This window comes from Myotis nattereri (genome assembly GCF_964212035.1).
Source record: "Myotis nattereri genome assembly, chromosome: 13".
NCBI lineage: Eukaryota > Metazoa > Chordata > Mammalia > Chiroptera > Vespertilionidae > Myotis > Myotis nattereri.
This window is the reverse complement of record NC_138088.1, coordinates 35145814-35217257: the sequence shown is the minus strand read 5'-3', so window position 1 is coordinate 35217257 and position 71444 is coordinate 35145814. Positions and strand designations below refer to the sequence as shown.

General features: G+C 44.0%; 3 protein-coding genes across 5 annotated transcripts in view; 2 read left to right on the top strand and 1 right to left on the bottom strand.

Annotated features, from left to right (window-relative positions):
* Positions 1–459, bottom strand: part of LOC308528609 (interferon-induced protein with tetratricopeptide repeats 2-like) — a 9263-nt gene extending 8804 nt beyond the window's left edge. The window contains exon 1 of the mRNA XM_081104304.1: positions 303–459. Within this exon, the coding sequence (XP_080960430.1) occupies positions 303–307 (5 nt within the window). The 5' untranslated portion in view covers positions 308–459. The remainder of the gene's footprint in view (positions 1–302) is intronic.
* Positions 460–14431: 13972 nt separating this feature from the next.
* On the top strand, positions 14432–45119 carry LIPA (lipase A, lysosomal acid type). 3 transcript variants are annotated; one of them, XM_081104923.1, is made up of 10 exons: positions 14432–14630; positions 17662–17773; positions 19394–19511; positions 27758–27956; positions 29083–29192; positions 30998–31134; positions 35639–35785; positions 36331–36402; positions 42010–42081; positions 43600–45119. In XM_081104923.1, exons 2-10 carry the CDS (start codon positions 17663–17665, stop codon positions 43831–43833), a joined length of 1200 nt encoding a protein of 399 aa, XP_080961049.1. In that variant the 5' UTR covers positions 14432–14630; position 17662; the 3' UTR covers positions 43834–45119. The 3 variants fall into 3 exon arrangements, with proteins under 3 accessions (XP_080961049.1, XP_080961051.1, XP_080961050.1); XM_081104925.1 differs by lacking the exon at positions 35639–35785 and having other exon boundaries at positions 14456–14630; XM_081104924.1 differs by lacking the exon at positions 42010–42081 and having other exon boundaries at positions 14456–14630.
* A 7609-nt stretch (positions 45120–52728) lies between these two features.
* CH25H (cholesterol 25-hydroxylase) lies at positions 52729–54096 on the top strand (the record flags this gene model as incomplete). The annotated part of the gene is made up of 1 exon (XM_081104775.1): positions 52729–54096. One exon carries the CDS (start codon positions 52729–52731, stop codon positions 53542–53544), a length of 816 nt encoding a protein of 271 aa, XP_080960901.1. The 3' UTR covers positions 53545–54096.
* Between the last annotated feature and the right edge of the window lie 17348 nt (positions 54097–71444).

The following is a 71444-nucleotide window of genomic DNA, read 5'->3' as shown; positions in this document are numbered from 1 at the left end:
AAAAAGGAGTCTCCAGGATGGCACCCCCTCCCCCTGTCCTCCCCCTCCGCCTCCCTCGCTCCCTTAGGAACTCAGCTCTCGGCTTCTCCAGGGCCAGTCGCCCCGAGGAAGCGGGACGGTGTGAGGCAGAAGACGGACTCGGCAGTAAACAGGCCCGCAGCCTAGAGACAGGAGCCTGGGGAAGGCTGCGAGCAAACTCGCAGGCAAAGCTTGTGGGGCGCCTGCCCGCTGGGAGCGCCGCTGAGGGTCTGCGTCCACAACAGGACTGGTCAGACTTTTCCAGCGCCGCAGGGAATGCCTACCTCATGGCCGCCGCGTCCTTCTCCGCTGTGCTGTGCTGCGGGGAGGCTGCTGTTAGGGCTGCTGTGCTTGCTCCCCAGCCACCTTCCTCCTCTGTCTGCGGTCAGGGCTGAAGACACCTATATATGGAGGCACCCCCGTTCCTTCGCCTTGTCTTTCGGCAAAAGGCTTTGGGAAAGAGAAACTGCAACTGCAAAGTGAAACAGGCAGGGCTCCAAGGGAACGGAAGCTTCAGTCAGAGCCACGGGGGCTGGGGGGTGGGGTGGGCGGTGAGTCAGAGGGAACTGCCCTTGGTGAATTGTGTTGATGTCCTGCATCAGCTGACATCCAGGGCGTCCAGCGGGGAGGATACAGTTTCCCGGCACCCTGCCTCCTTATTGCAGTGGTCAGTGGTCACCCACCCTCACCCAGCCCACCCTGATCGCCAATAGGACTGGCCGGCCGCTGCCAGGAGCCCTTAGGTAACCTCCAATGGGAAGGCGGTCTTTGGTCAGTTTCATTCACTGCTGAACCTCCAGATCTTTTCTTTTTTTTAAAATATATTTTATTGATTTTTTACAGAGAGGAAGGGAGAGGGATAGAGAGTTGGAAACATCGATGAGAGAGAAACATCGATCAGCTGCTTCCTGCACTCTCCCCACCCGGATGTGCCTGCAACCAAGGTACATGCCCTTGACTGGAATCGAACCTGGGACCCTTCAGCCCACAGGCCGACGCTCTATCCACTGAGCCAAACCGGTCAGGGCATGAACCTCCAGTTCTTACAATAATACATGGCACACAGCAGGCATTCAAAAGTAGTTTTTTTAAAAAAATACATACATATTTTTACTGATTTCAGAGAGGAAGAGAGAGGGAGAGAGAGAGAGAAACATCACTGATGAGAGAGAATCATTGATCGGCTGCCTCCTTCATGCTCCCCACTGGGGATCAAGCCCACAACCTGGGCATATGCCCTGACAGGGAATTGAACCGGGACCTCCTGGTTCATAGGTTGATGCTCAACCACTGAGCCACCCTGGCTGGGCAGTAGTTGTTGAATGAATGAATGCAGGATAGAACGGTGGACTCTGATGTCAGCTCCTCCAGATTAGAAACTAGGCTGCTTTTTTTTTTTTTTTAAATATATTTTATTGATTTTTTACAGAGAAGAAGGAAGAGGGATAGAGAGTTAGAAACATCGATGAGAGAGATCGATCAGCTGCCTCCTGCACGCCCCCCACTGGGGATGTGCCCACAACCAGGGTACATGCCCTTGACCGGAATCGAACCCGGGACCCTTGAGTCCGCAGGCCGACGCTCTATCCACTGAGCCAAACCGGTTCGGCACTAGGCTGCTTTTGAATGCTGGGCCACTAGCAATGATTGAATGGCTCCATGCTTGAGTCTCTTCCTCTTGAAATGGAGGTAATACTCTACCAACTCACAGTGGTGTCTGGGGCTCACACGGGTGGGTACACGAAACACATTCTTCTAGGGAGAATAATGCCCGGCACACAATAAGGAAATGTTAGTTTTTATTTTAATTAATAACTCAGCGCTTTAACCAAAGTGACCAGAAGGGAAACTTGCGACACTGGCTTTTTCCAGAGCTTTCGCCTCTCTGACATCTCATGACTCATCGTCACTGACTCAGGGAAAACAGCCCGTGACCTCTCTACACACCGCTGGCTTCCCTGAGCTCCACACCCCTGTAAGCCCCCGGGGGTCGCCTTGGTATTCTGCACCCCCACGCCGCAATGAGCAGCCGTAGGGTGTGTTATGATAGAGGAAGTGTACCTTCTTTGCTCTCTCCTTATTCATACCCTTAATCACAAAGGGATTACCGTGCACATAGACCCAAGGGGGGGGGGGGGGAAGCTAATAGCACCTGGTTTCTTTGAGGCCAGGAACTTACACAGAGCCTGGGAGAAACTGAGGCTGACTGAGGCTGACGAGCCAGGTGGTTGGGTCTTGGAGGAAGTGTGATTTATTGCACATTTTTCTGCCCAGGACCGGTGGAAGCTACACTTCTTGACAATCCTCTACGCTTTTATTAGGCTACACAGCTAAGCCTATCCCCGTTGGAAATCCGTTCTTTTAGGTCTCACTTTTCTTACAAGTTCTTTTACGTGCTTATAGAAACGTATTGTTAAATGTGCAAGAAGTGCCGAACTAGGAAATTAGGAACATTGTGGGTTTTATTTTTTTTTGGAATTGGCACTCAAGGAAACAGTTAGACATGCTTCAGTCCTATTCATGAAGGTGCTGGGTGGGGAGAAGCTCAGGGAAAGCACGTGGCCACTGTGTTGTGAAGTGCCTAGATCAGCGGTTCTCAACCTGTGGGTCGCGACCCCTTTGGGGGTCGAACCACCCTTTCACAGGGGTCGCCTAAATACATCCTGCATTTACATTACGATTCATAACAGTAGCAACATTACAGTTATGAAGTAGCAACGAAAATAATTTTATGGTTGGGGGTCACCACAACATGAGGAGCTGTATTAAAGGGTCGTGGCATGAGGAAGGCTGAGAACCACTGGCCTCGATGTACGGATTCACCTTTCAGGAGTCTGTATGGCCACAGCCCGGTGTGATCTCAGCAGGGATGATTCACCTGCTCTGGCTGCTGGGCTAGAGTGAGAGTACATGGTGTGACTGGGAAATAGAAACTGGAAAGGAAAACCAACTCTCTGCTGGCAATAGTTTCTGTTTTGAGAAAAATGCAACGAGACTTCCTATTACTCTGCTTGTTACAAATATTCCTGTCTGTCTTTACATAGGCCTCAGGCTGCCCCTGCCTTAACCTAGACTCAGGGAGAGACCTTGTTTGCTGTTCCCAGAATGAGAAAAGGCCACCTTGAGGACCTGCATCAGCTACACAGTGGTCCTGTAATTTCTCCCTTCTCGTGCTCCTTCCAGCTTACTGTCATTAGCCCCAGAGCACTGCATATTCTCTTATGATCTCTAAACCCAACCACCTCTATACTAGTATTCAACTTTCTTGAATTACTCAGCTTGAGTTTGACATCAGTTTCCTGCTAGGAACCTGACATACAGAAGACAGAGAGGAAACCTTAAAAACCAAAACCCAGCTTTAGCTGGTTTCCCGGACAGAGCCTCGCCCTGTGGACTGAAGGGTCCCGGGTTCGATTCCGGTCAAGGGCATGTTGCTGGCTCGATCCCCAACGGATCGATGGTTCTCTCTCATCATTGATGTTTCTATCTCTCTCTCCCTTTCCCTTCCTCTCTGAAATCAATAAAAAATATATTTAAAAAAAATCAAAACCCAGGGTCTGAGGACTAATAGGCAGATGAAATTAGGGTATTCTCTTTGTGACCTGGGGTAAGCTGTTTAGCTCCTATCTTTTGTGAGGATTGAATGAAATAACATCTGAAAAGTACCTCTAACAGTTCCTGGTAGATAGGAAGCATCTGAAAATGTGACTTACAGTATTAGTATTATCATTATGTGGAGCAATAAACATGAATCAGGTGAGGAATCATCTCATTCAGTATGCACAGCCGCCCCAGGAGGCAGGTGGTATCCCATTTACAGATGAGAAATTGAGAGACAGAGTTTCTTACACAATAAGTACAGTGCCATATCAATTAACCGTGTGTGTGTGTGTGTGTGTGTGTGTGTGTGTCTGCGCACACACTCTCCCTGATCTCTTATCCACACATATTATTATTTTGTGGTAGGACATTAATCTACATGTTGCCGGGAAGGTATTTTGCAAATGTGATGAAATGCCATAATCAGTTCACTGGAAGCAGGAGAGCATCCTGGATAACCTGGTGGGCCTGGTTTAATCAGTTGAAAGGCTTTAAGACAGAGCTGAGGCTTCCCTGATGAAGAGCTGCTGCCCGTGGCCGGCAGGCAGCCCACGCCCCGGAGTCCCAGCCTGCCTTTCTTAACAGTTTGCCCTATGGATTTGGACTTGCCTAGCCAGCCCTCACAATCACATAGGCCAACTCCTTACAGTAAGTCTCTTACTATATACCTCTTCTTGCTTCTGCTTCTTTGGTTGAATCCTGACTGATACAGAGGTTTATGAACAAAGGATGTTCATTGCAGGATTAGTTAAAACTGCTTAAAAATTTAAACGAACTAAATGATGGTTCATAAAAAATACTTAAAGGCTTTATGGAACTATCAGTTGAACACATGAGTTTGTTTTAGCTTTCTCCTCAAATCAGATCCTCAAGGAGAAGAGAATAGTAGAGGACACAAAGGCAACACAATCTTGGAAACTCTGAAAGAGCTAGACGAGAGGTAATTTCCTCATGCTGTACTAAACTTGAGAAAACCATCTGTCAGCCGTGGGGGAAGTCCGAGAATCAACCCAATTTATATTGCAGACTACACCAAAGGCTCAGGAATTAATGGCATGGAGCAGTCTATGAGGATCAATATCTGAATAGTAAGAGTTCTACAGAGGCAAAAAAAAAAAAAAAAGAAAAAAGAAAAAAAGAAAAGGAAAAAATATTCATGAAAAAGCCAATGAAAATATCCACTAAATTTTCCCTGATTGAAAGCTATAAGTTTCCAAGTGGGAAAAAAAAATAAACCTTTACGCCGAAACCGGTTTGGCTCAGTGGATGGAGCGTCGGCCTGCGGACTGAAGGGTCCCAGGTTCGGTTCCGGTCAAGGGCATGTACCTGGGTTGCGGGCACATCCCCAGTAGGAGATGTGCAGGAGGCAGCTGATCGATGTTTCTCTCTCATCGATGTTTCTAACTCTCTATCTCTCTCCCTTCCTCTCTGTGAAAAATCAATAAAATATATTTTAAAAAATAAAATAACTAAACCTTTACCAAGTAAGCTTTTAGAACACTGATGACAAAGAGAATTCTAAATGTTCTGGAGCTGGGGGCGGGGGGATTTATAAAATAAAATCCAAATGTTTTTGGACTTCTCATCAACAATAGTTAAAGCTAGAAGACAAGGGAGAAATGTCATCAAAATAGTGCAGGCAAGTAATTTCTAGCATAGAATTCTAAATATAGCAAAATAATGAGAGGAAAAAATAAAGACACTTTTATACATAAAAGTAAAATGTTTACTTTATATGCGCTGTTCCTCAGGAAGCTGGGAGGAGAAGTAGCAGTAAACCCAGGGAAATAAAGAAACGGGATTTAGGAAGCACAGGACACAGTGCAAGGGAAGGTCCAGTACCAGAGGGAGGTGAAGGAAAACCCTAAATGAGGGGGAAGGGAAATCCTTGCTACAGGTCTCAGGAGCAACCAGTGTAGACAGGAGCCGGTCACATATCCTGTGAGGGATTTCCATGGAAATGTGAAAGTGTCAGCTCACCTAATATTTGAAAATGGGGAGAGGAGATCTATTCAACTGGAGGAGAGTTTGGTTGGGGCTGAGATAGTGATCATTACTTAGAAAACTTAAAAAAAAAAAAAAAAGGAAACAACACAACTACTTTTTTGTTTGTTTCCTTTAACGTGGGGGAAATATGAAACAAAATACAGGAAAACAAAGGTCATTGTAGAACAAAACAGGGCTCAGTTGTAAATAGCATTCATGTGATTGTAATAATCTAAATACTGAATGTTAATCTAAGACAATGCCATTGGCTGGGAGAGGCGCTGTGTGTGCGTGTGTATGTTGGGGGAGGGAGTTCAGTGGCGAAAAGCCAATACATAAAGCCTAACCATTTTAAAACATTTTTAGAATTTCCAAGATAAGCATATTATTTAGTATAAGGAAATAACACAATAGCCACTAAAAGAATTATAAATGGTCGCCTTTAGGGAGTGGGAAATGAGGTGAAGGACTGTTACTTCTCCTACCTTGTAGATCACGTTGACTATTTCAGTGGTGTGAATGTATAAATTTGATTAGACTATAAAAGAAGAAATCGGAAAGGGAGGAAGGAGGGAAAGAACTAAGGAAGGAGAAAATGAGGAATAAAAAAGAGAAGGATGGACGGAAGAAAGAATAAAGGGAAAGAAATCATGATGCGTCCATACTTTGCAACATTATCATGAGGCCTTCAATAGTCATAATATTTTTTAAAAAATTTATTAACATGGGAAGATTTTCACAAAATAATGTGAAGTATAAACACAAGGTGAAACTATAAATAATATGCACTCTAAAGTTAAAAAAAATCCCCCAAGTCTGTTTTATAAGTTTTGAAATGTTTTATTTCTGGTTGGTTATATAAAATAGATGATATGAATTCCCCCCTTATATTAGCTGGTACTTTTCCAGGGGGTTTAAGTGTGCTTATAGTATTTTTATCCTTAGGAATGTTTTTCATAATTTTAGTTTTGTTGTTGTATGAGTGTTCTTTTGCTGTTTAAAGATCACTGAGGCTTAAAAACAAAACAGGAAAGGGAGGATGGGCACTGGGACCAACCCAGTCCCACTTCTCTAAGTATTTGGAGAAACAGAACTTGGTTCTTGGAGATGTGCATTAAGGTTAGTGCCTGACAGTGGGTCTTTGAGAAAGTGAGTTAAATCCACCCTTTACTAGGACAGCCACTGCTGAGCTCTGATAAAGAGATACCTTTCCTTTAAAAATTATAATTAAACTAGAGGTCCTGTGCATGAAATTCGTGCACAGGTAGGGTCCCTAGGGCCGATCTGTGGGGTGACTGGTGGGGCAATTGAGGGAGCCCCCTACTCGCACCTGGTTTTGGCCAGCCTGGCGCCTCCCGCTTGCTGGCCCTGCTCCCTGCTGCTGGCACCACTGGTCAGAGCCTGCGGGCTGGGGGCAGCTCCTGCGTTGAGTGTCTGCCCCCTGGTGGTCAGTACGCATCATAGTGACTGGTCGTTCCGCCGTTTGGTCGATCTGCATATTAGGGTTTTATATAGATAGATAACCCCAAACTCCTGACTTTTCCTTTCAAATAAACAGAAAAATAAAAACTTGTAAGAACATTTCTGCCTGGTTTGCATTCTTAACTGATTAAAATTTGCCCACAACAGAATGAAATAAACTCACCCCTCCCCCACCCCCAAAGCTTCCCGCACCAGCACCCTGTCTTCCCATCTCTTCCTACTTCAGCCTCTGGCCACTGGCTGGTTAGGATTTCTAAAATCTTCCATTATGGAGAGCCTGTGTGAGTCAGGAAGTGCTACAGACTTTTAAATTCCTGGAATGAGTAGTATCTAGATGAAAGTACGTTAAATATTTAAGCAGATGCTGAAATCAAGTACTTGAGAAAAATCTGACTTAAAATTTTCAGACACGCTGAAACCGGTTTGGCTCAGTGGATGGAGCGTTGGCCTGCGGACTGAAGGGTCCCGGGTTCGATTCCGGTCAAGGGCATGTACCTGGGTTGCGGGCACATCCCCAGTAGGAGATGTGCAGGAGGCAGCTGATCGATGTTTCTCTCTCATCGATGTTTCTGACTCTCTATCTCTCTACCTTCCTCTCTGTAAAAAATCAATAAAATATATTTAAAAAAATAAATTTTCAGACACTAGACACAATTTCAAGGGATCAATACAAGATAAAAACCCTTTACCTCATGGTTGTAGGCCAAGTGCTGCCCTGCAGTGTCTGGCGGAGACTGGTTGCTGCTCAAAGTCTGCCTGAGCTGACTGCAGGTCCTGAGGACAGAAAGCACAAGAGCTGCTGTTTTTTTACACCAACCACTCAGGGGTCATTAGAGAAAGTCTCAGTCAGCTCCAGAAAAGACTAGCATATCGGGAGGAGGCCCGGTAGGCGGAGAGCAACTGGTATGAAAACCTTTTCTCCGGGCCCCCTTGGCTGACCACCCTCCTGTCGTCCCTAGCGGGCCCGACAATCCTCCTGTTGCTAAGTCTCCTTCTTGGCCCCTGCATTGCCAAATGCCTCCTCGATTTCATACAAAGTCGAGTACATACCCAATACTCCAGAATCTTAGAGGAGGATGCTGAATCAAGGATTTGATTGCCGTAAAAGACCAGTAGGGAATGTAATGAATGCCCCAGGGCTCAGGAACAATAGAAGGTTACAGTTAAATTAGGTCATCGCAGTCTCTGGCTCTGTTGGAAAGACCACAGCTCCCTCTTAGCATTTTTTACAAGCAGGTCACAGTTTAACCAGGGGTGAAGAGCCTAACCTTTCTAAGGTGCTGGGGTCCAACCCCAGCAGGTCCAGGGGTCCCCAAAGGTGTGGACGGAGTCGGCGTAGATTATCCACCCTCTTCCTACAGTGGAGTCCTATCCATCCCGAAAGTGGGGCTTACCTAGGGGTCCCTGTTCGGGCACCAGATGCTGGGGTCCAACCCCAGCAGGTCCAGGGGTTCCCAAAGGTGTGGACGGAGTCGGCGAAGAAGGAATGACACGGAGACAGTGTTCAGTTGATCAGCAGCCTAGCCAGGATCTCTAGCCAGGATCTCCAGCCAAGTTCTGGTCTGGATCTCCAGCCAAGTTCTGTTCAGGATCTCCAGCGAAGTTCTGGTTAGGATCTCCAGCCAGGTTCTGTGTCCATGTTCTCTTGCTAGGTTCTCCAGCCAGGTTCAGTCACCAGGTTCTAGTCAGCTTCTCTTGCCATGTTCTATCCAGGTTCTGTAGCCAGGTTCTGTCTCTAGGTTCTTCAGCCAGGTTCTCTCGCTAAGTTCTGTCTCTAGGTTCTGTGGCCAGTTTCTGTCCAGGATCTTTTGCCATGTTCTCTCCAGTGAAGTTCTTCTGTCTCTAGGTTCTGTGTAGGTTCTGTGTCTAGGCTCTGTGTCTAGGTTCTGTGTCTAGGTTCTGTGTCCTGTTGTCTTGTTACATCTGTATTTATACCAGTTGATTCCAATCCTATCAATCTCTACTCCAAAGGTTAGGGCGTTTCTTATCTCCATTCCAGGGAGTAAAGATTATGTAGCTTAAGCATGATTGTTCATAGTTAAAGTGATTAATTACCCGCCTGGCACTTAGTTAAGGGGTTTTATTCCCTCCCTAACTTCAGGGGAAAATCCCTACCTGGGGAAACAACCTTTTTCAGAGAGGTGACCTTGGTTAAAACACATAGTGCCAAGAAGGTGAGCAAACATATTAAGAACAGTATGCCATATATGCCAGGTCCCTTGAAACAGTGCCGGGTCCCGGCACTAAGGTATGAGCCTGTGACCTTTTGGGGGTATGAGTCTGTAACCTGTGACCTTTCAAAGGTATGAGTCTGTGACCTGTGTTGAGAAATGGAACGACAAACTTTGTGTGTGTTTAGCCAACCGTTTTGTGGTTTTTGTGAATAGAAGCTTACTTCTACATCTGGTTGGGGCTGCAGTTCAGTCCTTGCTACGGCGGGGTGCTGTAACTGCAGTTGCTGGCCAGCTAATAAAGGCTCCTAAATTCTACCCTTTGGCTCTGGTGGTTGTCTCTTACGGATTGCCCCTTAACAACACCAAGGGGTTGAGCCAGGAGATAAGCAACAGTAAGCCATGAGCTGCAAAAACACCCGTCCTGCCATTCCAAGCACAAAAAGCAAAATGAGTGCTTCTTTTTTCCACTCTCCAAACCACACGCAAAAATGTCCCCTGACTCACCCTGACTGGAATCAAACAAAGGAGAAAATTCTGGGAGACAGAGTTCCGTCTAGCCACGTGGACACAGTACAAAGCTCCCACAGTTTACCACTCAATGCTGTTGTTGCCTAACTGAGTCTCTGCTATGTGAGCCCCAGGGCTGGGCCACCCGCAGATTGAAAGCCCTTTGAGCTGAAGAAGGTGGTGAAGAATAAAATGCATTCTTGATTTCCGGGAGGATGGCAGAAGTCATAGCACCAGAAGCCTCTTCTAAAAATAACAGCAGCACCAGCGAACCAAGTCATTCTGCATCTATGTGTGCTCTGAGGGGAAGGGAACTCTAACATTGTCTATCCCCAGGGAAGTCACCTCCCTCCCATCAGACATGGAAAGGCCTGTGCCTATAGAAGCCCTAGAACCCATCCTCCTTTCTTTAGTATCTTCTCCTGGTCGAAGGCATGCTATGGAAAAGCTCAGCGTGTCCCCTCCTTCTCCCATCTCCCACTCCCCACACTCACTTTCTGCTTCAGAAAACAGAACAAAGGCCCATGTAAAATACTTTTCGCAAAAATCACTGGGTGTCATACATGAAAAGAATCTATGTGGGTCCAGTTACCTGGATGCAGGACTCATGAATGCTCACCTTCCTTGGGGCTCATCCAGGCAGTGTGGGAGGAGATTTAACTGTCGGCTTAGAATGCTGCTTCCCCAGAATGGGAGAAGCCTGATGGGGTGGCAGGGAAGAGCCCCAATACTTACTTACATGGTGCATGTCTGCCCATTGACTCGAAATCACGTGCTCATTAAAACCACAGACAGCGTGCTTCCTGCTGTGCTGCAAAGATAAGGCAGGAGCAGTTCTGAATCCCTTTTGTCAGGGGACACCCAGCCCCCACACTCCATCTCTCTCCTTCCTATGCCAAGGAACAGATGTTCTTACACTGAATCCTGAACATGTGTCAGTTTGTATTTCTCACAAAGAGAGAAAAAAATGCAACGAAAATAAATATGAAAAAAACTTCTCTCCCAAAGAAGAATTTGGATGCCAGATGTTTAGTTTAATTAAAAAAGAAAATTCAATTCCTTCCACACTTAATTGCTAAAGAATCCTAGTGTTCTGAAACTGTGGGCGATTTTTGTTATTTTCTTTGATGTTTTCGGTATTTTCTAAAGTTTCTGTGTGTTCTTTTTCAAATAAGAAACTTAAAAGAAAAATGGCGTGTTTTTTAAACACTGACTTTTGTGGAGGATGTAGAAGGCAGCTTCTGTGGAGGAGGAAGGTAGACTGGCCAGCACGAACCAGCTCAGGAGGGGTAGGTGAGTAAGCCAAGCTCGCCCCCTGGTGGGACAGCCTGTTAGCTCCCTTCGGTACTCTATGGTTCCCTTGCAGAAAAAAGCTCCTTGACAGTGGTCTTGGCAATGACCTTTTGGATATGGCACCAAAAGCACAAGCAATACAAGTAAAAATCAACGAGTGATGCTACATCAAACTAAAAAGCTTCTGCACATCCAAAAAAACCGACAATCAACATAATGAAAAGGCAACCTGTGGAATGGGGCAAAATACTTGCAAACCATATATCTTGTAAGGGGTTAGTACCCAAAAGATATAAGAAACCCATACAACTCGATAGCAAACACACACACACACACACACACACACACACACATTTAAAAACGGCATAAAATCTGAATAGACAGTTTCTAAAGAAGACATACAGATGCCTTACATACACACCCCTATAAACCACCTCATTCCCCCTGTCTTCTGTAAAGCTTTATTTTTATAATAAAAGTATGGGTCATCTACCAGTCATTATGGATTGCAATGGCCCAAAGCAGGAAATGGGGAAATCTCCCCCTACCTGGGTGAAGGAACTCCTTGGTTGCATTTTCCTTTATTCATTCATTCATAGATGACAACCTGGATCTAATTAGCCTGGCTTTCATTTTGAGCCACACCACTTTCTATCTTTTTACCTTTCTACATTGGATTTGGGGGCAATAAAGTTAACCTTTCAAAGCCTTACCTGTGAAATGAGGATGTGGATGTAGTTTTGAGGATTGAATGAGACACGGTGTAAAGGACTTAGCCCAATGTCTGGTGCTCAGAAATGTTGCTAATCTGATGCTTATTTCTCAATGCTCACCTCACTCAGGTATCATTGGTACTGGCTCAGGCTACTCATATTCTTTCTTGATTTTTTTTCTCCACTTGGTGTCAAGTACAACACTCAATTGCCCTCCAACTGCACTGTCTTCTCAGCTTTTCAATCTTCTGAATCTCTATATGCCTCCCCCATCAGAGATATCCAGTCTCTTTAAATACCGTCTCTAAGCTGATTATTCCCAAATTGTATCTCTGGCCTGGAATTTGACTTTGAACACTAGACCTATAAATCCTAGTGCTGACTTTTGCCATTTTGTCCCCAGGTTCATCCCCCCTTCCTTCCTCTGCTCTACTTGTATTATGGAGGGGTCTGACCCTGCAGGCTGCATTTCTTAGGCTCCTCTGTCAGCCAGCTACAGGCTACATTTGACCCACAGCAGGGACTGGTGGGAGCTTGGAGGACAGGAGGAAGGAAAAACCATGGCATTTTTTAGATCCCCTCGTTCATCCTTGGGCAGTGTCTCTGGCAGATGCTGCTGCTCAGCGCTGCAACCTGTAGTCTCTGTTGACCTTATCTTCCCCCAATGCCTAGCCCTTCCTGCTGCTGCTAATCTCCATGGGGCCTCCCCAAACCCTGTTGCATTGCTGTGTAACCATTTCCTTGCCGGGAGCCGGTCCATCCTTGCTGCTTGACACAGGCGCTGCAGGGAAGAAGCATCTGCACAGCTTATGTTTCAAGGGACCTGGCATATATGACATATGTTTGCTCCCCCTCTTAAGCGCTATGTGTTTTAACCAGGACCACCTCCCCAAGAAAGGTTGTTTCCCCAGGCTAGGGGTTAACAGGACTAGGAAGAGAATAAATCAGTAAATCCCCCTAGTGTTACAGAAATACCATGTACTACTTATGAAGAACTTGGACTAAGACTGTTGGCAATAAATTTGGGATTTGTTGGGCCCACATCCCCAGGGGTCTGCCCACCAGGGAAAGCACCAAAGCCTATACCCCTGGAGACCCACTGAGACAGGGCAGTCGCAGGGAAGGCAAGCAGCGAGGCTGGGAGGACATAACCTTTACTGGGTAGGATAAACTCCTTCAGTCACTTCCTTGTAGCTTATCAGTAGAGCAATAGAATAGTGACCTTGGAATAGCCCTTGTAATGGAACACAGAGATTAACCTAGACAAGATTAAGAACAACAGAACTAGATAGAGACAGGATTTTTGGCTAAGGTTAGATAAGAAACAAGGAACTGTAGAACATTACCCAAAACATACCATGATGTAATTGTAGAGGCATGCTTATGGGATCAAATAGCATAAATATAGATGTAATAGCACAATAAAGAGAGAACCCAACCATGATGATCACCTGAATGCTGACTCCGTGTTATTCCTTATCGCCGGCTCCGTCCACACCTTTGGGAACCCCTGGACCCACTGGGGCTGGACCGCAGTATTTCCTGTTTGGAATACCTAGAACAGTTTTGTTTCCTGATGGGGCCTTAGCAGGCGAGAGTATTTAGTAAAACGGCAACCCCATTTTACTAAACCCATTAGCACCATCCTTGACACCACTTTCCCTCTCATACCTGTATCCAACCACCAGCAAGTGGTGTTGGCTCGGCTTTAAGAACATACCTAGAGTGGAGTATTTTTCTTCACCTCGACTGTTCTCACCACCCTAGATCAAGCCATCATTAACTCTCACTTGGTTTATTGCCGTGTCTTCCATAGTTTGCCCTAGCAGTTAGAGTGGTCTTCCCTAAACTCTAAACCAGATTATGTTGCCTTTCTATGGAAAACTTCCACCAGCTTTTCACCTTGTTCAGAAGAAAAAGCAGTCTTTACCATTGGCCCTCAAGGTGCTAACTACCACTAGGACTTCATTTTCTACCACTCTCACCACCCACGTTCTGTTCCAGTGACAATGACCTCATTGCTTTTGCTAGAACCAACCAGGGATATTACTGCCTCAGGGCCTAAAATCCTAATTGCACATGCTATTCTCACACCCCAGAATGTGAGAATGCTTTTCCTCCAGCATCAACATGGTTCTCAGTCACCTTCCTACTTGTGTTTAGATGCCATTCATCAGAGGGTCCTTTCCTGATTACCTTATATGTAACATTGCATGCTCTTCATGATCCCTTTACTCTTTTGTTGTTGTTCTTCATGGCACTTTCTACTACTTTATATTATATGGTTAGTTGTTCGTGTGTCTCTTCTCATTCGAATGATAGCAGGTGGGCCGGACCTTGTTTGGTTGGCTGCTATACTCCCAGTTTCTCAACAATGCTTGGCATGTTTAGTAATAAAAATAAAATGGACAGCAAGATTGCTTTGCATCAGGCCCAATGCTAAATGCTTAATTTGAAGCAAAGGGTGCCGGCCCCACTGGAGGTCTCGGTGTAGAGCCGAGAGACCAGAGGATGGCTGCCTGCAGGTAGAGCAGGGGCTGCCGCGGCCTGGGAGGCGGAGCCCTGCCGCCGCACATCTAGGGCCCGCCCACAGCGCATGCTCCGCGGGGAGGGCGGCGGGGGCGGGGCCTTCAGCCGGGGCGGGGCCTTCAGCGGGGCGGAGTCTCCACCGCACTGACCGCTGCTCCGATTCGCGGCGCTGGCAGCTTTAGCTGGTCGTGCACGCCCGCCCTCGGGTCGGCCTGTCTCCGCCCCCGCCAAGCCCCTCCCCGAGCCCCTTCCCGAGCCCCTTCCAGAGTCCGGGCCTCTGCGAGCTGGCACTGCGACTTTGCACAGCGACCCGGGAGGACGTCCCCAGGTGAGTCCCCGCTGCTCCGCCAGGTGCGGGTGCGGCAGTTCGGGTCAGCCTGGGCCGGTCCGCGGGGAGGGTCTCGCCCGGCTCCCGGGTCTCAGTCCCGCCGTCCCTGAGCCTCTGCAGGCCGGCGGCAGCACCCTCTGCGCTCGACCCGCGAGTCCTGCCCAAGCACCAGCAGGTGGCCTGAGGCACTTCCAGTGGCCAGGAGTAGGGAGCCCTCTGAAGTTGTCCGCCCTCCCCGGTGCCCTCCGACTCCCAGAGCCTTCCGACTGCGACGCTTATTGATTATTGATTCCCAGCTCCCCTTCTTCCTCCTCCTCCTCTACGCCCCGTTAGCTCCTTCAGGCAGCCTGCCCGACCTAGCTCAGAGCTTGGTCGAGGTGGACTTTGGCATTGATCCTGGTGAAAATTAAGGCGACACTACTTAGCCAGTTGTCACTTTGCTCTCAGTACTTAACTTGGGTGAACCTCAGTTTCCCGAAAAAAGGATGGAAGGGTACTGCATAAAGTTGGTAGAAGAGTAATTAACATCGTAAGTCCCAAGACCCTATAGCAAGATGTTTTTGTTGTTATTATTATTATAAACCTACGTGGCAAGCTGTTTTGGAGCTTTTCTTCAGCCACTGAACTGTTGGACTGTCCCGATCCCATATTGCAAAATTTGCATTGTGCATCTGATATGTGAGTGGCACTTGGTTGGGTCCTAGTTGAATCTGACACCCACTCTGCCTTCAGGCTGGAGTGAAATGAAGGCGGACAAGCATTTCATTGGGTTGTTGCAATATGGAAAGGACTGAGGGAAAGTTGCTAAGGGAGCCTAGAAAAGCACTGGGTGTCCAGCTGTGGAATGCTCCCTGAAAAGGGCTTTTACTCTCCGTTTACACTTGTCAGCCTTCATCCCGGCAAGAATCACTTGAGAAAGTGATTGAGAAACTTGCTTAGTGTCCTGTTGGAAGGAAAGTTAGCTGGGCGCTATTTCATTGAGTGGCTTCAGCAGTTACCTCCTGGAGACGCCTGGAGATAGCTGGTCCCAGGTCTGTTGGTGCTGAATGGAGAGCAGCAGCTCCTGCTGGATGCCTCATTGTTTTCAATTGCGGTTATAACCTTTCATTTTTTCTTTTCAACCTTCCCCTTACTCCCTAGTAATAATGGAGTTTTGGGAGGTTGTATTTATGATAAAAGGTAGCCAAGGATGGCACAGCCCTTATAACCACCATGAAGAAATACAAACTTTTGAGTAAATGCACGTAGGCTTGCTTTCCCCATGTAGACCCCAACATGATAGCCCCCCTGCCTACAAGGTCAGGGCTGACCACTGCTTGTAGAAATAAGTGCAGCACCAGTAGGAACTGCATCCACAGAAGGTGCCAGTCCACTTTTGCAATCTCCTAGGAACCAGTTTCTTAAGATTCATGGAATACAGGCCTACCTTGGAGATATTTTTGTGTTTGGTTCCAGACAGAATAAAGAAAGCTCCATTGCCACACTCACTGAATTGCTGTGGTCTGGAACCAAATGTGCACTATCACCGAGATATGCCTATACTCAATTTAAGCATAGTCTTTTAAAAGCAGCTGTATTGTATTATTGACATGAAATAAAAAGACATACTTTAAATTATACAATTTTATAAGCTTGACTATGTACATTCCTGTGAAAAATCAGTAAATTCAATATATAAACCTGTCCATCGCTCCCCCACAAGCTTCCCTTTCATATTCCTTTGTAACCTGTTCTTTTCATCCCCCTTTTCCTCAGACTTTCAATCAATATGATTAGTGTTATATAAATGGAATCATATGTAGGTTTTTTGGGGGGGGGGGGCCTGGCTTCTTTCACTCACTGTAATTATTTTGAAATTCATCCATGTTATTGTGTTCATTCTTTTGTATTGCTGACTAGCATGCATATACCATAATACGATTATTCATTCACTCATTTGAGCATTTGGGTTTTTCCAGTTTTGGGCTATTATACACAATCTGTTATAAACATTTTTGTACAAGTCTTTGTATGGGCATACACACATAGATCTTTGTTTAACCCTCACCTGAGGATATTTTCCCATTGATTTTCAGAGAGAGTGGAAGAGAGAGGGAAAGACAGAGAGAAATAACGATGTGAGAGAAACACATCGATTGCTTGCCTCCTGCACATGCCCCGACCGGGGACCAGGCTGGGAGGAGCCTGCAACCAAGGTACATGCCCTTGACTGGAATCAAACCTGGGCCTTTTGGTCTGCAGACTGACGCTCTATCCACTGAGCCAAACCGAACTGGCTAGGGCGACACATAGATCTTTTTAAGTAAGTATATTTATTTTAAAAAAGCTAGGAGGCCTGGGCCTTGCCTCTAATCATCGGGGTGTCCTTGGGAGAGTCACCTCACTTTGCCTTTAACATCCATCCCCAAGTCTTTGCCATGCTGTGATTTTGTGCCCACCACTGCCAGAAGGGAGATGCTCTTTGTTGATGGTTGGAGGGTCTCAGAAGGAGAGAGGGGTGGTTTCTTTGCCTCTGCTTCTCTTGCAGGATCTTTTCTTTTATTTCACTTTTCCCCCTGGGGTGGCGAATCTGAATGCTGACATATAATTTTGAGCAAGAATGGAAGTGAGCAAATGGGGGTGGGGGGTGTGGCAAGAGCTAATATGGGCCAAACTAAAAAAATTTTAAATCACAATTAGGGAGGAAAACGCGGGCGGTTAACAGGCTCGGGACTTTTGAGGATCCTCCTTTTTCTCGGCCTACGTTCTTCCAATTCCTCCATTTCTCCAGGAACAATTTATTTAACTTCATGGTGAAGTGGTGAGTGGGTGTGCTAGGTCACATATTAACTGTGGGTAGCTACTGGGGAGGTTTCCTAGTAAAACAGAATTCCTTTTTTTGGCTTCCAGATATGACTTGTTTCTTATTTACCCTTTACCCAACGTTTACTTGCCCTAAACCTGGTTCTGAACTTTTTATGGGGACATAAATCTATCAGCATAATGATGTGTAATAAAACTTGGACGAATAACAATAGGCTGTTTCGTGCAGAATGAAAATGTGGCTCTTGGGTTTGGTGTTCTGTGTGGCCCTTGGGGCCCTGCATTCCGAGACATCTAGAGGGAAGCAGCCAGTCGTGGATCCTGAAACAAATATGAACGTGGTAAGTTTATCAGAGTCACCTGCTTTTAAGATGCATGTGACCGATGTTAAATATTTTCTTAAGTTCCGTTACGTGGGCTACGTGGAGCCACAAGCCCGAATCTCTTTCTATTTCATAGTGCTTTTCATATCCTCTGAAGTCTTAGATTCAGTTCACCATACCTTCCCCCCAGGTGAGGTGTATTGTGCAGATTGCATCCTATTGTTAAAACTATATACTTCATATATATATATATATATATATATATATATATATATATTATTGATTTTTTACAGAGAGGAAGGGAGAGAGATAGAGAGTTAGAAACATCGATGAGAGAGAAACATCGATCAGCTGCCTCCTGCACACCTCCTACTGGGGATATGCCCGCAACCCAGGTACATGCCCTTGACCGGAATCGAACCTGGGACCTTTCAGTCCGCAGGCCGACACTCTATCCACTGAGCCAAACCAGTTTCGGCAAAACTATATACTTCTTACTGAGATAAATTATGTTTAGGTCTCACTAAATTTGTTTAAAGAACAGTAAAGACAAGTCAAAACTTTGCAAGAATGTTACTGAGTGCTGCTTTTACAATACACCGAACAAGGATTGTGATCAGCAATGTCCGGGAAGCACAGTTCAATACAAAAATCAAAATGTCTCAAAAAACATTTTGTTAGAACAAACAAGCAAAAATAACCCCTTGAGCAATTAAAACACGTCAACGTTTTTAATCTTAGGTAAACAATGAAGTCTGGAAATACCGTATTTATGCATAAAGGATTGTGAAAACAGAGATTCCTCAGCAAAACAAAACAGGAGAGGACCTCTTAAAAATAAGAATAGTGGTAGACCACATAATTAGCGGGTGCATTTATTTCTTTCTTTTAAAAAATATATTTTTATTGATTTCCGAGAGGAAGGGAGAGGGAGAGAAAGGTAGAAACATCCATGAAAAGAGAGTCGTTGATCAGCTGTCTCCTGCACATCCCACTGTAGGGATCAAGCCCACAACCCGGGCATGTGCCCTGATTAGCTGTTACATTTAGAAAAGAAAAAGAAAGAAGAGTGTTTATTTGTGCCTGGGAGCCAGGATGAAAACAAAGAGGCCCACAGCTATGATAAAATTAGTCACTGTTGGTGCAGAACATGCCAGAATGATGATGCCAAAGGTAATCAAACACCTGTGTGCAGAACACACAGATAAAACAAGTGGAGGATTTACTCTTGTGGTGGGTGTGCTACTAGATGCAGCAGGCTAAAATTTCAATCCCAGTTGATTTCGTTACTGTTTTTTAAATATTATTGATTTCAGAGAGGAAAGGAGAGGGAGAGAGAGATAGAAACATTAATGATGAGAGGGAATCATTGATCAGCTGCCTCCTGCATGGCCCCTGCTGGGGATCGAGCCCACAACTCAGGCATGTACCCTTGCCCAGAATCGAACCTGGGACCTTTCAGTCTGCAGTTGGATGTTCTAACCACTGAGACAAACCAGCCAGGGCCACAGTCGATTTCTTAAGTGAAGCCTGGAAAATGTCACTGACATTGTGTCTTCTCTTTGCCTGTAAATATGGGAGATCTTATCAGATTCTGTCTGTAGAATTTCCATTATAATTATTATTTTTTCTCTGTAGAGTGAAATTATCTCTTACTGGGGATTTCCTAGTGAGGAACACCTAGTTGAGACCGAAGATGGGTATATTCTTTGCCTCCACCGAATCCCTCACGGGAGGAAGAACCATTCTGACGAAGGTATGGGTGTTTTCTGTGTCAATATATGAAAGCTTTGAATTTGGCCATTTATTTAATTTCTACCTCTTGAGATTTTTATGTCGTATGGATACTTACTATTAAGCTTCCTTTTAATAAGCATGTTACAGAAATGAGTAATGAGCTATTGTGAGGGCTTCTATTTTTTCCTCCTGCTCACAACACACAAAACATATATTTTACTCCAGAGAGATCATATGATCTTGGTTTCCTTCCTTATTTTCTTTTTTTAAATAAACCCTGTATACTGATTTCAGATTCCATATATAAAGGAAAATATGTATCCATATGATTTCTCTTAAAAGTGGTGGGTTGACTAATGTAATCAGTAGGTGAGTCATTGTTAAAAGATGCAGGAATCCTCAGTAAAAACCAGCTTAGAGAATGTGCCTCCTCTTCTTTTTCTTTATCACTACCTCCCAGGCTTCTCTGTCCATATGGCAATTAAGCAAATTGTGCCACCTGCCCTACTTGTATGTATCACGGCTGTTGCAGGGGAAGGTGCTGTGCCCTGGAGTATGAGGAAAGTGAGCATGATTCTTAATTGCTCCCAGGTCGTAGGAAGAAGAGCTAGGAGACCCCAGTGCCAGGTCTGGGTCAGCCCCTAAGTGCTTGTGTGGTTTCACATCTGTGGGCTTTGGATTCTTCCTCTGTAAAAACAGCCGATTGGCTGGAATAATCTCCAAGTTCCCCTTCAGTCTTTCCCACTCTCTGTTTCTATGAGCTACAGTCTATATTCTTCTTGTTTTGGCAAGTGTGTAGAGCAGTGGATACCCTTGGCCTTCAAAATGGGGAACAGAGACGGAAAGTACCCTAAATCTGGCCTTAGCATGAGCTCCCCACCTTCTTCCTCTGTTGTGCAGAGGCCTTCCTGTAGGGGATCAGTGGTGTGTACACAACACCTGCTGTGAGCTAAGCTCAGCGGGCAGGGGAGTTGGAAGGAAATCTGTGGTTTCCCCGAGCACGGCCCCTGCTTGAAGGCCGAGGCTCTTCATCGTCCCGCACTCATGCAGGAAAGTGTGGTCAGTGGTGTTCCTTTGGCTCCTTTAAGCCAAATAGACAGACAGAGTTCATTAGATGCTTCACACAGAGCGCGTCGTCTTCTCATTCACGCAGCTTCCTCTCCCGACTTCCTCCTCTATTAATAACACCATTGCCCTCCTAATGACCTAGACTGGAAACTGCAGAATCATTCCTGACTCCCATCGTCAAGAGGCTGTCAAGTCCTCTCTAGGCTGCTCATGTGATGTGGCTTCAATTTATTCCTTCCTTCGCTTTGGTAGGCTGCCACCCTATCTTCTTTCTTTAAAAAATTTTTTTGTTGATATTGAGAGAGAGAGAGAGAGAGAGAGAGAGAGAGAGAGAGAGAGAGAGAGAAACATCAATGAGTGAGAGAAGCATTGATCGGTTGCCTCCTGCAGGCCTCCAAACTGGGGATGGAAACCACAGCCTGGGTATGTGCCTTTACCTGGCATCAAGGCCACAACCTCTTTGGTGCCTGGGATGATGCTCCAGCCAACTGAGCCACCCGGCCAGGGCACTGTCACCCTACCTTATGTTCTCGTTACCATTTAACTGGATGTCTGAACTCAGCTCAGAATTGGAGAGAGGCTTCAGCCAGGTCCATTTTAAAGACTTCCCATATGTTAAAAAAAAGAAAGAATTTTGAAACAGGAATATGAAAATTCAGTTTGCTTTATCTTTTAAGAAAAAGTGCTTTAAATACAGAAATAGCACCATAGTATAATGACTTATGCCACTTATAAGTCCTTACAAGGAACATTGAAACATTATTCATTTATGGGGGCTAAGTGAAACCGTTCCTATTACCCTTTTTAAAGGGTTTTTTCCTCAGCTTTTTGGCTGTACTGTGGTGCCGCCACGTCCCGAGTTTACAGCTATTTGGAGACCATCCTTCAGTCCTGTCACAGTGGCCCCTCTGGGCACATGTAGAGCCTCATCTGGAGATTCTTGGAGGTTTTATGATCACAGGGCTTAGCCACATGGCTCCTCTACACATGCCAGCTGCTCTCTTTTCTGCCAGCCTCCCTGTTTTCACCCCTCTTATGTAATTTTTCAGGATTAAACATGGTAGAGCCCAGGCATAATTAAATGATTTTACCCGTCAGCAATCTACAGGAACCTTTCCTTCATCTTCTGTCTTGTTGTCTGTACTGTTAGCCCCCATTCTGTAAGCAGTGGGCCTTTGACGTTCACCATGGATATAACTCCCTGAATTAGCCAGTGCGGTCCTAAGCTCTGGTGGGTACCGTATCTTCCCCGGTAGCATGGGGTAGAATACCTCTTTTTTTTTTTTTTTTTTTTTTAAATAAGGGAAGACCTTTTTTAAAAAAATATTTTATTGATTTTTTACAGAGAGGCAGGGAGAGGGATAGAGAGTTAGAAACATCGATGAGAGAGAAATATCGATCAGCTGCCTCCTGCACACCTCCCACTGGGGATGTGCCTGCAACCAAGGTACATGCCCTTGACTGGAATTGAACCTGGGACCTTTCAGTCCATAGGCCAACACTCTATCCACTGAGCCAAACCGGTCAGGGCTAGAATACCTCTTTCACAAGGCTCACGAGGAGTGCTTCAGAACTGTGGGTTGCCAGCTGTGTTTACCCATTACCTAAGGAACTTTCATCATTTATCAACTGCACAGGTTTAAATAGGCTCCATAGCCCAATTATGCATGATATAATCGAAGTTGTGATTTTATGTTAAAAGTATCAAAGAACTCCTTTTGGACATGCAAATCCAACTGAGTTATTTCCTTTTTTTCTAAAGTCCCCTGGAGTTCAGTTGGTGAACACAACCCCTGGAATTCTGCCCACCCTGCCTACCATCTTCATTTTTATATGTATTTACAAAGAATTCCTCTCATCCTTCCAAGTCCAGCTTCCTTGCCAGCTCTCCTGGATTGCTTAAGCAGGAAGGACACACACTCTCTCTGGACTGCCAAGTGCCTGGCTAACCCCCCTCTGCAGGTGCTTTGCTTATTTTGCTTTGGGTTGACTTCGTTTTGTGCCTCTTTCTCCCCATCCTCGCTCCCTCAGCCACTTTTTGAGGCTGTGTCTTTGTCATCTTTGTATCCCTTAAAGCAACTAGCAGCAACCCAACTGGGGATCGAACCCACAACTAGATGCCTGAGTCAACTCTGCACAGTCAGCCCGAGTGACAGTGATATCAGGGCAGTCTTCAGAATTGGGATACATAGCTGGATGAAGGCAGTGGGCCTCGTCTCTAGTAGAATAAAAGACACCTGTATGCATAGAAATTTTGTGTGTATTTGTAGTGAGTTTATGGACCCAGTAAAGAACCCCCTGGTTTAGACAATCATTTGCCTGTCTGGTCAAACCTTTACTAACTAGGGCAGCTTCGCACGCTTGTTTGGGAAGCTCTTGGTGATCTGTGAAATAAGTGCAGGCTGTTTCTCAATGTCAAGCAAACTTCTCTATTGGGTGTTGAGCTACCCCTGCTTGGCACTAACTCCATAAGGGAACTGAAATTCAGAAACTCATCATCTATAGGGAAGTGGTTCTGTTTTTATCTGCTCGGCCTTATTCCAGAAGGTCATGGGATGTTAGTGCTGGAAGGATCTCAGAGTCCTGCCTGGGTGAAGGTTTTTGGGGAGCTTTCATTTTGAACACACTCTCCTGTGGATTCCAAGGTAGAGCCCAGGGGGCTGAAAACCTGTGTTCTAGGTCAACGTCCTCGTTTTACTAGGTGAGGCAGCCAAGTTCAAAGAAGGAACGAGATTTGTTTCAGGTCAAAGGGTAGCAGGCCAGCCAATCTGAGATAGTGTTCTTTAAAACTAGAGAACATGGCCTTGTGTAATAAGTCTTGAGCAAGTAAGTCTCCTGACAGAATACTTATTTTATTTGGCTAAAAAAAGGATAGACATATAGGCCTTGACTAAAGTAAGTAATCAGCAACAAGGCATACTTACTCCTTGCCTAATTGGGAAATAAATTGTCCAATAAGACAATCATCAAATGAAGCACCGACACTATCTGCAAGTTGTGTAGCGGATGGTGCTCTGAATATGAATGGCTGCCTTCAATGGGCACGGACAGGCACTGTGAACTTTGCCTTGGCAAAGACTCAGGGGCTGCCCTTCGAGGGCTGGACAGGGTCCCCTTTAGATGAATCCATGTTGAACATGCCTCTGGATGGGCTGTATCAGAAGAGCTGAGAGAGTGTCTCAAAAATAAATATTTGCAGGCTTCCCTAAATCAGAAGCAGGGCCAGAAATGTCTATCTTCTAAGTCCCCAGGTGGTTTAGATACGCAGTGGTTGGCTTGCTTTGGAATGTCTGGAATACGTATAAGCATACCTCCTCTCCCCACCATTTCTGTTTTCTAATAAATCTTTAGAGTAGAAGTTAAAAGCAAGGGCTTTGGAAGGAGGCTGATTTGGGTTTCAATTCTGGCTCTCTACTAGGCAAGTCTTCTAGGATAGGTTTCTTAATTTCTGATTCCAGGAATCAGTTACCTTATCTTTAACATGGGCCGGATATTAATAGCTCTTTTGTCACAGTTTAATTCATGAGAAATGAAGTGCTGTGTGCATAATCGGTAGCTGTTAATCAACCAGGTAGCAGAATGTTTTCTAGGATTTATCTCAAGTGGTTGGGGCAGGTTCAGGAAGCCTTCCAGGCCCCCAAGCTTTTGGTGATCTAAAGCCAAGAGGCATGGCTGACCCAGCCCTTGGACTTGGGTTTGCACAAGCCGAGGACTACTTTGCTGGGTGTCGAGCTTCCTTGACTTGTTTAGTCCCATAGATGACTGCAGAAAGGTCTAAAGTGTGGGGCGGTTCTGACTTTGCATTACTCACTGTGAAGTGGTGGGAAGGCTTATGTACCGTGAGCTAAGTCCTTGGTGCCGTTTTGTCTAGAGAACCTATCTTTGCTGAGGAGAGGGAACCCTTATGCCACTTACAGCCTATCTTCTAAGAACTCCTGAAAGATTTATGTTGTGCGAGCTCCTGCCAGACTAACAAGGAGCCAGGCCTCCTCTTCTTTAGGCCCAGGAGGCATATTGCCGCCTCTGAGCCCAAGCTCGGGATTGCTGATTGTGCAACTATGCACAGGTTGCTTAGTCACACTATGCCTCAGAGTCCTTATCAGAGAAATGGGGGTAAAAACTAGTCCCCAACTCTATTAGTTCCCTATTGCTGCGGTAGCTGATTCCACAAACATAGTGCCTTAAAACACCAAAAATTTATGATCCTATAGTCCTGGAGGTCAGAAGGCCTAAGATCAAGGTGTTGGCAGGACTGTGTTCCTTCTGGAGGCTCTAGAGGAGAATCTGTTTTCTTGCCTTTTTTAGCAACTAGAAGCTGCCTGCATTCCTTGGCTTCTGGCCCCATCCTCCATCTTCAAAGCCAGCAGTGTTGTTGTTTCTCCTCCTCTCCTCCTCCTCCTCCTCCTCCTCCTCCTCCTCCTCCTCCTCCTCCTCCTCCTTCTTCTTCTGCTTCTGCTGCTTCTTCTTCCTTCTCTTTCTCTCTCTCACCCTCTTGCCTGTGACTTCTGTTCTAATATTATTTTATTAAATTTTTATGCTCATTAATATTTTTATGAGCCTTTATTTATTGAGCTTTACTGTGTATCAGCCACTGTATCATTCCCACTTTAGAAAAGGACCTTGAGTAAATGCTACATGGGTTTCATAGTAAGAACCAAGGTCTGTTTCACGCCAACGCCTTGATCTTTGTGATTTCCTCCTTGTTCTTCTTTTGGTTTGTCCTTGCACCTCAGCTGATTTCTCACACCATTTTAGAGCCTGACCAATGGAGGCCTGACCAGACACTGCCCTGCAGAGAAGGCCAGTGGCTTGGGAGGCAGGAGGAACTTCCCCATTCAACTGGTCATCTTCCTCTCGGGAGACTGTGGGCTCAGCAGATTGGTTTTTGGAGCCTGAGCAATCCCCTCCTCACTTCCACCCGTTTGGGCCTAATCACGACAGGCAGCACTGTGATGGGTCATCATTGGGCTGCTTCCCTTTGCTGACTTTGTGCTATTTAGGTGACCATGATAATGTCACCTGCCCTCACTGGTCCAAGATGCTTTTAGGTCTACCCTTCAGTCCCCAGCCCTCCCAGAGCCAGTTTACCGACTTCTGCGCATGGGCCACGAAGTTTCAATTGCACTGTACGTGCATGCCCACATGTGGTATTTTGTGGAAGAGCCACACTCAAGGGGCCAAAGAGCTGCATGTGGCTCACGAGCCACAGTTTCCCGACCACTGGTCTAGAACGACTTCTCTCTGGCTAACCTCCTATAGCAAAGAAATGACAGTGATAGACCCTGGTATCAGACATACCTGGGTTCATATCCCAACTCTCCCACTTACTAGCTCTCAGTCAACAGTGGTTAAGTTACTTGACTTCTCTTAGCCACAGTTCCCTCTCTGCTAATGGGAATAGTACCAGTGTCACGGGATGTTCACCACAGTACCTTAGAGCTTATAGGCACGCAATAGCAGCTAGCTATTATTTCAATGAGCTTTTCTCAGCAAGGTGAAAAGAAATCCAACTAACACAAAGAAAAATTTGTCAGTTCACTTCCCATCTGAGTATTCAACGAATCAGTCTTCTCATTATTTGCTGATATTTTACATCCCTCATTTGCATACAGCATTGCTGCTTAGCTGTAGTACAAAGTAAACTATAATTTTGTACTTTACTCTTCTTCCCCCCCTTCAAGGCTATGTGCTGCTATAGTCCTTTCATTGATAGCTTGATTATTGCACCAGTTAGGTTGCAATGAATTATTTGTCCACTTGACCATTAGTTTATTTCAAGTGTTTCACTATTATAAAGAACTAGAAGCCCGTTGCACGAAGATTCGCACAATAGGCCTTCCTTCCCCTGACTGCGGGCACTGGTTTTCCTCTGTCACCCGGGACCTAGGCCTTTGGTCCGGCTGCAGCGAGGCTTGGCTTCTCCCCTCTGGCCACAGCCGCAGTGAGGCTTGGCTTCTCCACTGTGACCACAGCGAGGCTTGGCTTCGCAGCGGAGAAGCCAAGCCTCTTCAGTCTTCAGTCTTCACTCTGGCTGGAGCCTTCAGTTTTTGCTCCGCGCCTGCGTATGCAAATTAACTGCCATCTTTTTTTGGGTTAATTTGCATAGTCACTCTGATTGGCTGGTGAGTGTAGCGGAGTGACACCAATTTGCATGTTTCTCTTTTATTAGTGTAGATGGGCAGAAGGCACAGGGAGTTCTTATTTATTCATTTTGATCTATGTGTCAGTCAGTGTACCAGACACCACTGTACCAGACACTTAATTATCTAACTCATTCCTCTTAACAGCTCTTTAAGGAACTAAGACTCAGACTGGTTAAGGAACTTAATAATAATTAGAACTAATGTTTATTCAACTCCAACTGTGTGTCAGACGCTTTGCTAAGAACTTTTCATATAGTAATTCATATCTCATTACTCCCTGTAAGGTGCATATTACATTTCTGTGCTGCAGGGGGTGATACAAATTTCAGGGGGATGTTGATATGCTGTGCCCAACATGCACATCAGAACTAGGAGAAGACAGGTTTGAACCCAGGAGGGTCTGATGCTAAAACTCATGGTCAGTATAATGTCAGCTCCATGATGGTGAGGTTTCTCTCTCTCACTTATTTCTGTTCTCTGTGGGGTCCCCAGCATATAGTTAGGCTGCTTGGCACATAGTTGGTGCTTAATAAATGCTTGTTTAATGAATGACTGGATGCTTTTAACACTGTTAGCAGCCAGAGGTCAGGTTTCTTTGACTCCCAAATCTTTGTTTTTTCTACTATATCACTGTCTCAGTTATGGGTGAATAGAAGATAAATTTACATATAAATATATATATGTTTGTATACACATATGAATATATATGTCTATATATACTTATGAATTTGTGTCTGTGTGATATTTTTCTTTTGGTTTGTTTTGTTAGGATGCATTCTGAGAAATCTACTGGAACAAAGTATAGAAACATTGCATGAGTTCTTTAAAAAAATTAAAAATTTTTTGATGATTAAGTCAATGTGTCTTGTTACTAGATATGCAAAAATAGTCCAGTGTCACTGTTACCTTGCCAATGCTATTAAAAAATATATATTTACTAATGTTATATAGGAGTGCATTGCTACCTTAATATTTCCATTTCATTATTTGCTTTAAGATTCACGCTTGTTTAGAAGCGAGGTGCTGCTAGTTCCTACACATAAATGTCTTTCAGGTCCCAAACCAGTGGTGTTCCTGCAGCACGGCTTGCTGGCAGATTCAAGCAACTGGGTCACAAACCTGCCCAACAGCAGCCTGGGCTTCATCCTGGCAGACGCTGGTTTCGACGTGTGGCTGGGGAACAGCAGGGGAAACACCTGGTCTCGGAGACACAGGACCCTTTCAGTTTTTCAGGACGAATACTGGGCCTTCAGGTAGAGTTGGCTTGATCTTGACAGGGGTCTAGTTCCTTCGTATCCTTAACGCAGTCACCAGGGCGACAGATAGACGGGTAACTCGAGGTCGTAGGAGAGAAGGAACTGGTGGACCGTGAAATGTTTTAAACCTTTTTAGGAATATAATAAACAGCAGTAAGGTACATTTTAAATACGTGATCACATTTAAGAATTAGATTCAAGTAGGAATTTTTAGTGATATTGACATTCCTGGTGGTGTGGGAGCTGCTGGGAAAATTGCGCCCCAGAACCTTCTTCCTCCCTTCAAAAGCACACATTCCAAATGGTCACGACTCTATATCCACACAGTTTCCTCCTCTCTCTTTTACTTCTGGCTCTACCAGTCAATCACTGTGTGACACGGGGCATGTCTATAAGCGCTCTGTGTCTCAGCTTTCTCCATGTAAAATGGGGATAATAAATACCTATCTGATAAGGTTATTGGGGGATTAAAGGAGAGGAGACAGGGAAAGAACCTGGCACATCATAAGCAGTGGCAACAATTGGCTCATCTTTCTCCTGATGACGAGCGCTCACATGTCCACGGGTCCCGGCGCTGTGTTGATATCAGGCACAGAGAAGAGCAGGCTACGGATCCTCCAGACTGGCTTCCCATTTGTAACACGGGAGCCTACCTAAGGATGTGAAATGCAAGAAGGAGAGCTTTACCAAGGACGTGTACAGCGACGTGTCACTGTATTTGTAAGAGTGAAAAATTGGAACCTACCAATTTGTCCATTCACAATGAATGGACAAATTCAGTGTGGTCTATTTACCCAATGAACAACCTATAACTATGTGCGACAGTTTGGATGTAGCCTAATACAGAAGAATACATACTGTGGTCCCATTTATAGAAAAGTTCAAAAATGAGTAAAACTAATTTATGGTGTAAAAAAATGAGGATAATGGTTACCCTTAGAGGCACGGTTGGGAAGGGGCTCAGGGCATTTCTGCAGTTCTGGGTGTTCTGTTTCCTGTGCTCAGCCATGGTTTCCCAGCTGGGTTCAGTTTATGAAAAGTCATCAAACTGCGCAGTTACTATTTGTGTGTGCTGCATCTGTATGTAATGTCTCAATGAAAGAGTTCCATTTTTGGATTACAGTTATGACGAGATGGCAAATTATGACTTACCAGCTTCAATTAACTTCATTCTGAATAAAACTGGCCAACAACAAGTGTATTATGTGGGTCATTCTCAAGGCACTACAATAGGTATGTATATAATAAAGATTGGAAGTTGGTATAATGTATTATTACAGAGTTTACACTTGTTCTGAAAAGTGAAATATAAAAAATGTTAGCTTAAATAGACTTTTAAAATTATTATTATTTTTAAAAATATATTTTTATTGATTTCAGAGAGGAAGGGAGAGGGAGAGAGAGATAGGAATATCAATGATGAGAGAGACTCATTGATCGGCTGCCTCCTGCATGCCCCCAACTCAGGATCGAGCCCGCAACCCGGGCATGTGCCATTGACCGGACTCGAACCTGGGACCCTTTAGTCCGCAGTACAACGCTCTATCTATTGAGCCAAACCAGCTAGGGCTGCTGCTATTATTATTATTATTATTATTATTACCAACCAGAAATAATAAATAGGGCAAAGAATTTTGGTAATATTTTATCTTCTCTGGAAATTCAGACTTTAATATAAATGGATAAACCATGCTGTTCATGGTTCTCTTGAATTTAAAGGTATTAAGCCACAGCCTATTACGTGTTTTTCTAGTTAAGCAACATGGGGATGTGAGAGGGTAGAAAACAAGTTTCATAAGTGCAAAGACTTTTAAAAGGAAAACAAGAAAGTACACTGACTTAAAGTTCAGTGGAATGAAGCTAACTACAAAGATGTAGTCTTGTTACTAGATATGCAAAAATCATCCGGTTTCATTGTTACCTTGCCGATGCTGTTACACTTTTATTTATAAATAGTTTTTAAAAGTCATATGCATTTTTTATTTGTGGTGATTATAAAAGTAATATGTGTTCATTATAAACAAAAATAGAAAATGAGCAAAGTTTAAAGAAAATAAAAATTGCCCATAATTCTAGTAAACAAGAGTTCCTCTAATTAGGGACTAGGAACCGTTCCATAATTTGAATAATTCCCTCTGTTAGTGTTTACTGTGACCAATATCTTTATGTTCATGTCACATGGTCTCATGAGAACACATACTCAAAAAGTAACGTGGATATCTTTTTGCCTTTCTTATTCATTAAGTTAAGGATTTTTCTTCATTCATATTTCTTGACTTGTCTACTGAATGCCCTTTGCCCCACTGCTCTCTAACATAGCATTCTAAAGCCATGTTTAAGGCTAGCAGTGACCTGAAAGAACGCTAAGAGGTATTATAACGCTAGGGCACACTACATGTGCCCGTCATTTCTGAGTCATTGCTAATTTATTTGAGTGGCTTTGTAAATTGTTCTTAGGAATATGGACTTGGTGGGGCCCTCCCAAACTGTTAGGACTACAATCTTTCAGGAGCTCGGTTTACATTATTAAAGGAACAGGAAACATCTTCTGGTTTTAGCAACGAAGATTTCTTCCAGTGCATAACTAGGTTGAAAAACTGAAACAAGCACTTAACAAATACTTGATTTACTAGTTTAGTCAAACGTGCACATAGTTCAGAGGATCCCTTTCAAGTGTTTGCCTGCATGTCTCTCAGGTTGCCACTAGAGGGTATCACACACAACTGCCCTTGCTTATTATTATTTTTTTTAAATTTAATTTTATTGTTTAAAGTATTACAAATACTAGTACATATGTCTCCTTTTTTTCCCCATTGACCTTCCCCTGGCCTCCCGTACCCCCCCGCCCCCGCCTCCCCCCCCCCGCCCCCCGCCCCCCCCCAGTGTCTTTGTGTCCATTGGTTATGCTTATATGCATGCGTACAAGTCCTTTGGTTGATCTCTTACTCCCCAGCCTTCCCGCTGTAATTTGACAGTCTGCTTTATCAGAAAAAATTTCAGATGATCAAATTCGTGTTACCTTCCTTTTGTTCCCACAGGTTTTATAGCATTTTCACAGATCCCGGAGCTGGCCAAAAAGATTAAGATGTTTTTTGCTCTGGGTCCTGTGGCTTCAGTCGAGTTCGCTAGTAGCCCTCTAGCTAAATTAGGACGACTTCCAGATCCTCTCATTAAGGTACTTAACCCACCCCTCCCCCAATTTCCTTTCCAGATCTGAAGAATTGGCCATTAGACGGACAATTTGTGCTTTTCTCCTTTATGGTTTGCGATCAATGGAAAGTGGGATTTCTCTCTCCAAGGTTTTTCTTCTCTCCCCCTTATCCCTACTTCCAGATCCTGGGGAGTCAGGGAAGGTGTATCATTAATTCTGCACCTGAGGCCCATGTTCATAGTTAACATATCAGTGCAGATATCCACGGATCATGCAAAGAGAGCACAAGAGAGTCTGGGAGAAGGTAGCTTAATCCTCTTGGACTTGCCTTTTATTTGACGCAGTGAGTGGTGTAGAGGAGTAGGCAGGAGGTGGGAGAAGGAAATGCATCCTTCCCACATACATGCCTGACCCTGACCACAATGAGGGTGATCTAAACACAAGCCAGTAACCTCGTGAGGGCTTAGCCCTTGAGCTGTGTGACCCCAAGCTCTATTCAAGGAGGAAGCAGTTTTTATGAGGAGTTGAGAGACAGCTGAGGCCAGATGGTCCATTAGCATGCATTATATATTTTTATGTATGACACGTTTAAACACACACCGATATGAAATCCCATTCGGGCATATATACTACAAATCAGGAAGAGCACATCTACTGGCCATTTAAGAGACTTTCATAAGAAATACAGCCTGTACTCTGAGCTTAGAATCTGACTCTCACATAAGATGGGTTTCTCTGCATAGGTGACCAGATATGCAGATAAGATGTGGCTTCCTCAAACCAAATTAATTTATAATGCCTTGGGTAATACTAATAAAATTTTCATTATAGACAATTCGAATATTACAGATAAAGTGTCCTTTACCCTAGCTTCTCGTGGTGCCTTCTTCATAGTTAAACACAGTGCTCAGTTAAGGGCAGTGATGGCGAACCTTTTGAGCTCGGCGTGTCAGCATTTTGAAAAACCCTAACTTAACTCTGGTGCCGTGTCACATATAGAAATTTTTTGATCTTTGCAACCATAGTGAAACAAATACTTATATTTTTGATATTTATTTTATATATTTAAATGCCATTTAACAAAGAAAAATCAACCAAAAAAATGAGTTCGCGTGTCACCGCTGACACGCGTGTCATAGGTTCGCCATCACTGGTTTAGGGGCTCTTCCCATAGACCTTGTGTGTGACTTTCCAGAGAGACATAGACTGTTTTGTTTTAACACAGACAGTATTCAACTGTGTATATTGTTCTGCAGATTACACTTTCCACTCTTGAAGAGCTGTTATGTTAATGCATAAAACTCAACCACATGCTTTTTAACTGCTGCAAAGTAAGTTTTCCATTGATAAAGAACTGCCAGATGCCTGTGGTGGATATTAAGTTTGCTGCTGATTTGCTGTTGCTGCATCCTTGTACCTTTTATTTTTTATTTTTATGGAGAACTGAAACTGCTGTGTCATAGGAATGCATTCAATTTAATTTAGTTCTTGGAGATTGTGATTTAATAGCTTTGTAAACACACAAACTCCCCTCCCCACATTGGAGATGATGTTTTGTTAAATCTGGAGTGCGGTCTAGGATCTGTACCCTATATGTTTCTCATGCAGGCCAAAGAGACTGGTATTTAGGAATTACTGGTCCAGACACTAGTGTTTTATAATATCCTGGAGCGTGACAAAGTGAAAGAGTGAAACCTTTGAATTTTGCTGTTCTGGGAAGACTATGTTACTTCCATGAAAGCTGAGTGTCACAACTCTTTCTCAGAATACAAAGGTGTGTATTAGAAGACATCAGGGTGGACAGGAGCAGGCCTGTCCATGCCAGGTGAATTTTCCTTTTCCTGTAATGCTGTCCTGCTCTGCAGTAATTTTCAGTGGAGTTGGCCACAGCAGTGTTTGGGTGACAGTTCTGCAGTGCAAGACAACTTCACCTCCTTTGTTAGTGAAAAGGAGAGCTCGGCTTGTTGATTTAAGTCACCGATCCTATTAACTTGTTGTTAGTAGAGAACCTCAAACATATATGCATTTATTACATGTGACTAATATGCAGACTCAGAGCCATGAGTTTTAGAAACTGATGCCTTTTCATGACCCTTGACCTTATCTGCACGTGGTATTTACTTCCTGGTTCTCCCCAGCTAATATTAGCGTGACTAATCTGGAGGAAAGGGAGTTCAAGGAGTCCTGGTATCAGTCTTCAGATATCCATTGGTTGCCTTGGAGAAGACAGATCGCAGGCTGTAGCAGTCCACAGTTGCCCTAAGAGTTTTGAATAGAGCCTATGCCATGCTTTAAGTTAGATTAGTAGTTCATTTTAAAAAAGCGGAATATTGAACATGGAAATCTTGATAATTGATTGTTTGGGGGGAATGAAAAGGACACTGTGCCACAAAGCAGTCGCACACATTAGGCTGTGCCTAGCTTCCAGGTAGCCTCTTCTCAGTGTCCCCTAGCCGTCCCTCGGGGCAGGGGGGCCTGTTGCACGTGCTGTTTTATCACGTACATTTCCACGCCTTTACTGGGACTGTGAGGAAGAGGCTGTTCCATGACCCGCCCTGGCTTCTGGTGGTTTGCTTGGTGCTCCTTGGCTTGTGGAAACATTACCCCAAGTTCTGCCTTTATCTTCACATGGCACTTTCCCTGTGTGTGCTCAGATCTCCCTCTGTGTCTATGTCCAGATTACCCCTTTCTATCAGACCACCGGTCAGATCGCTTAACAACTTAATTTTAACCTGATTTCCTCTGTACAGACCCTCTCTCCAAATAAGGCCACATGCTGAGATACTGGGAATTAGGACTTCAGTGGATTTGCGGGGGAGGTGAGGGAGAGACACAATTCAACCCATAAAACTGCTTTTGTTGGATTTGAATTTCTCACTCCTGCTTGACCTTCCAGAGCAACGGTTGCCAACCTTTCGGACCTCATGGGCCACCAGTGGTCCGCGGATATCGGTTGGTGGGCTACCGCTGTTCCAGAGGGTAGGCATCAGCAAAAGTGTAAGTTGTAAGGGAACAAATTTGGCTTCAATGTAAGGAAGATCTTTTTCTTATTTCCTGGTGCAGAAGTACGTGAAGATCTGCCTTGGGATTAGGAATCATAGTGATTGTCCCAGAAATACTTGAGCCAGGTTTGGCGGCCGTTGATCAACACTGATATAGACCAGGAGTCGGCAGTCTTTTTTCTGTAAAGATTGTGAGAGTAAATATTTTTGGCTTTGTGGGCCATAATGGTCTCTGTTGGCAACTACTCACCTCTTCCCTTATGGTATAAAAACAGCCAGAGAAACATTTGAGTGTAAAGAAATGAGTGTGACTGTGTTGCAATAAATTTTATTTACAGAAGCGAGCATGTTGGTAGAGAAGTAATGGGAAGTCATTGTTTAATGGGGACAGAGTTTCAGTTTGAGATGTCCAGGGAGTTCTGGAGATGGAGAGTGGTGCTGGTTGTACAACGTGAGGGTATTTAATGCCATTGAACTGAATACTTGAGAGTGGATAAAATGGTAAATCTTGTGTTATGTGTTCTACCACAATAAAAAAAAGTATGGTCCTGGCCGGTTTGGCTCAGTGGATAGAGCATTGGACTGCGGACTGAAGGGTCCCAGGTTCGATTCTGGTCAAGGGCATGTGCCTTGGTTATAGGCTCAATCCCCAGCTCTGGTTGGGGTCCGTGTGGGAGGCAATCAATTGATGTGTCTCTCTCACATTGATGTTTTTCTCTCTCTCTCCCTCCCTCCCTCTCCCTCTCCCTTTCACTCTCTAAAAATCAATGGAAAAATGTCCTCAGGTGAGGATTAAAAAAAAAAGAGTAAAAAAAGTATGAAAGAAAACCATAGGCAGTGGGCAGCCATTGGCCAGTGGAATCAGATTAGATGTATGTGCCCATTGCTGATCAATCACAGTTTTGACTCTTTCTCAGAAGTCACTACCAATTCATCAAAGTCAAGTGAAACTTGAGATGGCCCTGGGATGAGTGATCATTGAGGCCCCTTCCCACTGTAAAAGTCCACTGCAAATTTACTGGATTTTCTGCCTCCCTTTCTTCGTTTGAAACTTTAAATGCACATCTGTAACATCTGCTGTTGCCTTAGTAAACAGATTGCTAAGGTGCCCTAGTTTGAACGTCCACTGGTAACCATTTCTCTTCTTGTTGAAAATTTATCTTTATTGTTGAAAGTATTACATATGTCTCCCCTCATTGACCCGCTCCACCCCTCTCCCATTGCCTCCCCACTCCCCCCTCCACCCAGGCCTTCACCACACTATTGTCTGTGTCCATGGGTTATGCATAGATGCATATAAGTTCTTTGGTTAATCTCTTCTCCACCCACTCCCCTCTTTCCTCCTGAGATTCGTCAGTCTGTTCCATATTTCCATGTCTCTGGTTCTATTTTGTTCATCAATTTGTTTTGTTCATTAGATTCCACTGGTTACCACTTCTCTCCTGTCTCTGCTTCTGAGGTGGTCACGGAGGCCCGTGTAGCAGAATGAAATGCTGAGGTGTTCTTGGGTTTCTTTTTCTTTGCAGGATTTATTTGGGGAGAGAGAATTTCTCCCCCAGAGTGCATTTTTGAAGTGGATGAGTCTGCATGTCTGCAATCATGTCATTCTGAAAGAGCTTTGTGGAAATGTTTTTTTCCTTCTGTGTGGATTTAATGAGAGAAATTTAAATATGGTATGTATGTTTATAATGAGATTTGCTTTAACTTTGAACGATTTTATTTTATCTGTGAATATGCTTATTTGTGTTGGAGCATGCTGGAGAGGTAGGAATGACATTTATATTTATTCTAGTGACTTGTTTCTTTTAAAAATTATATAATTGTTTAAGCTTGGAATGGTCATTCACACACACACTAGTGAATTTTTTAAAGTGATACTAAATGTTCTTGTTTCTGATGATAAATGTAAGGTATAATTGTTATATAAAATTCTGGAAATTCAGAGAAGCATGAAGAAGGAAATAAAAATGAGCAGTTATCTCAACCCATACAGCCCCACGGTTACCCTGTTGCCGCCATGTACTCTGTGTGTGTGTGTGTTTGTACATATTTTTCTATGACATATTTGTAGTCAAAGAATATTTTTCTGCTCTTAATATCATATCATGGAGATGGTGGCTCTGTGGTTTTTAATGCTTTGAAGTGCAAAATTTGTGTATTATCAATGCCTCCTTAACACTGTTTTTTAAAATTCCTTATTTCAACATTCTTTTTGCAGTCAAGAATGTCTGTGTATGTGACACACTCTCCCGCTGGGACGTCCGTGCAAAACATGATACACTGGAGCCAGGTAGGCATTCCCGGAGGGCAGTGGGGTTTGTGTCAAATCAGCGTCAGGAAGAGCCGTGCATCCCATGACGTACCTCTCTGCCCGCCCTTCCTGCTTCTCTCCTCAGCCACGTTTCTGTTGATGGTCATTTGTTTTCTTTATGTACCCTGTCACCAAATACCCCTGCCTTTTGGCACATGTTCTACCCTCTTACCTAATGGGAAATTTTTTAAAAGGCCCAGTTCTTGTCACCTCAGGGATTAGTGCACTTTTGTGGGGAGGATGGTCCACCGAGTTGAAGGCAGCTGCTGAACTACCCAGCTCAGTGACCATTGCAGGCCACGTGTGCTGTGTCACGCGCCTCAGCCAAGTACAGCTGCCCCCCAGGCCCCACGGCTCAGGGGCCCCTGGGAAGGAGGCAGCCTCGGCTGTCAGACCACCTGCTGTAAGTTACAGGACAGGGCTGCTCCACCCCTCTGGGTGGCAGGCCTCCACCACGCGCCAGGTCTGCAGAAGAGCTCTTGGAGCGGCTGCAATCCAGGCTTCTGTTCTTGTCCCAGCCCCTTTAATCTAGCAGCTGGCCGGGGTCGAAGGCCGCAGACTGAGGCTCAGAGCCCGGCTCTGGGGCCCCATTGTGGTTTTAGGCGCTAACCACATTGGAATGTGCCTCATGAACGTTTCCGAAGTCCAGATGCACTGCGGAAGGCAGTCCTGCCCTTTGCTCTTCTGTTCGCTGAGTCATCTTTGTCCAGAAGCGTTGCTTTGTGCAGCTGTTTCGTAGGACCTTCTCCTCGATTCTCCCTCCTTGGGCTGCTGGCCAGGGGCTGCCACTCTCTGCCTGCCAAGGACACCCTGGTGCGGGCTGCCAGGGTGCCTACTGGCGAAGGCTTCTGCTGAAGGTGCGGGGCCTGGGCCCTGGCAGGCTGAGGGCTACGATTCAAGTGTGAAGTTTGGGGGTTCCTATGGTGGGAGTTTGAGGGTGCCCTACAAGGTCATTTTATTCGTGGAACATTCAGAAGTTTACTTCTTGTTTAAATAATTAGCATTCTATTTTATAAAAGCAGTTCCTAAACATAGTTTTTTTGTTTGTTTGTTTTGTTTTTTTGCATGGAACTCTATTTTTTTATGTTTCCTACTTTTAAAAAAATACGTTTTTTAAATTAAAAAAATTTTTTTCAATTACAGTTTATATTCAATATTATTTTGTACTAGTTTCAGGTGTACAGCATAGTAGTTGACAATCCAAAACCTAGTTCTTTACTGGACTTTTAAATTTAGCTTACAGATATTATTCTCTTTATAAATCTGACAAGTTTTGGAGATCCCTTGCCCCTGCCCCACCCCACCCCCCACCAAGCCTCCTTTAACCCCCTCACTGACCATGCCCAGAGCCCAGGAACTCGGTCCGATTTGAAGAAGGGTGGTCCTAGCCTATCTTTACAGTGTTGTCCAGAAATACTTAGGGTGCTATAAAAAATTCAGGCTCTTGGGCCTACCCACAACCTGTTGAGAATTCAAATGCCTGGAGGTATGTCCCTGAGATCTGCATTTTAGGAAGTTCCTCATGTGATTCTGATGTTCTCTATCGTTTGAAACCTAGTGCTTAACAAATAATGTACATTAGGTAGGGTCTTTAAAACTTTGTAAAAAGACATTTAGTATAATTTAAATCATACAAGTAGTATGTGTTCATTATGAAGTTTAAAAATACATGTGAGTACAAAGAAGAAAATAAATTACCTACATGTCCCCTACCCGGGATAACTACTGGTAGTATGTTGGTATATCAGGGGAAGTGAACGTTTTCCTTTACCCTCTTAGGGTTTCTGACTGGGTCTGACATAAGACATTAACAGGAGAAAAACATACGAATTTTATTTACATGTACATGGGAACCCTCACAAGAAAAATGAAGACCCACAGGAGTGACTAGGCCTAAGTGCTTATATACTGGGCTGAACAAAGTAGCAACTGTGGAGAAATAACTAAAACAAATAGGAGACTAAAGGAAATAAGAGTTATTTTAGCCAGGTTTTTTTGTGTTTTTTTTTTAAAGGGATACAGAGATAGAAGCATTGATGAGAGGGAAACATTGATTGGCTGCCTCTTGCATGCCCCCTCCTGGGGATCAAGCCCACAATGGGGGCTGAACCTGTGACCTCTTGGTGCATGGGATGATGCTCAACCAACTGAGCCACACCAGCAGGGCTTAACCAGGTCTTTTTGTACAGATTTTTCTAGGCCTCCCCTCCATCTCTGATAATAAAAACAGTTCTTCCTTCTGGCATAGGGGTGGCTTCTTTCACATGGGAATATTATATCTTGCTTCAAAGGAAGGTCAGTGTATCTTCCTTGCATCTGCTGTTTCTCGCATTCCTTTAAATCAATAATTTAAAAATGGCCAAAGCAACATATTTTGTGGTGGCAGGTCCTGAAATCTCTCAGTGCTATCTTCTATTTTTTTTTCTGTATAATTGGTTGCATTACAAAAGTAGGATTACACTATGCATGTGTTAAAATTATTTTAACTAAATAGCTGTATATTTGCTAAGTTGCTGAATCAGAGATGCCATCATACAGCCTTAAAATAGCTTTTGTTTCTCATGATACAGTGCAGACATCAGTGCCACGGGATCGGGGTGGAGGGGGTGTGACAGTGCTCCTGGGAGTCACACAGGGTCCCAGCTCCCCCGCACTGCAGCTCTGCCACTCCTGGCATGCTGCCCCTTCTACCTGGTGGGAGCCGGGTTGCCTCCCTGTGTGTTCCAGCCGCCAGGAAGGAAGCATTTAAGGGATGTGGTTCCTCCCCTGGTGGCCATGTGCTTAGCAAGAGCTTTGGGGATTAAGGAAGTAAGCAAGAATGGGCAATTAGCTGTCTCTGCTGTAATCAAAAATACCTTTCCAAGTCAATAACTAAATTTTAAAATATTTGTAACAGCAGACAGTTTTTCTTTGCTTAAATTATTATTATTAACACTAGAGGCCTCGTGCATGAATTCATGCACGGGTGGGGCCCCTCTGGATGGTCTGCAGGGATCGGGCTGAAACCTGCAGTCCAATGCTGCCTGCTGCTCCTGCTCATCCCGGCCCCACTGCGCCGGCCATGGGCTTGTGCCCAATCAGTCCCGATCCGGAGAGGCTCGTGCTCCTGCAGCAGTGCTAGCCAGCCATGAGCCCTGCCTCTGGTGCCCTCCTGAAGGAAGTGGCCTGTGGGATCAGGCTGAAACTGGCTCTCTGACATCCCCCAAGGGGTCCTGGATTGCGAGAGGGTGCAGGGCTGGGGAGGGACTGCGGGAGGGCTCCAGGACATGTCTCACCCCATCTCGCCCAGTCCCGATCGAGGCTGGCCAGCCAGGGAGGGACACAGGAGGTTGGCCAGCTGGGGAGGGACCGCAGGAGGGCTCCAGGGCGTGTCCAGCCCATCTTGTTCAGTCCCGATAGGCCGGACCCCAGCAGCAAGCTAACCTACTGGTCAGAGCGTCTGCCCCCTGGTGGTCAGTGCACATCATAGTGAGCGTTTGAGCGGCATTAGCATAGTATGCTTTGACTGGTTGAACAGTCGACCAGTCATCGGACAACCGGACACTTAGCATATTAGGCTTTTATTATATAGAATTTTCATTATTATTATTGTAATTGTTATTGTTATTTTTGCTACGATAGCTTATTTTTTTGCAATAGTAAACCATTCTGGGACAGATATTCTTGAATTAAAGATCTTTCATTACTTTCTTAGGGTGCAGTTGTAGAAGTAGACTTCGTGGTCAGAGGGAGGCATATCTTTGAGATTTCTGATACAGATTGTACTTTCGAAAAGTTGAGCCTGTTGACATTTTTATCACCATTCAAGACATAAAAATAATTTTTAAAATGTCACTTTAAAATCCATCTATCCTATTATCCTAATAGTGTAAGTATTTCCTCCTGATCTTTGGTCACATAGGATTTTCATATAAGTGTAACCATAGAGCTTGCTCACTTTCATTTTCTGACTTTTCCCCCCACTTAGTATTATTTTTAAATATTATTCTAGTTTATTATCTTTGTATTTACAAAAGTGGCATACTGTGTGTCTATTGATGTAACATCATGTATATAACCAAATGGCTATGATCAGACTTTAGCTTATTTCCACGTTTTTGTTACTACAAATAATCATCTTCGCATTTCTCTCCTTCTGAGGTTTCCTATGACGCTAGGCACAAAAGTCAAGTTTAGAAGTTCAGTCTGAGCCCTAGGCAAGTTTTTCCTGTGCGTTCCATGCTCACTAGGGTGCTTTATGTAAATGTGAAAGACAGATGTGAGAAAGCGGTACACTGTCTGCAGCGGGGAACAGCTTGCGCTGATGTTTTTTCACTGACAGCCAGGGCTAGAGCACAGACGCCCTAGCAGGTGCTGTACATCCATACTTTGTTCTGCTTGTTAAATGTGCCACAGGTATTTAAACTCTGTCCTTTACCGTGGGCAAAAGCAGATGCTAGCATTTCTCCTGCGGAAATCCCCTGTGGCTTCCAATCTCACGCCGTCTTTTATTACGTCAGGCAGTAGAATTTTAGGCAACGGGTAAGACCTGGAACCTCACATGAATCAACAGCAGTTCCCACAGAGGATGTTTGTCCTCTTTACCCGACACCACCCGCTGGCCAAAGCTTGAACCGTTTCCAGTTCATTTGGGTTGCCGATTTTGGATTTAAGTCTTGACATATTTTTAATTTGGGGATATGTATAGAGGAGGTGTGAATTTGAATTATTTAAAAATTTAAAAATAAGTGCCTTTTTAAATACTTTTATATCATGCTATCTATGCATAATTTGAATTTCATATACAATATTATATCATGACTCTAGTTAGAATTGTGCTGGTGTGCAGTACAATTTGGTGATTATTCTGATACTGGTACTCGAGAAAAAGTGTCAAAACAATAAAATCATTAAAATATTTAGTAATAGAACTAGTCAAGTAGAGTAAATATATAGAAAATATGGAGCTTATATATGGAGCTTATATATAAGCATACAGAAATATGTTAATACATATATGAATATACAGTGATTATATTAATTTATATAAACATGTGATTTATAATTAATATTTATATTCTAATATACATACATGTATATTAGATATACATACATGTATATATAATTTCCCTAAGTAAAATAGTTAACTTTTTGAAAAGTTTAAGATTTACATTTCAGTAAAATATGTCAGCATAAAGTTTATCCAATGAGTGTGACCACCGATCTAGGGTGGGGTAAAAGTAGGTTTACAGTTGTTTGTATAGAAAATAATAATTAATAAATAATATAAGAATAAGCTCTGTGTTTACATACTCACAACTGTAAACCTACTTTTGCCCCAATCCTGTATAATTTATAGCATGTCTATAGCTGCTTTATTGTGTCCTACAATAGCTGTTTTCCAATCATACAATGAGAAATTGAGTCACTTAGGAAAGGAGAGCAAAGTAAAGCCACTTACTTTAAATTACAGTTTGGAAATGAAGAATAAACCTGAGTATTGGTGTACAATTGGTTTCTGAGGGCGTGGCTAACTCTAGCAACCTGTGCGGTTATCTCAAACATCTGCGTCACATAAACTTTTTGTCCAAATTATCTTCTTTCTAGACTTTTAAGTTGCAAAAGTTCCAAGCCTTCGACTGGGGGAGCAGAGCCAGGAATTATGTTCATTACAACCAGGTAAAGTCTTCAGCGTCTTTAGAAACAGTGGGCCCTGCAGACTCATCCAGGAAGTCAGCCCGAGGTGTCAGGATTCTGGGCTCCGGGCTGTGGAAATGTTTGGGAGAGCTGACTAGTGTTTCAATCCCAGAACAACCTGAGCTTTGTGGTTGGTGTAGTTGCCTGGGCGTTCCCTCTTTGTTATTTCCTTGGCCCTGTGTAACAATTGTCACTCTCACTATTGTCATACGTGACTCATCCTGATCAGGAACACAGACGTAGAGTCAGACAAGCCTAGGTCTATGATCTGGTAGCTGGAGGGCCTTGGCCAAATGGCATTACCTAAGTGTTTTCTCCCATATGCAATTAACTTACCATTGTTTTCATTTTTAAATATATATTTTATTATCGAGAGCATTACAGATATCTCCCATTCCACTCCCCCCCCCCCCCACTTATACTCCCTCCTCCCCGCCCTGACACAGTCCCCCCAGGTCTTCACTAGCCCATTGCCTGTGTCCATGGGCTATGCATATCCTATATAACAAAAGCATAGGATGAAAATTGTCCCCTTGACCAGGAGTTCATCCGGGAGTTCGACCAGGGGGCGGGGCCGGCCAGGGGAAGGGAGGGAGTACCCGGCCAGCAGCCACCAGCCGCTAGGGACCCTACCAGTGCATGAATTTCGTGCACTGGGCCTCTAGTAAGTATATAAGTTCTTTAGTTTATCTCTTCTCATCCCCCCAACCCCACATTGAGGTATGTCAGTCTGTTCCATGTCTCTCTGCTTCAGGTCTTATTTTGTCCAGCTTACCATTTTTGAGTGCTGAGTACTCTGAAGTGTAAGGCACTTTGCCGTGTTTTACTTACTTAATTCTCACAAATTCCCTACGATTATTATTCATATTAAAGATGAGGAAACTGCCGGAACCGGTTTGGCTCAGTGGATAGAGCGTCGGCCTGCGGACTGAAGGGTCCTGGGTTCGATTCCGGTCAAGGGCATGTACCTGGGTTGCGGGCACGTCCCCAGTGGGAGATGTGCAGGAGGCAGCTCATTGATGTTTCTCTCTCATTGATGTTTCTAACTCTCTATCTCTCTCCCTTCCTCTCTGTAAAAAATCAATAAAATATATTTAAAAAAAGAAAAAAAAAAAGATGAGGAAACTGAGGCTTAGAGAACTTCAGTGACTTGTGTTACACCCCAGAGGGAAGAAAAGCATAGAAAGGTATGGACTCCAAAGCCCCTTCCCAACCACTGGCTTCTGTTGCTTTGAATCAACTACTTGGGAGAATACCTTCCTCCCATCGGATTTAAGCACTTGGTACCATGCCCACCAGGCTCCTATACTAACTGTGCTTTCATTGCAGGTTGGGTTTATTTTTGTTCTGGTGGCAGTGACTTGAAAAGTAAACAGAGTGACTTTCCCAATGTAGTCTTTTATACTCAATGAATGAGTCAGTGTTTGATGGAGATTGTCGGCTGTGTTTTTGTAAATTAAAGCAACCATGACAAAGCTTTCTGTGGGTTTTTCTTTGTAGACGTACCCTCCTGCTTACCATGTGAAGGACATGCTCGTGCCGACTGCCGTTTGGAGCGGCGGCCAGGACTGGCTTGCGGACGTCAAGGACGTCAGTATCTTACTGACCGAGATCACCAACTTGGTGTATGATGAGTGCATTCCGGAATGGGAGCACCTCGACTTCATCTGGGGCTTGGATGCCCCGTGGCGACTCTATGAGAAAATGATCAATCTAATGAGAAAGTATCAGTGAAAGCCAAACAGAAATTTACCATGAATACCATGGTCGAATCATGTTAAAAATTTGTTGGCTTAATTTTTCTAAAGTACTTATTTTTTCTTTCCCAGGCCTTTTATATTTTCAGATCTAAGAAAATTATGATGTTGAAGATGCCCAATTTTCTCCAGTTAGGGTAGAAACGCACTTGCTTTTATTTTTTTTAAATTGTTTAATCATGGTCCAATACTCAGCTTGTGTCTTAACAATAATATAATTTCTTTAAGTCTTCTAAAAATATCACTGACTTGTGGAAGGTCATAGCCATTCTGCTTATCCATACAATTTAAAAGAGACTATATTGCTTTTTTTGCTCCACGCAGGACACATTGACCTCTGCGTTGGGCTTTTTAAACTGTGCTGTTCATTGGTAAATAACCTGACACTGCCTTGAGGAAAGCTCAGGGTGTAAGTATCCTGTTCTCATCTCCTGGCCTTAAAGGACTCTTCAGAGGAATGGCCCTGAGTTTAGGGATCTAATGACACCTTCTCATGTAGTCACTCAGTGGGTGCTGAGTCAAAGCCAGTGACGCCTCAGCCGTGTCAGTAATAAAAATCCTATTTTATTAAATAGGATTTATCAAATCTCTCTGTGATAGCCGTTATTTAGCACATGTTTACATTGCTCAGAGGAAGCAAAATAATTTCAAAAGCAAATTCTGCTCATTACAATGCAACAACCGTATTTCAAATACTTGAAGACAGATGCACGCATCCTTCTATATTCTTGAACTCCTCATTGTAAGGCAGGTCATAAACCCACTTGTTGGAGAAGAAAAGTCCTGTGGAGAGACGATGCCACTAGTTTTCCTCAGATGAATGTGCTCTCTCAGCCAGTGACTGTAGCTCAGCAAGGATGTGTGTGAAACAAAAGCCCCAAGGCCGCCCCAAGGCCGCCCCCAGAAGTGTCCTCTTGCAGTTGCACGCGAGAGGAACGTGACCGTGGGTGCTTTCAGATCACAGCGCAGGGAATCACTTTGTGTTTTAGTTTTGTGTGTGTCCATGTTTTTGCTCCTGATTTGCATCCCTGTGTCAGGAAGCCCAGGTTCAGCTGCTTTGCTCACAGCCTTGTTTCCTACAGTTCTGTCCGCTGGGCAGAATAACACTGATACGTGTTTCTGATATAGTTACTTCAGCTGCAATAATCAACAATACTTGGTATCGGCTAATAAGTGGAGACAGCATAATACTTCCTTGTAACATATAAAAAGTCTTATTTAAACTTTTCAATAAAACTCAGTGAGTCTCAGAGGCTTGACGGATTTAGTGTGTGTGTGTGTCTTTATTTAATAGCCCTTCTCTACTTCCCTTTCTCTTTCGGTAAGACTGTCCCTTTCTTTCTCATCTTCTCCCCCTCTCCCTCACTCCGTGTAAGCCTCACCAATACTGCCCGTGAACGTTTGATCCTCTCCAATGGGCAGCAGAGAGCGTCTCAAACACAAGGAACATCGGGGATAGTTTGGAAACACTGGCCTTCAGTGCCATCTTGCAGGGTCCACAGAGGGAGTCTGAGTGGACACTACGTAGTGATTAGCCCCATCTGCAGGTAGTGGTCTGTGAAAGGCAGGACCATGGGTTCAAGGACTGTCCATCCAACTCCCGCCATGAACAAGTGAAGCAACCAAAACTTGCAGAGATGAGTCATGCTTCAAGGATCATAAATCTAGATTTTAGGGTCTAATGTGATCTCTCCTATTACTCTGAGCTTGAGGGCAGAAGATATATCTTGCCCCAAATCTAACACTCAGCTTAGAATATAGTGAGTCAATAAAAATGTGTGCACTGACAAAATGTGTGAAAAATGATGAACTTTGTCATTTACTGAAATAAAATTAGGTGCACAGGTAACATCTGGGACTGCACATTTGTGGAATCTGTGTTTCCATGGCAACCACAGAAAAGAGTAAAGCTGTACTAGATCCAAAGGATTTACATCCCCAGGAGGATGCCACTCCCCTTTGACCATGGCCAACCAGGTACAAGATTCGTTGCTCGGGCTGGAAAGAAAGGAACGGTGAGCCGGTGATTTTGTTTGTTGTTTTACACCAGTAGTGGCAAAGAGCTCATTGGAGAATGGTTTCAGTGCCATAGGTGACCTGGTTTCTCTTGCTTTGGTTATGGCCATGGAGACTCCCATAGATGCTCTTAAAAACTTGTGGTCACCAGGCCATAGTAATAAGCAGAGGCTTCATTCTATAGCACCTACCTTTTATTGGAGTGTTTTTCTTTCACCTCCTTGCAAATCCCTGGGGATTTTCTTCAGTATGTGGGTCAGTCTGGAGGTGGAAATGCTGCATAGCCGTTCTTGCTCCAGTTTTATATCTTTGTAACCAGACTGCATTAATGTAGCTTTGTTTCATCCTTGGCTGAGAGTGCAGAACAAGGTTGGAGCATGTGCCTCAAGAAGTTCGCTAACAAGTTTGTAGGAATTCTGATTTCCTTATCCAAAGGGCTGACCGGCAGACCCCGAACGATGGATGAATGATTACTCTGACACACATTTTTGTGAAAGAGAAGGCTAAGGGGCTGTTTTGCCCTAGGAGTGAAAAGCCCTGTTTGCCTGCCTCCTTGGGCTTTTATTGTCACAACAGCTTGAACTAAAATTAACCTCTAGATCAGCCGTGGGCAAACTACAGCCCGCCGGCCAGATCTGGCCCATTTGAAATGAATAAAACTAAAAAAAAAAAAGACCATACCCTTTTATGTAATGATGTTTACTTTGAATTTATATTAGTTCACACAAACACTCCATCCATGCTTTTGTTCTGGCCCTCCAGTCCAGTTTAAGAACCCATTGTGGCCCTCGAGTCAAAAAGTTTGCCCACCCCTGCTCTAGATACAATCAGCAGGATAGGCATCCTTGAGAAAGCACCTGCATCTGTAGTGTCTTTCAAACAAGGACATTTTGAAGTCTAAACAAAGATTCTAGTAAAACACCCAGGACTCAGACTTGTTTGGAAAAGTCAAGGCAGGCTCTGCCGCCTAAGGCAAGGTTCCCCAGGGGCCTCTGGCCTCCCAGGGAATCCTCCCCACAAACTTTCCAACCAAGCCCCATGCTTCCCCACACTTATCAATTGCGTTTAATATATTTCTATTGCCTGGCTGGTGTGGTTCAGTGGTTGAGCATCAACCTGTGAACCAGTAGGTCATGGTTCAGTTCCCAGTCAGGGCACATGCCCAGGTTGCAGGCTCCATCTCCAGTGTGGGACGTGCAAAAGGCAGCCGATCAATGATTCTCTCCCATCATTGATGTTTCTATCTCTCCCTCTCCCTTCCTCTCTGAATTCAATAAAAATATATTTTAAAAATATATATGTATTTCTATTGAGCAGATCACAAAGATGTCCACAGACCTGTGTGGCAAGAAAAAGACTAGTTAATATTTGCCAACTTGGAACTCTTAGATACTTACATGGACAAAGCCACCCAAATGAAGTCACAACTGAGAACAAAATTATGATTTTTCATTTGCCACAAGAGGGCACTCTTGGCTTTGCTTCCAAACCTTTTCAGAAGGAAGTTTTCTCTAATCCCTTCCTCTGGGGAGAGGCAGAGAGCTGTTGATTTATGAGCCAGTTTGTCATTGGAGGACTGGTAAGATCAAACATGTCTGTGGTCATTTCTAGGATTATGACTAATCCTGTCTAATGCATAACATCTGAAAAATGTTCTCAAAGAGTAGCTGTGTCTGGAATGTGACATGAAAATAAAAATGTGCCTAATAGAGTGGTCAGAACCTCAGACTTGAGGGGAGGAAACAGAAATGTCTTTAACCTTAGGCCTCACACTTACAAAGGACCAACGTTTAGACTGTTGATATTATCTCCAAGTAATGAAGATTATTCTGTGTTTGTGGGTATTAAAGGCCTTAATTTGTTCAATGAAAACATTTAAAATACACTAATTTTAACTCTTTTCGTCCTTTTTTTAACATATGGAGAGATTTTCAAAATATGACCCCTGAAAGGCAACATCAGGTTGTAATAATTCTGATTTTTTTAAAAAATTGTAATTAATTCAAGAGTATTTATTGTATTGTTTTAGGTGCAGATTTCAAGTTCAATTCCAAACTAAGCAGAAAACTCTCTGCCCACATGTTTTAGTAGTACAAACACAAATACTTTTGCATTTTACATTGTGCCTTCTGGATTTTTAAAGCCTTCTCATAAGGCTTTGATCTTTGCAACAACACCTTTGACAGGTGAGGTATTTTCTCTGTAAATCATTCCCATTAAAATAAATGTTATTTCTTTTAAAGGGAATAATTTTATTTGCTATAAAATTTATTTGAAATAAATATATGTATGTATTGCTTACTTTAAATAGGTTGATGAGAGTTCCAATATCAGTAGAAGCACCCACACATATGTGACCCAGAGGAATCACAAATAGAAAGTGTTTAAAACCAAATATGCACCAGCATCCATGTCATATTCTTCACCAGCATTCCCCTGTTTTGGCGTGGATAATGAATGTTTCCAAGTCTTTTGTAAACTGCCTATAAATGCAACTTCAATGCCCCACCCCAACACCACTTTTGATGTAGGGGGACGTGTCTTGAAACTGACACTGACCAGGCTTCGCGCTCAGATTGGCTGTGCCGTGCTATTTAACTCTAGCTAGTCTTTACCTTTCTGAGGCTGAGTCTTCACTTTTACAACCAGGGATTAGATTATCCATTCTCTATGAGTCTTGATGTGCTACAGTTGTAAAACGTTACAACACTTTTCATCTTCCCTATCCAGGAATAATTGTTCCGGTTAGATGGGTAAATTGTTTTGGTTAGATAGATGCTAAGACAGTTTCACTTCATTTTGGAAGGAAACAGACATGAAGGTCACGCACAAGAAGACCTTATGTAGTAGGTAATGCACTTTGCCAACTACATATTCTATTTTTATTGGGGGTAGGGGGTGGGAGGTAGTACCCAAAGTCTTTTGGTAAGTTGGTACCAAATAGCATCTAGATTGTATTAAACATGCATAGACTTGGACGTTGTACTCTCAGAGAAGTGATTTGATCTCTGTGGTAGCTAGAGAGAAAAGGATTCTTGCACTCTAGCCCTGTCAGAAAGACCTTGCCAAGATAAAAATAATACACAGGAAGTCAAATCAAAAGGAGAAGCACAAGAAACAGTGTGGCCAAAGGCCTAATACCATTTGAAATAAATAAATGTCACGTTTTATGAAAAACCATTCCAGGGGATGAGTAGACCTAAACTACATAACCAGTGCTCAAAAAAAATATTGAAGATTTTGAGCCTCAATTTAGAGCCTATATCTTTTAAACTGTACACTGAGTCCACAAATAACTCTTCAACACTTAGTGTGTGCAAGGTATAATGCTTGGTGCTGTGGGAAGAAATCTTGGAGATAGAATCTGTGCCCTAAAAAGACCCATTCATGCAAAGCTGTTAAATCAATTTTGTGTAAGAAAAGTGTTTAAAGATGCATGTTTGCCAATTCAAGAAACGATGCCACTTCAGTCAAGACTAAATAGGGCTCCATTTTATTTGGCTCCATTAAGTCATGTTCTGTTTGTGGTCGTCCAACATCCTGTGCCTACGTTTGCAGCATCCTCTGTGGCCTGGAATGGACAACTGAACTGACCACTTGCCTTGCCATGGTTGCCCTTGTGTATTGGACACAAGCTTTTGCCCTGGTGGCTGCATGGAATGCAAAGGCAGAGAAGCTGGTGGCTGTTCTTCAAAGTGCCACAAGCAAGACGGGGAGAGCCTAGAACAACCAGGGGCAAACCAGGGCTTCCAGGTCTTGCTGCACTGGGCTTTCTGGGGAATGTTCTAACAAGCTTAGTGATAGAGGATGGAAGAACCAAAGAAGAAGAATGGGTTGGTTGGAGCTACGGGCTCAAAGGGGGCAGCCCTGACAACAATCTAATAGCTAAGCGTAAATTAAGCAAACCTGCCAATGCCGCCCACTTAAAAAATCTATGAGAGCATCCATCCACACCATCCAAGCGTGGTGACTGAAACCACAAGGAGAGGACAGCATGTACGGACAGAGATTTGAAGGTTGACTTAATTTCTGTTGAGGGCAAATCTGAGTGACATTTGACGTCTGAGCAGAGTTCAATTGTAAGCCTGAGAAGGTGAGTTTTGATGGACGCTTTGGAACTCTGAGGAGCCCAAGAATGAAGGCTGAGTAAATGGCATATGCCACATTCAGTAGTGTGGTGTGATTCTCAAATAAGCCTTCTTATTTGTATTATCTTCAAATCATAAGTAAAGATCAAGGAAAAGAAGCCCTTCCTCTTCTCTCTGAGATGCTGCTTGAGCCACACACAGTTCAAGGGCAGGGTGATCCTCACCAGGAATGGAAACGAAGAGAGTTCCTGGTGGACAGGGAACACCGAAGAGATCCGAAAGGACAGGCTTTCTCACCGTAAGAAGCCCAGCAGCAGGGAGGCCAGGGGCCTGCGCTGCGCCTGCCTCTGCTACCATCCAGCGCGCCAAGACAGTAGAAAGCGCCACTTTCTTTCCTGTTTGGCATTGGCTGTCAGGAAGCTCAAAGCTGCCTCCGAACCTTTATCTCCTCAAGACACAAGCAGAATATCGTAATAATCCCATGGCACACGGAGCCCTGAGGCTCAGAGAATGGGCTGCTAAGGAATATCCATGACCCATCAGTGGCAGTTCAGGGACACACGCTAGTTGGGATGTTCTGAATTACGAATTGGCCTATTATGGGTGTGTGTGTATAACATCCTATAGACCCCATGTATGTATTATGTTATTATATATTAATATATGACTCTACATTATAAACTGGCATATTACATACAATGTGTCTAATACAGTGGTCGGCAAACTCATTAGTCAACAGAGCCAAATATCAACAGTACAACGATTGAAATTTCTTTTGAGAGCCAAATTTTTTAAACTTAAACTATATAGGTAGGTACATTGTTATTAACTTAATTAGGTTACTCCTAAGGCTTAGGAAGAGCCACACTCAAAGGGCCAAAGAGCCTCACGTGACTCTCGAACTGCAGTTTGCCGACCACAGGTCTAATATATAGATACATATATTAGGGTATGTACATAGCCTATATATTTCTAGGCCCAGATATTGGTCTATATTTCTATTGTACTTATTCTTTCCTCACAATATATAGCTTTATATCTTTTTACATAATTTTATTTGATGTTCATTGCAAATTTTCCTCCATTATGATTTAGGTAAAATGTGAAATGTAAATTTAAAATAATGTGTCTTGAGGGGGTGTGTGTGAAGGTGAAGAGGGCATAGAAGGAATAAATGGTGATAAAAAATAAAATAAAAATGATGTGTCTTATTTTGTATGCTTATTATGTGCCAGTCACTATGCTTTTACTTCTGTCAGACCACAGCAATAATAATGATGCCTACTTCCACGACTGGGTGAAATCCCTTCAACTAAAACATTTAGCTCGTGCCTCACAGATGTTACATGGTATTATTATTATTATTATTTTCCTATTTAATGCTCAAAATAGACTCGTGAGATAGCTACTATTATCATATCCGTTGGGGTGGGGGTAGATCTGAAAATGCAAAGCTTGGAGGAGCGAAGTTCTGCTAAGGCGTTCCTGTGTTTCAGCCACCGGGTCAAAGGACGCTTTGTTGGTGGTCTGGGGGCGGGGGGGGGGAAGGAGGGGAGGGTCTCCCCAGAGCTCTTCTAGTACCCACCTCCTCACGGCCAGTCAACCCCAGTTTGATGGCAGAGAAGCGCAGGTGTGGGGCGAGCCCCGCAGTCCGGCGCTGCGCCTTGGGGTGGTTTGGAGGAATGGGGGCCAAGGTAAAGGGCAAATTGGCGCCGCGAAGCCAGCCCAGGGAAGGGCAGGACAGGCGCGACATCTGTCCAACCGGCAGCTCCGCGAGGCGTTAGGAACAACACGCAAACATTCCCCTTAGGAACAAGGTGGGTGCTTTACTGATCGTATTGCTTCCTGAGATGCAGCGTCCTTTTAGCCAGTTCTGGGCCGCGCTAGAAGTTAAAGCCAGAATGTATGTATGTATGTATGTATGTATGTATGTATGTATGTATGCATGCATGCATGTATGTATGCGTATGTACGTAAAGCGAAGAACAGTCGCGGTCCCCTCTTTTGCCGGGGAGTCTCGCCGTCTCTCGGTTCCCGTCGCTGGTCTGCGCGCTTCGGCAGCATAACGGAGGGCTGGTTAGTGGCCGGGTGCTGCGAGTTCCTCTGAGCAGTCTGTGTGCTGGGGTGTGGGGTGTGTGTGTGTGTGTGTGGGGGGGGGGGTAAGGGGGAAGTGGAGGGAGCCGGGAAGGGCAGGATCTGGAGCTCGCGGCGAACCAGCGGGGATGCATCCTCTCTGAAGACCGGGACTGGAGAGGCTCCGGACCCGCCGCCCGCTCGCATCTGATTTCCTGCGCCGATCGCCGCCCGGACTCCCTCCGAGAAAGGTTAGTTTGCCGCTCGCTCCGGGTTCAATTTACAGGGTGTGCAGACAGCGAAGATTAGGACTACAGAAGGCGCGCCACTTTAAAAAGTTCTTAAAAATGCAGTTGTACTTGGCGTTTTCATGGACCCACACGGGCAACGTGTGCATTTAAAGACGAGTAGTCCTGCGTTGGTTACACGGGAGCCCTGCTGGTGGTGATGGGAACATCCCGCATCTTCTTTGCGGGTGGTGATGACACACGGATCGAGTTATCCAAACTCGAAATGCAGCCGCAGGTGTGCCGTGTAGCAGCTAAAGGCACCTCTCCGGGGCCAGTGACGGATGCAAGTCCGCTCAGCTGGGAAAGGGCGGCAGAGGCCGCTGACGTCACGCCGGGCGGGGCTCGAGTCGCTATAAAATCGGTGGGACGCCAGCCGCTGCAGCGGCGGCCAAGCAGCGCCTCGCCATGAGCAGCCCCAACTCCTCCCAGCTCCACGCCGCCGCGGGGTGCAGCGCCGGCCAGATGCTCCTGCAGCCCGTCTGGGACCGCCTGCGGAGGGAGGCCCTCACGCAGTCGCCCTTCTTCCCGGTCATCTTCGCCATCACCACCTACGTGAGCTTCTGCCTGCCCTTCGTGGTGCTGGACCTCCTGTGCCCCTGGGTGCCCGCGCTGCGGCGCTGCAAGATCCAGCCCGACAGCTCGCCCTCGGCGCGGCAGCTGCTGTCCTGCCTGCGGCAGACGCTCTACCAGCACCTGGCGTTCGTGTTCCCGCTGACGCTGCTGCACTGGGCCCGCAGCCCGGCCCTCCTGCCCCCCGAGGCCCCCGCGCTGCCCCAGCTGCTGGGCCACGTCGTGCTGTGCCTGCTGCTCTTCGACGCCGAGTTCTTCGCGTGGCACGTGCTGCACCACCGGGTGCCCTGGCTGTACCGGACCTTCCACAAGGTGCACCACCAGAACGCGCCCTCGTTCGCGCTGGCCACGCAGTACGTGAGCGCCTGGGAGCTGTTCTCCCTGGGCTTCTTCGACATGGTGAACGTCTGGCTGCTCCAGTGCCACCCGCTCACCGTCCTGGCCTTCCACACGCTCAACATCTGGCTGTCGGTGGAGGACCACTCCGGCTACGACTTCCCCTGGTCCACGCACAGGCTGGTCCCGTTCGGCTGGTACGGCGGCGTGGTGCACCACGACCTGCATCACTCTCACTTCAACTACAACTTCGCCCCGTACTTCACGCACTGGGACAGACTCTGGGGGACTCTGCGGCCCCCTCGCGCCGGGTAGCCCGCACCCCTCCCGTGTCCGGGTGGCTGCGGAGGGCAGGGGGTGCCCCTCGGAACCAGGACTGTTGGCGCGTTTTCACACTTGAATCAGAAGAAACACGCCTGAGCTCTTTTATTTTTATATTTTAGTAAGTAATTTATTACCTGCTGGAAATTTCTAGAGACAATCTGATGTGGGTTTTTTTTGCAATCTGATGAAGTAATTTATATCAATTTTTGTATATCAATAATTGTACACTGGGTGTTGAATTCTAGCTCACTTCAGTAGCCTTGATTCCAGGATCGATTTAGACAATTATCACTGGCATATTTAAATCATTTCTAAATGGATTTGTTTGTAGGACAAAGAATTTCCTTTGTTTGAAAGTGTTCTAGAATGAGACTAAAAAACATATTTTTTAAAATGCAGAATCTGATGTCTGATGCTATAAACAATGCAACATGTTCCTGCTGGACAGTAACTAAGATGATCATACTTTTTTTCTATTTTTGTTCACAGAATTTTATATTTATATGGAAAGAAATGTTATTTATGCTTAAAAAAATATATATATGAACCAAATAAGTACTGGCTCCTGTTTCATTGGCATTTTGAGTAAAAAAACTAAAACGGGGCGAGGGAGCTGGGATGGCAGGTTTCTGTCCCAGCCTCCCTCTGCCCCACCTTGGGATGAGAGAAACCTGGTGGTGGGCTGTGCGCGGGGCGTTACAGGAGAGGAAAAGGCAGGAGAAGGGGTCTGTCTGTTTTGGCCTAGAGATTTTAAAGAGGAAAAAAACACTATTGTTCTAAATGTGTTTTAATTGTTTTCTGCCTCATAGGCAACTTAAAGAATTACCTTGTGAAGTTTTAGAGAGATTAACACTGAGCAACCATTTGCTTATCTGGGGAGAGGGCAGTGTTGGGGGATGAATAGAATTACTGGGGTGCCTTGCTTTACAAAACTGGTGAGTCAAATGGGTACATTCGAGGGGCTGGTAGATACAGAAAGGGGTTCAGAGTGCACCCCCCTTTTTCATGAAGCAATCTAGTACAAATGACGATCGGACGCATCGTCTTGGCTATTTGGGAATTTTGTATATTCATTTTTCTAAAGTAAACACACACGCAAACTGCATGTGCATTTCTCAAAGGAAAAAAGTGAAATTTGACCCTACATTCCTAGTTCCTCACCTTAAAAGGAGATTGTGCCTCCGATGTTCTTCTGCTTCTTTTGTTTTTTTTTTTTAAATACATTTTTATTGATTTCAAAGAAGAAGGGAGAGGGAGAGAGAGATAGAAACATCAATGATGAGAGAGAATCACTGATCGGCTGCCTCCTGCATGCCCCCACCGGGGATCGAGCCTGCAACCCAGGCATGTTCCCTTGGCTGGAATCGAACCTGGGACCCTTTAGTCCACAGGTTGATGCTCTGTCCACTGAGCCAAACCGGCCAGGGTGCCTCCGATGTTCCTGAAGATTATTTGTGACAGTAAGTGTCCCTATCACTGCTCATCATTTTCTCCATTCAACTGCTGCCCAGTTGTTTTAATTTTATCTTTGGAGTGTAGTTAGATAGGGCAAAGTTAAAAGTCAATATAATTTAGACAGAAAAGTATAAAGAGTGGCAGCTTTGCATTTAATTTTAGGCTCACTACGTATATGAACCAAACTATGTGTCTAAAGGTGAAAAATCCATCTAAAGACCTGGTCTCCACAGTCTGCCAAATGAAATCCCTCCAATTCTTTGGCAAAATTCAATTAGAATGCCTGGCAACTAACTCAGAGGCATTTTCCTTCCTAATGTGTGTGCTCTCGGCTTCTTCACTAAAGTTATCTCCTCTTCTGTCCTTAGCAAGACCAGGCTGGGACTTAAAGTCTATATTGATGTATAAAAGTGAAATCCACGAAAACAGGTAGTGAGATGTAAGGGGAAAGTGCTGATTGGAGGTCGAATGTTAATACATGATTAACAAAGCAAAGAAGGATGAACGGGCAGGTGTGGAACATCTGATAGAAGTATTTGTTGTTTTGAGCAGCTCCAGTCTCCCCAGAGCTGCCTGCAAACCTTGGATCATGATGATCACAGCTCACTCTCTGAGAGTTTTTAACAATGTGTCATGTTGCCTCGCCTTATAAGGGAATTTTACAGGGGAATTTTACACTTGGGTCAAATTGTCCACATAGAAATTATTTGGGCTTAGAAAGACTTTCTCAAAATCGAATGTCTTATCAGTTTGTAATACCTTGAGAGGTGGAAGTGGAGTGGAGAGGATGAGCAATTTTTCAGATAGCTTGAGGGTCTAATAGTTATAACAATAATAATGATGGTGATGAAGTAGTTCACATTTTCATTCACTGTCACACACATTGCTTCTTACATTGCTCTAAGGGAGGCAGGATAGTTATCATCATTTAAAAAATTATTATTATCATCATCAAACGTTCTAGATAGAGAATTGGTACCTCCATAGGTTAAGTGACTTACTCCAGATTCTAAAATAATAGAAGTTGGAGCCAGTTCTCGAACTTAGGTCTGGTAGTGTATACTGTCCCTCTTCTCTGATGAAGCTTAAGATAATCTCCATCTTACCAAATGCTGTTAAGTTGCAAACTCTGGGACACCAACAAATGGCCTCTCTTCACTATTCCTCCCCAGCCACTGCCCCTCAACACGTTGCCCCCCCTAGCCCACTATTTTGATGTGGACGTCCCTGGGTTCCAAGCCTCTGCTGGGCAGGAGGGAAAGCTAGGGAAAGTAGGCCTGGGTCATCTAAGTGGGCTGAGAAAGCATGAGGTCAGGGCTCTGTTTTCCCTGTCCTTCAGGGCATGTCAGCTAGCACTCAGGCTGAAGTCAGATGGCCTGGGGCAACCTTGACTCTGAGACTTAAAAGCTGAGGGACTCTGGAAAAGTTAATCTCTCCATGCCTTGCTTCCTTTCCTATAAAATGTAGATAATCATAGAACCTACCTCACAGAGTTGTTGCGAGAGATTTTGAGCTACTACTAGGTGGATTGGAGGATTGCTATGTTGGATATTTCATGATGTGGATACCAGGACTGTAGCCTTCTGTCCACAAACATGTTTGAGCTCTCTCCTTTTACCGGGAACCAAAGAAAGCCATTGTTTATTTTGCTTCCATGAAAGCTGCTTAACTTGTCATCTTTCAAGGCCAAAGTATTGGAAAGAGACAGACTGGAAAGTGTCTGACTCTAGTTTGTCACCATGAGTCATCCCACCCCTTCCTGAAAATTTCACCTCTGTTCACTGCCATCTTCCTAACTATCAAGTCCATTGATTCCCTATGCCCTGCCCTCGCTTTCCCATTGCCTTGATTTGTTTTTTAAGGTCTTTCTTTTGCTAACTAGCCTCATGTTGGAATTCAGTTCTTGCTTGCTTTTAATAAGATTTCTCTATTTTCCTTCCTAATTCTGTTTCTTCTTGCTTCAGGGGCTGCTTTCCTCAGAGGGAGGCAAGCCTCAAGGTGCTTCTATTTTATTAAAAAATATCTAAATTGTGTGTAAGAAATGTCCTTCCTACCATCTTCAAGTGCACCCTGTAAGTCTCTGCTTTCATTGTGTTCTAGTGCACACACAGATGAGGTATATGCACACACATACCAAGCATATGTATGAATAGACACTATATATGTATGCACACTATATATATACACTATTTATGTACATGCCACATACAAACTATATATCCACACACTATAATGTAAGCTCATGTATTCTATATATATGTATATCTATAAGAATAAAGGCATAATATGCTAATTAGACTGGGCATCCTTCCAGATGACCTTCGGGAGGAAGCTGGGACTGCAAGGGAAACCCAGGTCCCCAGTGCCAGAGGGAAGCTGGTGCCAGCAGCTGCGGGGAGGAAGGCCTACTCTTACACGAATTTTGTGCATCAGGCCTCTAGTATATATATATAAACTATACGTGTATGTACTCTATATGTACTTATACACTTTATACACACTACATATATGTGTGCACATATTATATATACACACTTTATGTACATGTGCCAACATTTTATATATAGAGAGAGAAACTATGTATGTATATCCACTATATACATACTCCCTCCCCCTCTCTTTCTACACACACATATACACACACACATATGTACACACACACACACCTAACACACCACCATTTCTCTCTGCCCCTAGTACCATGCCTCATTCTTGATAATGATTGGTTTAGTATTGCACGACTCCTGGAACCAGTAGAAACACATCTTTGCCATTAATCCTGTCTTTCTTTATCCGTTCCATCCTCCCTCACTAGTTTATCCTAGCTTCCTAGATAAGGCCATGTTCCCTGGTCTAGAGAGGTGCACAGTCTACTGCAAAAGAGAGTCAAGCAAACAAATGAATCTACTCTAATGTAACCAGTGTGATCATGCAGAGGAATGACGGGTTGTTGAGGAAGCCCAAAGAAACATGGGTCAGTTGAGCCACAGAAATCATGAAGGATTTGTATGTGTTCCCAGGCGTGCCCACCAGAAAAAAACAGTGTGGCAGAATCAGAGAGGGAGGACGGCACTTGACATACTTAAGACACGGTGAGAAGCTCAGAGCACGGTGAAGACAAGGGAGGAAAGTCAAGGCATGTCGCCTTGCCTCTTGACAAGCCATTGAACCTGCTTAGGACTGTTTGCTCACTTGCCCATGCCACGTGGTTTTGGGGAGGTTGTATATAAAACTGCTTTGAAACAAATGTTAGGGCTTGCTATTATTTATTGATTTATGATGAGTACGTGAATAAATGCATTGAAAACTGGACTTGGAAATGTCATGTTAAGAAGCTTAGGTTGTGTTCTCTGGGCTATGGAGGGGAGGGGTGGGGGTGCCACAGATTTTAAGCAAAGAAATGATGTGATTCTATTTGGTTTAAGAAGATAACGGGTGGCAGTGAATGGTGGTAGGGATTCAGTTCTGCCTGGATTCCAAACCTGGCTCCCCTGCCTATGAACTGTGTGACCTTGAGCAAATCACTTAATCTCTTGGAGGTTCAATGTCCTCATCTGTAAAAAGAGGGTGGTAGTGCCTACCCTTGAACTGTGGTAAGAAATAAGTAAAATATTTAGAGAATTTAGCACTCTGCCTCACATATGGCAAACACTCTGTAAATAGAATCTCTTTTGCTACTGGTTGTTACAAAAGGGTTGTGGATACAGGTGAGAGACAATACGTTTGTCCCAAAACAAGTGGAGATGAGGTGTAGAGGAAGAACTGGATTTCTCTTTGATCATAAAAGTAACGCATGCTCATGGAAAAATTTCAAATGTGAGAAAACAGTGTAAAATAAAAAGCAATTTCTATCCCCGTTCAATGATTTCATTTCCATTGTAGATATAATCAAAGGTAACCCTTTTTTTTGGTGCCAAACCAGAAATCAGTTGTTCATTGTGTCTTTCTTTTCTTTCTTTTTTAAAAAAATATATTTTTATTGATTTTTCACAGAGAGGAAGGGAGAGGGATAGAGAGTCAGAAACAACAATGAAAGAGAAACATTGATCAGCTGCCTCCTGCACACTCCCCACTGGGTATGTGCCCACAACCAAGGTACATGCCCTTGACCGGAATCGAACCCGGGACCCCTGAGTCCGCAGGCCGGCGCTCTATCCACTGAGCCAAACCGGTCAGGGCGATTGTGTCTTTCTTCCTTTCAGTTGTGATATATTCATTTGTTTTTAAAAGTTAAAAAAAAAGCAAGTCAGTGTGAAGAGAAGTTCTCTAGACAAAGGCCCAAACCCTCTCTAAATAGTTTTTGCTTATTTCCTTTTTCTGATGTCTTTTGATCACTTCTCAAAACCAGAAGAGAAACTTAAGTTGTCTGTCTTCCACAGCGTCCATGAATGGATCGCTTGGCACTGTGACTGTTTTATACCTGAAACAGCAAGTCAAAGCAAAGCAAAGCTTTCCTTGCTCCCTGTAGCTGAAGACCCCTTTCTCTCATCTGCTCACTCCTACTTCATTGGCAGCTCTTACAGTAACTGCACTCTCTGCCTTCTCTACTGGAGAGGGAGCTCTCTGAAAGAAGAGGCCATGTCTTACAGATCATTGATTCCTTCAAGGATCTTACAATTTAGGAAGTGCTCAGTCACTGTTTATGGAGTGTAGGCTCTTGGATCTGGAGCCGGAAGCAGCTGGGGTTGAGCTGCCCGATTTTTATTTTGGGGGAAATCTTTGAATCACTCTGAACATCAGTTTTCCTCTCTGTGAAATGGGTGGAGGTTGGGGTGATTATAATTGGCCTTCCCTGCTTCCTCAGGCTGCCGTGAAGGTCGAGTGAGCTAGAGCAGCAGGATGCTGAGTGGATGAGTGGTTACTCTGCCAGTGAGTGTGACAGTGTGGAGCCCAGGCATCTGTGAAGGCACAAAGGTGCAATGGCTCCCATTTCCCTCCATCTCTGCCATGATGATGCTCCTTCATGGCTTCCTCAATCCAGCCACCGCCTCTCACTCCACACAGCTTCCTTCCCTTGTATTCCTCTCCTCTGCACACCCTGGTTCCTGCTTCCCTGCTGACTCTCAAAGAATATAGGAGGGGAGGGACGCCTCAGAGGGACCAGAGTTAGGGGAAATCGACCCCGGGACAGCACAGTTTGCAGAAGTAGCCTGAGCAGTAATATTTGTGTCCGAGTCAGAAGTAGTGTTAATCTAAGGACAGGCTCCAAGACAAGAGCTGCAGCCTGTTGCGTAAGTAGAATTTGGCAGCGGAGAAGGGCTTTTGAAAGAAAGAGCATCTTGCAGTTGGACACTAACTAGAAAAAAGTCACCCCTTATTAGGTAGATTGAGTCCCCAGTTAGGTGGAGAGAGAAAGTGTGGCTCATGCTTGGCAGTGGGTTTGATTAGCCTGAGATATAGCATTGCCAAGGGAAAGTAGCTCACATGGCTGACACTTGTCAAGGTCAGAGATTCTAGGAATGCTAAGGCTGAGACACCACGGTCCAGTTTCCCTATTTTATGAATAGGGAAACCAAGGTTCAGATGAAAAGTGGCTTTTCCTTAATCAGACAGCTGAGGTGGAACTCAAAGGGCTGCATCCTTCCTGCCTCTCCCAGCTGCTTCCCTCCCACGCTCTGGGTCCTAGAGCCACTGGGGGTTGTCTCTTGCTGAGTAGCAGAAATGTGGCTTTGAGACACTATTAGAAATAATTTGTATGTTTTAAGAAATCATTTGCATGAACACTACATAAACAGCTCTGCTCATTTGTAGCAACTTGAGAGAGTGTTTATTTCAAAATTTGCTACGAGCGATCCTGCCATATAAGTTGTGGGTTATTGGTGTGGACTTGTATTTTATTCCTGCGAACTCTGACACACTCTGTTTAGAAAACATTTTAAGAAGCATCCATACAATGGAATACAATTCAGCAAGAAGAAGGAATGAACTATTGATAGGAGCAACAACAAAGATGAATCTTAAAATAATTATGTTGAGTAAAGGAAGCCAGACCGAAAAAACAGGCACTCTATGGTCTGTTGATATCGTGTGTGCTATATGATTCCATTTATATAAGATTCCATTTATATGAGATTCCAGAAAATACAAATGAGTTCATTGTGACAGAAAGTAGACAGGCAGTTGTTTGGGGGAGGGAGAGGGCAGAAAGATGGATCACAGTGGGGCATGGGAAGACTTTCACGGGTGATGGATATGTTCATGTCTTGACTGTAGTGTTGGTTTAATAGGTGTATACATGTGTCCAAATCTATCAAATTGTGTAGTGTATGGTCTTTCAATCATACTAGATACTGATGATGATAAATTAATCCAGGACCTCATGTTCTAAATTTTAGTTTTGGGCTACTATAACAAAGTATCATCGACTGGGACATTTATTTCTCACAGTTCTGGAGTCTGAGAAATCCAAAGTTAAGGGGCTGGTAGATTCAGCTCCTAGTGAGGGTCCCCTTCTTGGTTTATAGAGAGCCTCACATGATAGGGAGAGAGAAAGCTCTGGTCTCTCTTTTCATAAAAGAACATTAATCTCATCCTGGGAGGCCCGCCATCATGATCTCATTTAATGCTAATTACCTTCCAAAGGCCCCACCTCCAACATGGGGGTTAGGTGGCCAACATATGAATGGGGGCAGGGGTGTGAGACAAACATTCATTCAGTACTTGTAAAGAATAGGTATTCTGCTGGGTGAAGTGTTTTGTAGTTGTCAATTACATCAAGTTGATTAAAGTGTGATCCAAGTCTTCTATATCTTTACTAGAGGCCCAATGCACGAAATTCGTGCAAGGGGCTCGGCCCTCACAGCCACAGTGGCTGCCACTGCCTCGGCTTCATCTGGAAGGTCGTCCAGAAGGTCTTTTGTCTGGTCTAATTAGCATATTACGCTTTTATTATTATAGATGATCCTTTTACTTGGTCTATCAATGATTGAATGTGGGTGTTTTAAATCTCTGATTATAATTGTGGATGTGTCTGCCTTGTTTCTTCTTTAGGTTTATCAGCTTTGTTTTATGTATTTTGAACTCTGTTACTTGAGCTATAGGAACATTTAGGATTATTATGCATTCCTAATTTATTGTACATCTACTGTGTGACAAGCATTCTTGTACATGCTTTCCATACATAAGCTCCTTCATTGTTAAGAGTTTATTTGGGATTTACTATCTCAGTTTTAGAGAGGAGAAGAGAACCAGTGCATAAAATGATGAAGAACCTTGCACAAAGTTTTACATAGTAGGATAAAACCCCAAGCAGTTAGATTTCACAGTCTTCAGTTTTGACTAGTATGTTATTCTAGATGTGGGAGGGGGATTCAAACTTTGGGCAGGTTAAGGAATGTGATTAGATTATAAACCCCTTTGAAAATTCTGCTTTTTGTTGTGTTGTTGAACTGGTTCATATCTTGACACACATCTATTATCAGATGAGAAAAAAAGACATATGTCCTACCAAAATAGAAGTCATTTATGTTAGAGCCAACATTTAAATCCCACACATTTCTATTCCTTTCTCTTAGTGCTTTGTGTGTGGTCTGAGAGCTGATTGCTCTCTTCTGCCTCTGAGTTGTACAAAAGCAGTCTCAAGGTGGCTGATGGAGAAAAAAAGGAAGTCTCTTAAATAAATTTTCATGGGTTCATAAAATCCATTGTCAAAGCCCTGGCTGGTTTGACTCAGTGGATAGAGCATCGGCCTGCGGACTGAAGGGTCCCAGTTTCGATTCCTGTCAAGGGCATGTATCTTGGTTGCAGTTCTGGGGATGTGCAGGAGGAAGCTGATCGATGTTTCTCTCTCATCAATGTTTCTAACTCTCTATCCCTCTCCTTTCCTCTCTGTAAAAAAATCAATAAAATATATTTAAAAAAAAATCCATTGCCAAAGAAGCTCAGTAGCCAACCCCACTCTGCCAATGGAGCGTCATTCAAGTGCCTCTACCCACTCCCCCTTTGTTTCTTGCTCAGTGACTCAGAGATAGGGCTTTTAATAAAAAAGAAATAATGTGAGTGTGGCTTTTCCACTTACTAACTTTGTGATTTTGGTAAAGTGACTTAACTAATCTATAAAATGGATCTACTGATGGTACCTAAAAAAAGATTATTTTAATAGTAATACATTGAACACCACTTAAAGGGGTTTTATTATAGCAATTTTTATCTCTCTTTATAAATAAAGGGGGCTTCCTTCCTCTAGTATCTGCTTGGCCATGTACTCAGAATTTATATAATACAGCCATGTGCTGCATGATGACATTTCAGTCAACAACATACCACATATAGGATGGTGGTACCATCCTATATCATAAAAGCCTAATATGCAAATTGACTGAACAGTGGAATGACCAGTCATTATGATGTGCACTGACCACCAGGGGGCAGAGGTTCAACTCAGGAGCTGTCCCCCGGTGGTCAGTGTGCTCCCACAGCAGGAGTGCCACTCAGCCAGAAGCCGGGCTCATGGCTGGTGAGCACAGCAGCGGTGGTGGGAGCCTCTCCCACCTCCACTGCAGGCGGGTGGTAAGAAGTGAGGGGTCCTGGACTGTGAGAGGAATGTCTGATTGCTGACTTAGGCCCGATCCCTGAGGGATCCAGGACTGCGAGAGGGTAGAGGCTGGGCTGAGGGACCCCTACCCCCCAGTGTACGAATCTTGTGTATCGGGCCGCTAGTGAGATTATATTGGAGCTGAAAAATTTCTATTGCCTGTTGATGTCACAGCTATCCTAACATCATAGCCATCCTAAAGTCATAACCATTGTGATGTCATAGCCATGGTAATGCCGCATCCATTATAATGTGGTAGCTGTCCTAATGTGGTAGCCATCCTAACATGGTAGCACATTACTCACATGTTTCTGGTGATGCTGGTGTAAAAAAACATGCTGCGCTGCCAGTTGTACAAAAGGATAGGAGGCTATACCACTAGCCCTGTGCAAGTACACTCTCAGATGTTCACACAATGACGAAATCAACTAAACGACGCATTTTTCAGAATGCATTTCCATTGTTAAGTGGTGCATGATTGTAATGGTCAGTTAGGAGTCCCTTCTGTGTTTCAGGCACTTTTATCTCCATGATCTCACTTAGCCCTCATTTACCCTGGTAACCTTGTAGAAATCTTTTATTTTTACCTTTTTAGAGAGGAGGAAATCGAGACTCGAAGAGGTTACATGACTTGCCCCTGATGATGTCTATAATGATATGAAAACCAGGATATGAGGTAAGCCTCTTTCTTCCACAAACCTCCTCTCTTTATGCTACTCCCTCCCTCAAATGGTAGAGAGGCTCTCCTGGGCCTTCCATGCACAGCCATGCAGGTTGTACATGGAACAACTCCAGGAGTGTCATTTTCATATGTATCAATGTCATACACCCTTGGAGCCATGCAGAGCACAACTTGCAGACATGTATGAGGAGGCCCTGGTGCCGTTAATGTGTTTTAGTGAGAGAGGAGAGAAGATTTTGTTGACAGCCACATTGACAGCCCTGCTTTCCTCTTTTCAATCATTCTTGGAAGTGCTTTCCATGCTTTTATAATTCTGAGTACATGAGCCAAAGCAACCTGACCACACGACCTCTCACCCTGTGGGTATGCCTGCATTTGAACTCTTCTTTGAGTATTCACCTTCCATATGCCCCTATGTGCCTGCCACCTTCCAAAGCATGCTGTGAAAGAAATTGTGTACGTAGCTCGATTTGGCAGTCTGATGCCAAAATACAGGCAAAAGTGAACTATTTTCTTTTAGTTCATCTTGGAAGATTTTTCTTCAGGTACCTGTGTGTGCTTTAGCCACTGAATGTCTTAGAGGCAGTATTTTATGAAATAAACCCTTTCATGTCTAATTTTCCAGAAGATGCAGCTTAGCATTGTTCTATGCCTTTAGCTGTGCCTTTATGCATATGTGAGAGGAAATATACATTTAAGAATAAGTTAGGGGACATGAAGCGTTTTCATCTGGGCATATATTCTTCCTTAGGCCAACTTCCCAAATGCTATGGTCCACAGAGATCCTTCCCCAACAGCTTAGCTTTAATAATGGTGTTTGCACTAAAGGAGCTGGAGGCAGCAGACACACTAGCTTTCAGTGGCTCTGAGAAAGGTCTATGGTCTGGGCTGGGCCCACTTAATGACTTTATTTAGTGACTTCAGTAATAGTTACAAATAGTTTATTATATTTCCCTTACAGTTATTCAGGATTTTATAGAATGCTCTTACAGGCAAGAACTTAGAGCCATATCGTAATCTTGTGAGGTCAGGTGGATAGGTAATTTTATGTCTTGCAAGAGAGAAATCTGGACTATTAAGCTAGTGATGTCAAAAAAGATGTCCAAATTCACAAAGCAAATCAGAGTCCAGAACCATATTGGGGCTTTTCATTCCAGAAGGCCCCTAGCAATCACTGCATCTGTTTGGAGGTTGTAGAGACTCACATCCTTTGCTTTCCTTAAGTCCTAAACCCGAAGATTCACTACAGCAATGTGGAGAACATTTAAAATATCTCCAAATTATTATAGTGATTTTAGACTAATTAGAGTTGAGTGAATATTCTGGTAGAATAAATCCATGTCTTTGTAAACTGCCTTCTCCAGAAATAGCCCTTTCTGTAAACCTAATCAGCTACAAGTGCCAACATAAACAGTGAAAGGAAGAATTCCAATTGCTGTCTATTAAGAATTGCTTCAACAAGAACTACCCCAAGACCAAGCAGATGTTCGTACCCCATGTAAACATGTGGTCCCTATTGACCTACAGAGGTATGGCAGGTAGAGAGCACAAACAACCCAGCATATTTGATTGTCACTCAGCCCGATTACGATGCTATATTCCTTCTCAAGGATTGGCAATACCTTTATCCCCCTCAGAAACCCACACTTACGCCCCCTAAATGGTCCTTTCTATACTTCCGAGCTTAACGTGTGGTCTGGCGGGCATGATTTTTTTGTATTTAAACATGCATGCCTTAATGTATATCATTAATCGGTGACAAATAAAAGGCCCTCCTGGTTCTCTTTTAACAGGTAGGTTCTTGTGAACAATTGAATTAACTCTTGATGTGAAAAGCAAATATTATTTAGAAAATGGAAATATCTTCTAATTCAGTGGAAGCAGGCGCTAATACACAGCTCAATGGGAAGCTTAGCAAAGAGATCAGGTTAGGCCAGGATTGGAGCAGGTTGGAATGAGAATGCAGGAAATGGGAGAGTTAAGGTTTGTGGTTTTGAATTTCCTTGTGTGGCTTGACATGGTTTCAAAATGTCTTTTTCCAAGTGAAATGCCAAGACAGTAGTTTCAGAGAAAGTTAATGTTTCTAACTGCCTCCAGTCCGCTTGAGGGCAAACACCTTTATCAAATTATAACTGGTGGGAAGTTTATGACATGTCAGCACCAATCTGAGGTATCCTCGCTGATTAACCAGAAACATCAAAAAGGGGAGATTGGAATACAGCATTAAAACCATTTGTCAGAGATAAATACTTGAAAATATATGTATTCTAGGGTGATATTTATTTATGAAGTTTCTTGTCTTAGAATGTCATGTGGACATGTAATAAAAAATAAGCAGGAAAAACTGGACCTTTAATGGTTGAACGGCAGGTAGTTGTATGGAGCCTGCTTGGTCGGCCATCCACACATCCCCTGGGGAACATTGGAGACACTTCAGAGCTCTAAGGAACACAGTGAAAGACCAGTGGACGAGGACATGTCTGAATTTCTTTGTGGGGAATGTGGTGCCTGTTCTATCACAGCTGCTAGAGGACACCAGAAAGAAAGGATTAGATTGTGAACCCTTGGATGGACAGGATCCTAACATATTTATTTGTATACTAGAGGCCCAGCGCACAAAGTTTTTGCGCAGGTATGGTCCCTAGGCCTGATCTGAGATCAGGGCCATCTTCCCTGGCTGCCAGCAGTCGCCCCCCCCCCCCCACTGCCACCCACCCTTGGTTCTCCATCCACCATCAGGCAATCGGAGCCTGCCGGTTGAGAGAAAGGGACTGAGAGGTTGGCTGGCAGGCCCTGATCAGGCAATCGGGGCCTGCGGGCTGGGGGCAGCTCCTGCATTGAGTATCTGCCCCCTGGTTGTCTGTGCGAGTCATAGTGACCGTCGTTCTGCCGTTCGGTCCATTTGCATATTACCCTTTTATTATATAGGATTGCTGATGACAAGCACAAGACCTGTCTCATGGCAGGAACTGATTAGTTTAGCAATTTGTTAAATAGACAAGATTTTTAAAAATCTATGTTTGAGTGACAAAAGTACCTGAAACTAAAGGAACACAAGGAAGTAAGTATATTAAGGAGAATGAATGTGGGCCTATGTGTGTTGATGTTCTCTTAATTGCTGACCTGGACAGGTACTTCTTGCTCTTTGGTCCTAATAAAGAATGAAACACATAACACTAATGAATCTTTCAGCTCAATGAAGTTTTGCCTTGATATATTGTCAGGTATAATTTATAAGCATCCTAGAGGTAGGCTTTAATAATTTATAAAACCATGGTTCTCAAATTTTAGAATACATAAGAATCACTCCCGGAAACTGTAAAAAACAACAATCATAGATTCCTGAACTATACTCTAGATATTCTATTCTGATTCAGCAGACCTGGGATAGGGACTAGGAGTCCTTTCACAAATGGTTCATGAGCCACATTTTGAGGAATCCTGGTGCGAAAGATGCAGGAGAGAAAAGGTAATTGCTTGGTTTTGGAGGTGACAACTACACTTCTAGATTTTGTGAATTCTAGGCAAACTAAGAATCTCAGCACCAATCTTAAAGACAATCTTAGAACCATCCCTATTCTCCAGAAGTCCCCAGAATGGTAGCTTCCACCTTGCAAACTTTCCAGCTCACCCCCAGCTGTGGGGCTTGCAGGGATCAAGGCCTGGGAAGACGACCTCAACTGCAGCTGTAGTCTGAATTTGGTCTTTTGACACATTTTTAAGCCCCCTCCCCCTACCTTTTGGCAACCATCTACTTGTTCTCTTTATCTATGGGTCTGTTTCTGTTTTGTTTTATTTTTTTTGTTTTGTTTTTTAGATTCTACATATAAGTGAAGTCATAGGTTGTCTTTCTCTATCTGACTACTTTCACTTTGTATGATATCCTCTATGTCCATCCATCTTGTTGCAAATGGTAAAATGCCATTCTTTTTATTGCTGAATAATATTCCATTATACATACACCACATCTTCTTTATTCATTCATATTTATTTATTTATTCATTTATTTATTTAATCTTTATTGTTGAGATTATTACAGATGTCCCTCTTTTTTCGCCCCATAGCTCCCCTCTACCTGGTTCCCACCCAGCCTCAGGCCCTCGCCACCCTATTGTCTATGTTCATAGGTAATACATACATGCATATAAGATCTTTTTCTAATCTCTTTCTGCACCCCCCACACTCCCTCCCCTCTGAGAACTGTCAGTCTGTTCCATTTTCATGCCCCTGATTCTATTCCATTCACCAGTTTATTCTGTTCATCAGATTTTTTATTCATTTGATTTTTAGATTCAGTTGTTGATAGATATGTATTTGTTACTACTTTGTTGTTCATATTTTTATCTTACCTTTTTCTTCTTCTTTCTCTTCTTAAAGAATACCCTTCAGCATTTCATATAATACTGGTTTGGTGGTGATGAACTCCTTTAGCTTTTTCTTGTCTGTGAAGCTCTTTATCTGACCTTCAATTCTAAGTGATAGCTTTGCTGGGTAGAGTAATCTTGGTTGTAGATGCTTACTATTTATCACTTTGAATATTTCTTGCCATTCCCTTCTGGCCTGCATACTTTCTGTTGAAAAATCAGCTGACAGTCGTTTGGGCACTCCCTTGTAGGTAACTATTTTTCTCTTGCTGCTTTTAAGATTCTCTCTTTGTCTTTAGCCCTTAGCATTTTAATTATTATGTGTCTTGGTATGATCCTCTTTGGATTCCTTTTGTTTGGAGTTCTCTGTACTTCCTGGACCTGTAAGTCTATTTCTTTCACCAGGTAGGGGAAGTTTTCTGTCATTATTTCTTCAAATAGGTTTTCAATATCTTACTCTCTCTCTTCTTCTGGCACCCCCATAATTTGGATGTTGATACGCTTGAAGTTGTCCCAGAAGCTTTTTACACTATTTTCATATTTTTTAATTCTTTTTTCTTTTTGCTCTTCTGGTTTGCTCTTTTGCTTCCTCATATTTCAAATCACTGATTTAATACTTGAGATCCTCTTCTCTACTGCAGAATCCCTGTATATTATTCTTTATTTCAGTCAGTGTATGCTTAATTTCTGACTGGTCCTTTTCCATTTTTTGGCATTCTCACTAAGATCCTTGAAAGTCTAAGTTCCTTGGAGGTTTCTAGAAGATTCTTGAGTAACCTTATAACTGTGGTTTTGAACTCTATATCCAGTAGTTTGCTTTCTTCCATTTCTTTCATTTGTGACATGTTTTTTTGCCTCTGCATTTTGGCTACTTCCCTGTGTTTGTTTCTATGTATTGGGTAGAGCTGCTAAGTCTCCTTGAGTTGACAGAGTGGCCTTGTGTAGTAGCTGTCCCATTGGGCTCAGTGGCTCAGTCTCCCCAGTCACCTGAGGTAGATACTCTAGGTGCACCCTTTGTGGGCTGTGTGCACAGTCTTGTTATAGTTGAGCCCTGATTGCTGTTGGTGTCACTGGAAGGAATTGACCTCTAGGCCAATTGGCTCTGGGGACCAGCTGCGACTATAGTGGGAGAACTACTGTGCAGGAGACACCCTTATGAGCAGGACTTGCTTCAGTGGGGCTTTGGTGCTCACTGAGTCTGCCCCTTGAGTGTGTCATTTATGGATGTGAAGAGTTGTAATCTAGTATAGTCTCACACTGATCACTGGATACACTGGTTCTAGGGTCTCCAGGGAATTGCAAAGTCAACCACTGCCTGGGGCCACCCAGCTGGAGCTACAAAGAGATCTGCAGATTCCTCCTGTTTATATCAGGTTGGGAAGTACCCAGATGAGGCCCAGAGCTGTGAAGCAAGGCAGGCTGGTGCTGGTGCTGGGTCTTGGGTCTTTTATTAATAGGTTTGGGCAGTGGTTCTCAACCTTGGCTGCACATTAGAATCACCTGGGAATCTTTTTAAAATCCTGATGTCTGGGCCTCATCCTCAGGAAATTCTGTTTCTTTGTTACTAATGTTGTGGCCCCACCCCATAACAAAGAAACAGAATTTCCAGAGGACGAGGCCCAGAAATCAGGATTTTAAAAAGAGTTCCAGGTGATTCTAATGTGCAGCCAAAGTTGAGAACCACTGAGTTTGGGGCTCCCTGACCCAGCTGCAGCTTGTTTGACAGGTTTTTAGCCTGAGAAAGCTGTGTGCACAGCTTGGGTGGGGTTGTAAATTGGGTGGGGCGGGGTCTCAGAAAATCACCAGGGCAGAGCAAACAGAAATGGCTGCCAGTCAGCCCTGCAACCTGTCCCAGCACAGGTCCCAGGACAGGAACAATGACCACTGCAAGCTCCTCCATCTGGAAGAAAGCTGCCTTGAGTTCCTGCTCTGATGCCAGACAGTCCAGTTGCTCCTCATATGTGTCTGGGTCCCCCAGAGCCTCGCCGGGTCTTATGAAGCTCATAAGAAGTGGGAGCTTGTAAGTTCAGTTCGTGGTGCTGGCTTTTTAAGAGGAGCAGCTGGGTCTCTAGCAGCCTGTGTGTCACTCAGCCCCAATCCCCGCTGGTTTTTACAGCCCATAGTTCTTACTGCCCGTAGGGACTTTTTCCCCCCAGCTCTGGGACCCTGGGCTGTGCGTCTGGTGTGGGGCTGGGATCCCTTGCTCCTCTGGGCGGCCTTTGCAGAGGCAATCTCCCTCCCAATTAAAGAAGCAGCCCAAATGAGTGCCAGCCCAGCCCATTCTGTGCCTCCGCACCTCCTACCAGTCTCAGTGTGCTTTCTTCTTTCCTTCTCTTGTAGGACTTCCATTCAGCCAGCTTTCCAGTGGTTCTGCATGATGGTTGTTCTGTATTTTAGTTGTAATTTTGATGTGGTTGTGGGAGGCAGCGAGTACAGGTGTTTGCCTACACTGTCATCTTGGTTCCCTCAATTCCCCTATTGATCCATCTCTTGATGTTTTCCATATCGTGGCTACTACTAGTAATGCTGCAACAAACATAGTGGTACATATATCTTTTTGAATTAGTGTTTTTGTTTTCTTCAGATAAATACTCAGAAGTAGTATTGCTGGATCATATGAATGCTCCATTTTTAATTTTTTTGAATAATCTTCATACTGTTTTCCATAGTGGCTGCACTAGTTTGCAATTGCATCAACATTGTATGACGGTTCATTTTCTTCCACATCCTCTCTAGCACTTGTTATTTGTTGATTTATTGATGATAGCCATTCTGATAGGTATAAGGAGATATCTCATAGTGGTTTTAATTTGCATTTTTAAGTATGATTAGTAATATTGAGCATCTTTTCATGTCT

What these genes read in the sequence shown, in the direction of transcription:
- LIPA (XM_081104923.1), top strand. Translation starts at nt 17,663, where the DNA reads ATGAAAATGTGGCTCTTGGGTTTGGTGTTCTGTGTGGCCCTTGGGGCC. An exon ending in GACGAATACTGGGCCTTCAG is followed by an intron (nt 27,957 to 29,082) that starts GTAGAGTTGGCT and finishes TTTGGATTACAG; the next exon opens with TTATGACGAGATGGCAAATT. An exon ending in ATTATGTTCATTACAACCAG is followed by an intron (nt 42,082 to 43,599) that starts GTAAAGTCTTCA and finishes TTTTCTTTGTAG; the next exon opens with ACGTACCCTCCTGCTTACCA.